Below are 60,948 nucleotides of genomic sequence, written 5' to 3' on the forward strand. Positions count from 1 at the left end.
TTAGTCTAGGACCAGAGGGCATAATGTCAGAATAAAGGAGTTGGACATTGAAGACAGATGTGAGGAGCAATTTCTTCTTTAGAGAGTAGTGAAACTGTGGAATTCTTTACAACAGATGGCTGTTGACACTGGGTCATTAAGTATATTCAAGGCTAAGATGGACAGATTTTTAATTAGTGCGGCAATCAGGAGTTATGGAGGAAAGGCAGGCAAGTGGATGATTATCAGATCAACCATGATCTCATTAATTGGCAGAGCAGACTCGATGGGCTGAATGGCCTATTAAGATTCCTACGTCGGAGGATCTCAGAGGATCTTTTACATCCAAATGAGATGATAGATGCAGCCTCAGTTTAACATCATACATGAATGATTTTGGGTCCTTTTTAGAGGAAATAAAGAATTGATAGTGTCAGCCATCCTAGGAGACTATGATGCAGGAAAGACAGCATTGATTATATTGTTTGAATAAATAAACATACTAGTGCTGGCCCTTTTGAAACTTTTAACCATAACCCTTTGGCAGAACCCTTAGGAACATTAACAGAGAGAAAGATCTGGGCATACAGTCCCACACTTCCCTAAAGGTGGCAACACCGGTTGCGAAGGTGATTAAGGTGGCATAGGGCACGCTTGCCTTCATCATCCAGGGCATGGACTTCAGTAATTGGCAAACCAGCTATGTAAAACCCTTGTTAGGCTGCATTTAGAGTTTTGCGTACAGTTTTGGTTGCCACACTACCAGGAGGAAGCTTTGGAGAGAGTGTAGAGAAGGTTCACCAGGAGGAAAGGTTAAAAAGACTACGATAGTTTTCACTGGAAAGATGGTGGCTGAAAGAAGGCCTGATAGAGGTCTATAGAATTGTGAGATAGGGTGGATAGGATGGATCGTCAGAGGCTTTTTCCCAGGGCTGAAGTTGCAAACAGAAGGGGTCATAAATTCAAGGTGAGAGGGGAAAGTTTAAGGGAGCTGTGTGAGGGGTGTTTTCCATGCAGAGAGTGATAGCAGTTTGGAACACACTGCCTGAAGAGGTGGTGGAAGCAGGCACATTGGCAACGGTTAAGAGGCATCTGGATGGTTACATGAATAGGGAGGGATTAGAGGGATACAGACTGAATGAGGGCAGTTTAGTTGTTGTTTAGTTTAGTTAGGGGATGATGATCGGCAGAGGCTTAGAGAGCCAAAGGGCCTGTTCCGGTGCTGTATTCCTCTTTGTTCTCTACAAACAACTCCAAGTTAAAATATCTGCATTAGAAATCAGTGTAATAGTTTCAGGGCTTGTTATAGAGTCATAAGATCACACAGATGTACAGCACAGAAACAGACCCTTCGGTCCAACTTGTCCATGCTGACCAGATATCTGAACCTAATCTAGTCCCATTTACCAGCACTTGGTCCATATTCCTCTAAACTCTTCCTATTCATATACTCATCCTACTCAAATACTGCAATTGTACCAGCCTCCACCACTTCCTCTGGCAGCTCATTCCACACACGCACCACCCTCTACATGAAAAAATTGCCTCTTAGGTCCCTTTTAAACCTTTCCCCTCTCCTTTGCCCTCTAGTTCTAGACTCCCTACCCCAGGCAAAAAACATTGACTTTTTATCCTATCCATGTCCCTCATGATTTGATAACCTTTACAAGGTCACCCCTCAGTGTCCAAGGCTTCAGGGAAAAAAGCCCCAGCCTATCATGTTAAAATTGTACAAGACATTGATTTGGCCGCATTTAGAATACGGTGTAGAATTCTGGTCACCATATTACCAAAAGGATGTGGACGCTTTGGACAGGGTGCAGTGAAGGTTTATGAGGATGCTGCCTGGTATGGAAGGTGCTAGAGGTTGAGTAGGTTAAGTTTATTTTCATTCGGAAAAAGGAGATTGAGTGGGGACCTGATTGAAGTTTACAAAATCATGAAGGGTATAGACAGGGTGGATAGAAACAAGCTTTTTCCCAGGGTGAAGGATTCAATAACGAGAGGTCACACTTTCATGGTGAGACGTGGAAAGTTTAAGGGGGATACACGCGGCAAGTTCTTCACACAGAGGGTGGTGGGCATTTGAAATGCGTTGCCAGCAGAGATGGTAGAGGTAGGCACGGTAGATTCATTTAAGATCCATCTGGACAGATGCATGAGTAGGTGGGGAGCAGAGGGATACAAATCCTTAGGAATTGACCAACAGGTTTAGACAGTAGATTTGGATCGGCTCAGGCTTGGAGGGCTGAAGGGTCTGTACCTGAGCTGTAAATTATTTTTGTTCTCTCTTTGTTCTGTCCAGTATCTCCCTATAGCTCAAATCCTCCAACCCTGGCAACATCATTGTAAATCTTTTCTGAACCCTTTCAAGTTTCATAACATCTCCAATAGGTGGGAAACCAGAATTGCTCTCCATATTCCAAAAGTGGCCTAACCAACGCCCTAGACAGCCACAACATGACCTCCCAATTCCAACACGTGAAGTTCGGACCTCAATAAAGGTTCCCACCAGTAAAGAGGAAAGTGCTAATGTTTCGGCTGGATTGCTGGGAATATCTGCAAGCTTTACAGATAGTGATCTCAGTTTAACAGCCTCAGCTTCAGGGACCCAGGCCCTTGTCTGTCCCTTGTTTGAGCAAACCGGATCCCATGGCTTTTCCCCATCGTTATTTGTTTATAGAATTCCTACCAAGTGGAAGCTGGCCATTCAGCCCATCATGACCACACCAATCTCCGAAAGGGCATCCCACCCAGACCTACCCTTCTACCATTCCCTGCAGTTACCATGGCTAACTCACCTTCAGTGCACCTCCATGGTTACTCAGGACAATTTAACACGCTGAGCCTGTCCGGCTTATTGGCATCAGCTTTGCCTCTGCCAGGCGGGCACTCTCAGGCTGGCTGCCCGGCAAATCAGAGGGCAAACCACAGAGCTAGCCCATCGCGAGAGGTGGGTGCTGTGGAAGCAAGTTGGGAATCAGCAAAGTAGCCGGTGAATTATCTAAACTGGTTACCCACTTCCATCTTGTAGGCTTCCAGTCCATTTCCAATGCCACTGCTGGGAATCCTGCCTGGATTCAGAGCACAAACCAACCCATGGAAAAGCTTAGCCAGAAAATAAAATGGTTTTAAGCAGTGTCCTGAGGCAAAGGGAGAGGAGGGAGTGAGACGCCGAAAGAGCTTCGGCCCCAGGCAGCTGAAGGCACAACCTCCAGTGCTGGAAACAAGCTCGGGAGATTCTCGAGGGATTGACGGGCCATAGAGTTAGCTTGCAATAAGCGTTGTTCATGTGTCTTAGCATTACACATCCCTCGAGTTAACTTTACAGTTCCCATGAATCACTGAAGTGAGTGTACGTCCTCTCAATGCATCGTGAAGAGAGAGTGAACTGCTTTTTGTACAACATGTAGCCCAGATTGGAAAGAGCTTGCTCAAAATGGATTGCAATCTAACATCCATGTGAATTTAAGTTAGCAATGGTTGCTGTCCCTCTGATGATAAAATTGCACTTGCTGAATCCTCCAAACGGCAATCTTCATTCAATCTATCAGTGTGTCACACAATGACATGCTGGCAATGTGCATATCATATCAAATCGTCATCAATAGAGACCCTCTTGGGAGTGTGTCTCCTCTGCTCAGTCCTTGTTCCACAGTGTGAAGTTCCTAATCAACAGGACAGATAGAGGACTGCAGATGCTGAAGAGTCAAAGTCATAAGTGTGGCTCTGGAAAAAGCATAGCAGGTCAGGCAGCATCCGAGGAGCAGGACAGTCGACATTTTGGGCATAAACCCTTCTTCAGTCCCTAATGTATAGCTCACCTGGACCCCATTGATGGAGCACAGTCGCTTGGAGCCACCATCCCAGGTGTCCTGATGAAGAAAAGATGAAAATGTTTGCATCCTCCACATCTGATATCCAGTTGCTGAACTGGTTCCAATCAAATATTACATCCACAAGGAAACAAATCTCAACCTTCAGAAATTAAACACTGTGCATTTATTCTCTTCAAAGCTCTTCTACAACAAAATCTGGTAAGTTAAAGGAGCGAGAAGTCCTGAGTAGCAGCTCTGAGAGTTTGCACAGTCAACCTGAGTCCTGTGTTGTAAACAGGTGCAGTCAGAATCACACAACTTGTCGCAAAGTTGCAGGGCAAAAACAACTAAAAAAAATTAGATTGCAACAGCAACGGCTTACAGGAAAACAGCTCGCTGAGAATCGTTCGATTCCTAATCCTCTTCAGGTGTGACGGGGACAACGGCCCATAGCTGGAGGGAAATTCCCAAAGAGATTGGGGTTGAGGTCACTGCTATTGGACGGACTTGTGCTGTCATTTGAGGGATCGTGACTGTACCCAATCTGTAGATTGCAAAACAAACAAAAAGAGATTCAAATTAACAACTGGATTAACACTTCAGCCCCGCCAGCACCTCAGTGTTGAGCCTGCAGCACAATGGTCAGGATCAAAACTATTGGAAAAGGAAGAGTTTGCTGGGTTACAGTGGGAGAGGGTGGCACTAGTGGGCGGCACGGTGGCACAGTGGTTAGCACTTCTGCCTCACAGCGCCAGAAACCCGGGTTCAATCCCTGCCTCAGGTGACTGTCTGTGTGGAGTTTGCACTTTCTCCCCGTGTCTGCGTGGGTTTCCTCCGGGTGCTCCGGTTTCCTCCCACAGTCCAAAGATGTGCAGGTTAGGTGAATTGGTCATGGTGAATTACCCGTAGTGTTAGATGCAGGGGTAAATGTAGGGGAATGGGTCTGGGTGGGTGCACTTCGGCGGGTCGGTGTGGACTTGTTGGGCCGGAGGGCCTGTTTCCACACTGTAAATAATCTAATCTAATCTAGATACATTGCCAACTTCAAAAGTGACAATACAGGATGAATTGAATAGTTGCTCCTCTCCACCCATTGCTGGAATTATTTGTTCCTTCTGCAAAATCACCACTGAATAGTCACAAATCACACTGGACAAAAGTTTTTGGGCACAGTGGTAGGCACTGCTGCCTCACAGCGTCAGGGACTTGGGTTTAATTCCACCCTTGGGCAACTGTTTGGTGGTGTTGGCACCCTCTGCCAGTGTTTGCGTGGATTTCCACCAGGTACTCTGGTTTCCTCCCATCATCCAAAGATGTGCAGGTTAGGTGTACTGACCATGCTAAATTGTCCACAGTGTTCAGGTGGACAGGTTATGTGTGTTAGATTAGATTCCCTACAGTATGGAAACAGGCCATTTGACCAACAAATCCTGACTAATGCACCTAACACTACGGGCAATTTAGCATGGCTAATTCACCTAACCTGCACATCTTTGGAGTGTGGGAGGAAGCCAGAGAGCCCAGAGGAAATCCACACAAACATGGGGAGAATGTGCAAACTCCACACAGACAGACAGTCGCCTGTGGTGGGAAGTGAACCCGGGTCCCTGGTGCTGTGAGTGCTCACCACTGTGCCATCCACAAAAGCCATGGAAAATGTAGGGTTACAGGGAAAGGTTAGGGATGATGGCTCTGGGTGGGATGCTCTTTGGAGAGTCAGGGGGACTTGGTGGGCTGACTGGCCTGTTTCCGCACTGCAGGGAAACTGTGTGAGGTAGGGAAGCACTACACGGGGTCAGGACAGAAGGTTGGGTTGGGGTGGGCGCGGCAGAAGGGGGAGGGAGCAAAATGAAGTCCAGCACTGAGAGGGTGGGGTGTCAGGATCCTGTACCATCAGACCTCAGGGTAGAGGTAGGTCAAGTTTGCTCTGCTTTCACTGAAGCAGCAGCACTTCAAAGGCTTGTGATTTCAAATAAACCTGTTTCGACTATAACGTGGTGTCGTGTGGCTTCTGACTCTGCCATCCAAGAACAGCCTTGTAAGGAAGGGTCACTGGACTCAAAATATTAATTCTGCTTTCTCTCCATAGATATTCCAGACGTGTTCCATTCCTGAGCAATTTCTATTTGCCTTCCCTTTTCCACCCTGAACTTGGATGCTAACTTCTTGTCATTCATGAAGGACTCCTTAGATAAGCACATGGATGATGATTGGATAGTGTAGGGGGACGAGCTGAGAATAGCTCACAGGTCAGCGCAACATTGAGGGCCGAAGGGCCTGTTCTGCGCTGTATCATTCTATGTTTGAAGTTCTATGACTTCCAAAGCCCCTGTTCTGTAGCTTTCTGCAGTCTTTCACCATTTAAATAATATTCAAGCTCCGCTTTTGCTCTTGCCAAAGAAGATAACGTCACATTTTCCACAATATTTTTCCACAAAGTTTTTGCACACTTGTCTATATCCCTTGTAGACTCTTTGTGACACCCTCACTGTTTGCTTTCCACCTATTCTTGTGGTTTCCAGAAACTTTGCAAGAGGACATTCACTTTCCTTATCAAAGCAACGATAGGCATTGTGAGTAATTGTGCCTACTGCCTCTCCACCAGCTGCTAAAATAACGTGCTCCTTCTGCAAAATTGCCACTGAATATTCACAAAGCGCACTGCAAGAAAGTACATGTGGGGTGAGGGAGCACAGAGGCAGGATTGAGCATTGGGATGAGGGCGCGGGGTCGGAGGAAGCTACACATGAAGGGAGCAAGCAAGATGGGGTCCAGCACTGAGGGGGACGAACCTGAGGACTAGGAGCAGTTGACATTTTGGTCGAGGAGGTTAAAGGCATTGATTAAGAGTGGAAAACTAGACTACAAAAGGAAGCTTGTGGGGAACACACAAGCTCTACGGCAACATGAAGACAAAAAGGTAGTGAATATGAGCCTCACTGTCAGAATAAGGCTAAGTTAGAATGGGGATCAAAAAGATTGCATACCAATTCATCCATAGCTTTGCTCTGCCTTCACAAATGAGGACCCACATAACATCCCAAAAACGTTATAGTGGAAAGAACCAAACTAAATCATTATGAACTCGGAAATGGTATTGAGGAAACTGATGGGATTAAAGGCTGACAAGTTCCAAGGACCTGATCACTTACATCCCAATGTGTTTCATAAAGTTGATTTAGAAATTGTGAATGCGTTGGTGGTTATCTTTCCAGGTTAATCTTTTAGGTAGGATCTTACTGAAAGTCTTCTGAAAGTCCGAGGGAACCACATCCAATGGGTTCCCTGGTCCACTCCAGTAGTTATATCCTCAAAACATTTCAGTAGATGTGTAAACCATAGATATCTTTTTGTAAATCTACACTGACTCTGTCTGACCCTGTCACTGTTTTCCAAGTGGTCTGCTATTAGTTCTTTTCGTAGAATCATATAGTGCGGAAAATGAAAGGAAGCCCATCAAGTCCATACCACTAAACCTACACTAGTCCCACTCTCCTGCACTAGGTACATACCATTGAATGCGATGACATTTCAAGAGCTTATCTAAGTATGTTTTAAAGATTGTGAGGTTTTGCACCTCAACTACCTTCCCAAGCAGCGCATCCCAAACCCCTCTGGGTGAAAATAAATTCTTAAAATCCCATCTAAACTTACTTCCTTTCACCTTAAAATTATACCTAAGGGGAACTTTTTATCCATTCTGTCCGTAACCCTCAGTCATATACACCTCAGTCAGGTTCCCCCCCTTAACTTTCTCTGCTCCAAAGAAAGCAATTTATCCAACATCTTGTAATAGCTGAAATGCACCATCCCAGGCAACATCCTGATGAATCTCCTATGCACCCCCTCCAGTGCAATCACATCCTTCCTAAAGTGTGGTGAACAGAACTGCACACAATACTCCAGCAGTGGCCCAACCAAAGTTCGGTACAGCTCCAACACAATCTCCTCTCTTTCATAACCTCTGCCTCAGATGAAGAAGGCAAACACTTCGTGTGCCTTCTGAACTACCTTCTTTGGTGACTTTCACCTTCACGGATTTGTGGATGAGCACCCCAAATATCCTTCTCAATATCCTATTGTCTTGCCATTCATTGTGTACTCCCTTGTCTTGTTACTTCTTCCAATTCATTTTCTCACATTTATCAGGGTTAAATTCAATCGCCACAGATCTGCCCATCTGACCAATCCATTAATATTCTCCTGTACCCTAACACCTTCCACTCAGCCAATCTTCTGTGTCATTGGCAAATTTACTTATCACTCCTCTCACATTCTCCTTGACATCATTTATCAATGTTGCAAATTATAAGGGACCCAGCAATGATCCATATGGCATGCTGCTGCACACTGGAACCCAGTCTCACAAACAGCCTTCTACCATCACTCTGTCTCCTGTCACTAAGCCAATCTTGGATCCAATTTGCCAAGGCATAAGACCATAAGGAGCAGACATTAGGCTATTTGACCCATCGAGTCTGTTCCACCAATCAATCATGTCTGATAGGTCTTTCAACCCCATTTTCCCATTTCCTCCCTGTAAGCTTTGATCCCCTTGACAATCAAGAACATATCTATTGCTGTTTTAAATATACTTAATGACCACAGTCTACTGTGGCAATGATTCACCACTCTGCGGCTTAAGAAATTTCTCCTTATCTCCATTCTAAAAGGTTTTCCCTTTCCTCGAAGGTGGTGCCCTCAGGTTCTCGTCTCTCCTGCCAGAGGAAACAAATTCCCCAGCATCCACTCTATTCTGACCATTTAGTATTCTGAAAGTTTCAACTGAATCCCCCCTCATCTTTCTACACTCCATCGAGTATACTCCCACAGTGCTCAAACGTTCCTCTCATATGTTTAGCTTTTCATTCCTGGGATCATTCTCGTGAACCTCCTCTGGACCCGCTCCAGGGCCAATACACCTTTCCTGAGGGATAGGGCCCAAAATTGCTCACAATACTCTAAATGTGGTCTGACCAAAGCATTATAAAGCTTCAGAAGTAGAGATGCACAGCATGGAAACAGGCCCTTCAGTCCAACCGATCAGATATCCCAACCCAATCTAGTCCCACCTGCCAGCACCCAACTCATATCCCTCCAACCAAATAAATTTTGTCTATTTACCCTATCCATGCCCCTCATAATTTTGTAAACCTGTATAAGGTCACCCCTCAGACTCCGACACTCCAGGGAAAACAGCCCCAGCCTGTTCAGCCTCTCCCTGTAGCTCAAATCCTCCAACCCTGGCAACATCCTTGTAAATCTTTTCTGAACCTTTTCAAGTTTCACAACATCTTTTCGATAGGAAGGAGACCAGAATTGTACGCAATATTCCAACAGTGGCCTAACCAATGTCCTGTACAACTGCAACATGACCTCCCAACTCCTGTACTCAATACTCTGACCAATAAAGGAAAGCTTACCCCCAAACGCCTTTGTCACTATACCTGCGACTCCACTTTCAAGGAGCTATGAACCTGCACTCCAAGGTCTCTTTGTTCAGCAACACTCCCTAGGACCTTACCATTAAGGTATACATCCTGCTAAGATTTGCTTTCCCAAAATGCAGCACCTCGGATTTATCTGAATTAAACTCCATCTGCCACTTCTCAGCCTATTGGCCCATCTGGTCCAGATCCTGTTGCAATCTGAGGTAACCCTCTTCGCTGTCCACTACACCTCCAATTTTCATGTCATCTGCAAACTTACTAACTGTACCTCTTATGCTCGCATCCAAATCATTTATGTAAATGACAAAAAGTTGAGCAACCAGCACCGATCCTTGTGGCACTCCACTGGTCACAGGCCTCCAGTCTGAAAAACAACCCTCCACCACCACCCTCTGTCTTCTACCTTTGAGCCAGTTCTGTATCCAAATGGCTAGTTCTCCCTGTATTCCATGAGATCTAACCTTGCTAATCAATCTCCCATGGGGAACCTTGTTGAACGCCTTACTGAAGTCCATATAGATCACATTTACCGCTCTGTCCTCATCAATCTTGTTACTTCCTCCAAAAACTCAATCAAGTTTGTGAGACATGATTTCCCACGCTCAAAGCATGTTGACTATCTCTAATCAGTCCTTGCCTTTCCAAATACATGTAACACCCTGTCCCTCAGGATTCCCTCCAACTTGCCCACCACTGACGTCAGGCTCACTTGTCTATAGTTCCCTGGCTTATCCTTACCACCCTTCTTAAACAGTGGGACCACATTAACCAACCTTCAGTCTTCGGGCACCTCGCTTGTGACTATCGATGATACAAATATCTCAGCAAGAGGCCCAGCAATCACTTCTCTAGCTTCCCACAGAGTTCTCAGGTACACCTAAACAGGTCCTGGGGATTTATCCACTTTTATGCGTTTCAAGACATCCAGCACTTCCTCCTCTGTAATCTGGACATTTTGCAAGGTGTCACCATCTATTTCCCTAAACATTATATCTTCCATATCATTTTCCACAGTAAATACTGATGCAAAATACTCATTTAGTATCTCCCCCATTTTCTGTGGCCTTGCTGATCTTTGAGGTGCCCTATTTTCTCCCTAGTTACCCTTTTGTCCTTAACATATTTGTAAAAACCCTTTGGATTCTCCTTAATTCTATTTGCCAAAGCTATCTTATGTTTCCTTTCTGCCCTCCTGATTTCCCTCTGAAGTATACTCCTACTACCTTTCTCCTCTTCTAAGGATTCACTCCTGTTACATATGCTTCTTTCTTTTTCTTAACCAAACTCTCAATTTCTTTAGTCATCCAGCATTCCTTATACCTACCAGCCTTTCTTCTCACCCTGACAGGAATATACTTTCTCTGGATTCTTGTTATCTCTTTTCTGAAGGCTTCCTATTTTCCAGCTGTACCTTTACCTGCAAACATCTGCCCCCAATCAGCTTTTGAAAGTTCTTGCCTATTACCGTCAAAATTGGCCTTTCTCCAATTTCGAACTTCAACTTTTAGATCTGGTCACATTCCTGCTCTTATATTCTAGTCCTCTCAAGATGAATGCTGAAAATGTGTTGCTGGAAAAGCGCAGCAGGCCAGGCAGCATCCAAGGAACAGGAGAATCGACATTTCGGATATCAGCCCTTCTTCAGGAATGAGGAAAGTGTGTCCAGCAGGCTAAGATAAAAGGTAGGGAGGAGGGACTTGGGGGAGGGGTGTGGGTGATAGGCCGGAGTGGGGTGGGGGCGGAGAGGCGCCGTACCAACCTGTACCCTTCCACCGACACCCTCCTTCGACTGACTGAACTGGTCCTCACCCTGAACAACTCTCTTTCCAATCCTTCCACTTCCTCCAAACCAAAGGAGTAGCCATGGGCACCCACATGGGCCCCAGCTATGCCTGCCACTTCGTAGGATATGTGGAACAGTCCATCTTCCGCAGCTACACTGGCCCCACCCCCCCCTTTTCCTCCGCGACATCGATGCCTGTATCGGCGCTGTCTCGTGCTCCCACGAGGAGGTTGAACAGTTCATCCACTTTACCAACACTTTCCACCCCGACCTCAAATTCACCAGGACCATCTCAGACTCCTCCCTCCCCTTCCTAGACCTTTCCATTTCCATCTCGGGTGACCAAATCGACACGGACATTTACTTTAAACCGACCGACTCTCACAGCTACCTAGGCTAAAGCTCCTCCCACCCTGTCCCCTGTAAAAACGCCATCCCATATTCCCAATTCCTTCATCTCCGCCGCAACTGCTCCCAGGAAGACCAGTTCCAAAACCGTACCACCCAGATGGCCTCCTTCTTCAAGGACCGCAATCTCCCCCCAGACATAGTCGACGATGCCCTCCACTTCCCGCTCCTCCGCCCTTGAGCCCCGCCCCTCCAACCACCACCAGGACAGAACCCCACTGGCCCTCACCTACCACCCCACCAACCTCCATATCCCGCGTATCATCCGCCGTCATTTCCGCCACCTCCAAACGGACCCCATCCCCTCCCCTATCAGCGTTCCGAAAAGACCACTCCCTCCGTCACTCCCTCGTCAGGTCCACACCCCCCACCAACCCAACCTCCACTCCCAGCACCTTCCCTTGCAACCGCAAGAAATGCAAAACCTGCGCCCACACCTCCCCCCTTACTTCCCTCCAGGGCCCCAAGAGACACTTCCATATCCGCCACAAATTCACCTACACCTCCACACACATCATCTATTGCATCCGCTGCACCCGATGTGGCCTCCTCTATATTGGGGAGACAGGCCGCCTACTTGCGGAACGTTTCAGAGAACACCTCTGGGACACCCGGACCAACCAACCCAACCACCCCGTAGCCCAACACTTCAACCCCCCCTCCCACTCCACCAAGGATATGCAGATCCTTGGACTCCTCCATCGCCAGACCATGGCAACACGACGGTTGGAGGAAGAGCGCCTCATCTTCCGCCTGGGAACCCTCCAACCACAAGGATGAACTCAGATTTCTCCAGTTTCCTCATTTCCCCTCCCCCCACCTTGTCTCAGTCGAATCCCTCAAACTCAGCACCGCCTTCCTAACCTGCAATCTTCTTCCTGACCTATCTGCCCCCACCCCACTCCGGCCTATCACCCTCACCTTGACCTCCCTCCACCGATCGCATTCCCAACGCCCCTCCCCCAAGTCCCTCCTCCCTACCTTTTATCTTCGCCTGCTGGACACACTTTCCTCATTCCTGAAGAAGGGCTGATGTCCGAAATGTCGATTCTCCTGTTCCTTGGATGCTGCCTGACCTGCTGCGCTTTTCCAGCAACACATTTTCAGCTCTGATCTCTAGCATCTGCAGTCCTCACTTTCTCCTCTCAAGATGAATGACAACATTGTGTTTGCCTTGCTAACTACTGCAAGTTTACCTTGAGAGAATCCTGGACTTGGACTCCCAAGTCCCTTTGCTCTTCAGATTTCTGAATTTTCTCCCCATTTAGAAAATAGTCTATGCCGCTATTCTTCCTACCAAAGTGCATGACCTCACACTTTCCCATGATCCTCCTCTGACAAAGTTACGATCACTATCCCTGATCAAAATATTGCTTCTCTAAATGGAGAGTAATTCTCTACTACAGAGTTTGCTTTGATAGTTTCTGGACGATTGACATGAGATTCAGTGGTCTGTAATTCCTGATCCATCCCCACCAACATTCTGTAAAGTAGAATCACATTAACAGTCCTCTAGTCATTCCATACACGTGAAAAGGTTTACTCTGCATGAAAAAATTGCCCTTAGGTCTTTTTTATATCTATCCCCCCTCACTCTAGACCTCTGCCCTCTAGTTCTGGACTACCCCACGCCAGGGAAAAGACTTTGTCTATTTATCCTACCCATCCCCTCATGATTTTATAAACCTCTATACGGTCATCCTCTCAGCCTCGAACACTCCAGGGAAAACAGCCCTAGCCTATTCAACTTCTCCCTATAGCACAAATCCTCCAACCCTGGCAACATCCTTGTAAATCTTTTCTGAACCCTTTCAAGTTTCACAACATCTTTCCAATAGGAAGACGACCAGAATTGCATGCAATATTCCAACAGTGGCCTAACCAATGTCCTGTACAGTCGCAATATGACCTCCCAACTCCTGTACTCATTACTCTGACCTATAAAAGAAAGCATACCAAATGCCTTCTTCACTATCCTATCTACCTGCGACTCTACTTTCAAGGAGCTATGAACCTGCACTCCAAGGTCTCTTTGTTCAGCAACACTCCCGAGGACCTTACCACTTTCAACCCCACTTTCAAGGAGCTTTGAACTTGCACACCAAGGAACACTCCCTAGGACCTTACCATTAAGAGTCCTGCTAAGATTTCCTTTCCCAAAACACAGCACCACAATTTATCTAAATTAAACTCCATCTTCCACCTCGACCATTTGAAAATTTCAGTCGGGGCCTATAATTTCTTACCTCCCCACCCACAGTAGCACACTAACACCTCCCAATTCCCTCCATCAATCTGTTCAAGTATTGAATTCTGTACCTACATTTGCCAGCTCCTAAGCAAAGATGAAGACACCCTCCCTGCATTCATTATCAAGCAATCTGCACCCTCACTCAAACTCTCCTCTGTACTACTCATCCTCCACTCAACAGTCTTCTCTGCCATACGTACCTTCAACTTGATACTCGACTCTGCAAAACTCACCCTCCACTCAATAGTCTCCTCTATTAAACACCCATGCACTCAACAGTCGTCTCCCCTGTTTTCAATCAGATTGGATGATGATTGCATTTTGACATTGTGATGGAGATGGTCACTCACCTGGTGAGCAGGCAGCACTCGCTGCGGCGGGCAGACCATACAGAACCTTGGGATGGTAACGTTGAAGGTGCTTCTGTGTTGGGAAAGATAGTGGAAGGTATAGTAACCTTCCATATAACCCGAGGCAGTGGTGAAGGTGGTGCAGCTGGTGTATTCGTGCACCGTACCAGGGCGCAGCACAGGGAATTCACCTGGAGGACAGAGAGAGAGAGAGAGAGAAAGTGAGAGAGACAACAGAAAAGAAAAAGAGAATGAGAGAGAACCTCAGACTGAATGGAACAATACGAGGAGTGGGGGGGGGTGGGGAAACGCAGGCTGGACAGACAGGGATTATGGGGGAGCCAAGAGCCATGGGTTGGCTGGAGAGATGGAAACCAGAGAGGGGGGCAGCGGTGGCAGGTGACTGGGGACACAGGGATGGGCATTCAGGCAGAGAGACAGGAATGTGGGGCAGGTTAAAGAGACAGAATGGCATGGCCTAGAATGATAGAACCTTGAAGGGGCGCGGGGGAAGGCTAGAGAGAGAGACAAAGATGAGGTGGTGGGCAGGAAGCCGAGAGAGACAGAGATGGGGTAGTGGACAGGAAGCCGAGAGAGACAGAGATGGGGGGGTTGGGCAGGAAGCCAAGAGACAGAGATGGGGGGAGTGGGCTAGGAGCTGAGAGACAGAGATGGGGTGGTGGGCAGGAAGCAGAGAGAGACAGAGATGGGGTGGTGGGTAGGAGCAGATAGACAGAGATGGGGTGGTGGGCAGAAAGCCGAGAGACAGAGATGGGGTGGTGGGCAGGAAGCAGAGAGAGACAGAGATGGGGTGGTGGGCAGGAGGCAGAGAGACAGAGATGGGGTGGTGGGCAGAAAGCCGAGAGACAGAGATGGGTGGTGAGCAGGAAGCCGAGAGACAGAGATGGGGGGGGTTGGGCAGGAAGCAGAGAGACAGAGATGGGGTGGTGGGCAGGAAGCCGAGAGACAGAGATGGGGGGAATGGGCAAGAAGCTGAGAGACAGAGATGGGGTCAGGCACCCGCCCGCCCCAGCCAGACACCGCCTGCACCCAGCCAGACACCCAGACACAGCCCGCACCAGCCAGACACCCAGACACAGCCCGCTCCAACGACACCGCCCGCACCCAGCCAGATGCCCAGACACCGCCTGTCCCAGCCAGACACAGCCCACCCCTGCCAGACACCGCCCGCACCCGGCCAGACACTGCCCGCACCCGGCCAGACCCCCAGACACCGCCCGCACCCAGCCAGACCCCCAGACACCGCCCGCCCCAGATACCGCCCATCCCAGCTAGATACCCAGACACCGCCCGCCCCAGCCAGACACCCAGACACAGCCCACACCAGCCAGACACCCAGACACAGCCCACACCAGCCAGACACCCAGACACAGCCCACACCAGCCAGACACCCAGACACAGCCCACACCAGCCAGACACCCAGACACCACCCGCACCCGGCTAGACACCCAGACACCGCCCGCCCCAGCCAGACACCCAGACACAGCCCACACCAGCCAGACACCCAGACACCGTCCACACCCGGCCAGACACCCAGACACCGCCCGCCCCAGCCAGACACCCAGACACAGCCCACACCAGCCAAACACATAGGCACTGCCCACTCCCCAATTTGCAGATACTGCTGACTCCCCAACTATTAGATGTGGAGAAGATTTCTTCAGCCAGCAGATGCTGAACTCACCACCACAGAAGGCTGTGAAGGTCAAGTCATTGACTGTATTCAAGACGGATGGAGTGGTTCTTAATTACTAAGTGGATCAAAAGTCATCGGATGAAGGCAAGAGAATAATGTTTCTCAACACATCAGCCATGAATTAATGTCAGAACAGACTCAATGGGCTGAATGCCTACTTCTGCTCCTATATCGTATGGCCTACGGTCACACACTCACCCGATACCTCGACAGAGCCCACACACAGGCACTGCTGACACCCCGAAAAACGCAGCACCACAACAAAAGTCCTTGCAGAAGTATCTTGCTCCCAAAGTCCTGGTCCCCTTTTTCCACACCTCCATCAGTTCCCAAGCTCCCACCATTAATCTTAATCACTTCATACCCACTACACCAGGACCCTGGACCTCCTCCACATCACCATTTGCATTGGTTATTTTCCAGTACCGACTGTCCAACTGACAGGCATTATCTGGTGAGGCATCCTCTACCATTTCAATCCTGTAGTGAGAGAGAGTGCACAGAAATTAACATGAGTCAATAAGAATGGCCTTGGAGTTAGTCAAAACTATGGACCAAAGTATTCTAACTCAAAATCAGAGCAAACATCAATAATTAAAAATCATAACTGATGGCACAGGACAATTTTGAGGAAGTCTTTAGTGAGCTTTAGCAACTTATTTCTGTTTAAACTGTGTGTTTTTTTTAAATTTCCCTGGGGTCGGGGAGTCAAGAACCAGAGGGCATAGGTTTAGGGTGAGAGGGAAAAGATATAAAAGAGACCTAAGGAGCAACGTTTTCATGCAGAGGGTGGTACGTGTATGGAATGAGCTGCCAGAGGAAGTGGTGGAGACTGGTACAGTTGCAACATTTAAAAGGCATCTGGATGGGTATATGAATAGGAAGGGTTTGGAGGGATATGGACCAGGTGCTGGCAGGTGGGACTAGATTGGGTTGGGATATCTGGTCAGCATGGACGGGTTGGAACGAAGGGTCTGTTTCCATGCTGTACATCTCTGTGACTCTATTGTAGGCGAAACTGATAGGAAAGCATTCATTTCCATTCTCTACTTGCCCAGAGGATAGATAAAGTTAACAGGTTTTGATTCACAGTTATGTGTAGGCCAGACTGGGTAAGGACGGCAGATTTCTTTCTAAGTATGTAAGAGAACCAGATGGATGGTATTTTTAAAATGACAATTGACAACACTTAACATGGCCTTGTCAGAGCATACATTCAGTAATTTAGCAAACTCTGAATAAATGAAAAATAAGTGTTCATAAAATAATTCTTTAATAAGTCTTCAGTGATTTCCCTTACATTCGTTTGTCTCATGAATAGAGAATTGGCAGGACATGTCAATCTCACAGAACGTACAATTAAGCACCACTGGTGTTCCTATGGTATAGTGCCAAGGCTGAGAATAGTATATTACTGATAATGGTCAGCCCGCAGTTTCAAGCTTGTATTGCCTGAAGCCAACCTGAGAGACTTGATAATTTTTCAGATGCATTTCTTTTAATCAAGGATGCAATGAGGTGGGGAGCCAAGTGACCATAACAGAGCCCAAATAATCTGCTGAGTAACTTTTTGCTGAGCATGTTATCTGATAACAACATTAAAGAACCCTTTCATCACTTTACTCATGATTTGCCCTGAGTTCAAGTGTTGGAGCTGTCCGGGAACAGTTTGGCTAGAGTGCTGTTTAGTTCCGGAGCACACACCTTCATTACTATTGTCAAAATATAGTTGGGATCACTGCGTCTGCGGTCTCCAGTATTCTCAGCCATTTCTTGATTAAACATGGAGTGAACTGAAATTGGCTGAAGACTGGTATCAGGGAAGAGGCGACGGCATAGGGGGATGGTCCCAGCTCTAGCAATCTTGAGATCCAAGAAATGTTCTGGGGACCCGAATTGAATCCTACCAGGACAAATGATGGAATTTGAATTCAACAATATCTGGAATTAAACATTTAAAAATAATGACCATTGCTGATTGTCATTAAAGCAAATCTGGTTCACTAATTTAGCGAAGGAAATTTTCCATCAATATCTGGTTGGCCTACATGAGACTTATGATAAACAGCAATGCTGTTGATTCTTAACAGCTCTCAAAAATAGCTAGGCAAGGACTCAACTGGATCAAGCTGCTAGGAAGTATCAAAAAGGAGAGATCTACTGGCATTGACTTCAGCACCAGAAATGATATCAAACACTGCTGACCTGCAAAGCCTTCCTTACTAAAATCTGCAGGCCAATGCCACAATCCCAAAATAAGGACAGCTTCTCACATACGAGTCAAGCAACAACCTTACATAGTCACACTCATGGAATCGTACCTTACAGACATTATCCCAGACACCACCATCACTATTCCTGGATATGTCCTGTCCCACTGTCACAGGGCACTCAGCAGAGATGGCAGCACCTTGTTATACAGTTGGATGGTAGTTGCCTTCAGAGTCCTCAGCACTGATTGCAGACTTCATGAAGTCTCATGCCATCAGGTTAAATCTAGGCACGGAAACCTCCTACTGATTACCATGCACTCTCCCTCAGCTGACAGATCAGTACTCCTCCATATTGAACATTAGGAGGAAGCATGGAGGGTGGTAAGAGTGCCAAATGCACTGTGGGTTGGGGATTTCAATTTCCACCACCATGAGGAGGGCTGTTGTCGGTTGCAGAGGGACTTAGATATGATGCAGAGCTGGGCTGAGGAGTGGCAGATGGAGTTCAACCCTGCCAAGTGTGAGGTTGTCCATTTTGGAAGAACAAATAAGAATGCGGAATACAGGGTTAATGGTAGGGTTCTTAGTCAGGTGGAGGAACAGAGGGATCTTGGGGTCTATGTACATAGATCTTTGAAGGTTGCCACTCAGGTGGATAGAGTTTGTAAGAAGGCCTATGGAGTATTATCGTTCATTAGCAGAGGGATTGAATTCAAGAGTCGTGAAGTGATGTTGCAGCTGTACAGGACTTTGGTTAGGCCACAGTTGGAGTACTGTGTGCAGTTCTGGTCGCCTCACTTTAGGAAAGATGTGGAAGCTTTGGAGAGGGTGCAGAGAAGATTTACCAGGATGTTGCCTGGAATGGAGAGTAGGTCGTACGAGGATAGGTTGAGAGTTCTCGGCCTTTTCTCGTTGGAACGGCGAAGGATGAGGGGTGGCTTAATAGAGGTTTATAAGATGATCAGAGGAATAGATAGAGTAGACAGTCAGAAACTTTTTCCCCGGGTACAACAGAGTGTTACAAGGGGACATAAATTTAAGGTGAAGGGTGGAAGGTATAGGGGAGATGTCAGGGGTGGGTTCTTTACCCAGAGAGTGGTGGGGGCATGGAATGCGCTGCCCGTGGGAGTGGTAGAGTCAGAATCATTGGCGACCTTTAAGCGGCATTTGGATAGGTACATGGATGGGTGCTTAATCTAGGTTAGAAGTTCGGCACATGCACAACATCGTGGGCCGAAGGGCCTGTTCTGTGCTGTATTGTTCTATGTTCTATGTTCTATGTTCTATGACAGTGGCTTGGCAACAACATGATTTAGGACCTAACTAGCTCAAGGACATAGCTGCTAGGCAGGGTCTGCTGCAAGTAGCACAGGAATCAATAAAAGGGAAAAACGTATTTTAGATTAGATTAGATTAGATTCCCTACAGTGTGGAAACAGGCCCTTCGGCCCAACAAGTCCATACCGACCCTCCGAAGAGTAACCCACCTAGACCCTCTGCCTAATGCACCTAACACTATGGACAATTTTAACATGGCTAATTCACCTGACCTGCACATCTTTGGACTGTGGGAGGAAACCAGAGCACCCGGAGGAAACTCACACAGACATGGGGAGAACGTGCAAACTCCACACAGTTGCCCAAAGCTAGAATCGAACCTAAGTCCCTGGTGCTGTGAGGCATCAGTGCTAACCACTGAGCCACCATGCCACTCTTTGACCTCATCCTCACAAATCTGCCAGTTGCAGATGGGTCCATGACAATACTGCTAAGAGTGACAACTATGCTGGCCTCATGGAAACAAACTCCCAGCATCACATTTTAGCTACCCTTCTACAAAACGGGAAAGACTTCAATCAGATCGAACAACTCAAGACTGAGCATCCTATGGCACTGTGGGCCATTGACAGCAGCAGAATCACACTGCAGCACAATCCACAACCTCAGCCTGGCATTTTCCACACGCCACCGACACTACCAGCTTAGGAGATAATTCTTTTTTAATTTTAAAATTTAAATTTAAATTTTTAAAAATCAGCAGCTAGACCAGCATTAATTGCCCATCCCTAATTGGCAAGATTCGATCACATTGCTGTAGGTCTGGAGTCATATGTAAGCCAGAGCAGGTGAGGGATGACGGTTTCCTTCCCTATAGGACAGCAACAAACCAGATGGGTTTTTCCAAAAATTGATAATGGTTTCATTGTCATCAATAAATACTTAATGTCAGATTTTTATGGGATTCAAATTCAACCATCTGCTGTGGCAGGATTTGAACCCGGGTTCCGAGAACATTACCTAGGTCTCTGGATTAACAGCCCAATGATAATGCCAGTAAGCCAGTGCCTCCCAAATTCAATGAACAGTGCAGGAGGTCATGCCAGTAGGAGCACTACACACAGTGAAGCAATCAAACAAGACTACCTGCATGCTAAACAGGACTGGCAGACCAGATGGACAGAACTAAGTGATCCTACAAAACATAGAGGTTTACAGCATGGTAAAAGTCTCTTCAGCCCAACATGCCCATGCTGCCCAGTTTTCACAATTAAACTAGCCCCATTTGCCTGCGGTTAATCCACATCCCTCCATACCCATTCCATCTATGTACCTGTCTGAATGTTTCTTAAATGAGCAAACTGTACTACCTTCCACCACTAGCTCTGCTCCAGACACTTGCCACCCTCTGTGTGAAAATAATTGCCCCGGTGGACCCTTTTGTATCTCTCCCGTTTCACCTAAAACCCTCCAGAGTCCCTTCCATGGAAAAAGCTGCAGACTATCTGCCTTAAATATGTCTCTCATGATTTTACAGATCTCTGTAAGGTCACCCCTCAGTTTCCTAAACTTCAGTGAAAAAAATCACAGCCTATCCAACCTCTCCTTATAGCTCAAATCTTCCAGTCCAGGCACCATCCAAGTAAATGTTTTCTGAATGCTTTTTAGTTTAATAATATCCTTTCTGTAGGGCAACCAGAATTGCAGGCAGTACTCCAAATGTAGTCTCACCAATGACTTGTATAGCTGTAACAAGATGTCCCAACTCCTATACTCAACGTTCTGACAGATGAAAGCAAGTACGTTGAAAGCCTTTTTCACCATCCTGTCTACCTGTGACTCCACTTTCAAGGAGCTCGGAACCTGTACCCCAAGATCTCTGTTCAATAACACTCCCCAGGGCCCAGTTGATTGACTGTATCAGTCCTGGCCTCACCTGACCCACCAAAATGCAATGCCTTGTATTTATCTAAATGGAGCTCCACTTGCCATTCCACGGCGCACTGATGCAGTTAAACAAGATCTCACTGCATTCCCAGATAACATTCTTCACTGTGAACTGTACCACCAATCTCAGTGTCATCCACCAATTTACTAACCATACCTCCTAAATTCTCATCCAAATCATTTATATACATTATGGATAACAGTAGACCCAGTATATTATAATAAAGACCCTCTATCACCACCCTCCGTCTTCTACCGTCAAGGCAATTTTTGTATCCGGAGTCAATAGATAGATGGTTAGAAAAACACAGCAGGTCAGACAGCATCTGAGAAGCAGGAAAGTCAACACATCTGACCGAAACCTTTTGTCAAGTCTGGGGAAGGGGAGCCAAAAGTTAAAATGGGGGGGGGGGGGGGGGGGGGCAGTTGGTGAGATGATGGTAGGTGGATGCATTTAGGAGTTATTGTGATTAATCAGTGGGAAGAGTGGAGCCAATAAGTGAGCAGGAAGCTCAGCTCAGGTCAGGTCAGGGAGTTGAGAGGAAGGCTGGGATTGGAGAGATTTTGAAGCTGGTGAAGTCCATGTTGAAGCCACTGGGCTGTTAGCTCCCCAGGTGAAGTATAAGTTTACGTTTGCTTTCACTCTGACAGTGGAGGAGACCAAGGATGGACATGTTACCAGGGAATGAGAGGGGCAATTAAAATGGATGGCAACAGGAAGGTCCCAGCTGGTTGATGTGTGCACAGCACAGGTGCTCCACGAACCAGTCCCTGAGTCGGTGTTTGGTCTCCCTGATATAGAGGAGACCACATCAGGAGCAACTGATACAGAAGATCAGGTTGGACGAAGTGCAGGTCAAACTCTGATGAATCTGGAAGGATTGTTTGGGGTCTTCGACACAAGTCACAGTGGAGGTGTAGGTGCAGGTGGTGTACCTCTTGCAATTGCAACGAAAGGTACAGGGTGTGGTGGAGAAGTTGTGGGGAGTGTAGAGTTGATAAGGGAGATGCAAAGTGAACAGTCCCTGCAGAAAACGGACAGGGGTGGAGAAGGAAATATCGTTCTGATGGTGAGGTCTGATTGTAGGTGACAGAAATTTCAGAGGATGATGCACTGGATTCGGAGGTTGGTGGGGTGGTACATGAGGACTAAGCAGTCTCTATCCTTATTGTTGGGAGAAGAGGGTCTGAGGACAGAAGTGTGGGAAATGGAGGAAATGCAGTTGAAGGCATCCTTAAATACCGAGAAAGGGAAACTACGGTCCCTAAAGAAAGAGGATATCTAGGAGGTCCTGAAATAGAATGCTTCATCCTGGGAGATGTGGCAGAGGTAGAGGAATTGAGAGTATGGGATAGCATTTTTGCAGGAGGTGAGAAGAGATGTAGTTGAAGGTGTTGTGGGAGTCAGTGGATTGGAAGTGGATGTGAGTCGATTTCTGGAGATGGAGATGGAGGCAGAGAGGCCCAGGAAGGGGAGGGAGGTGTTGGAAACAGTCCGGGGGTGAATTTGAGGTGGGGTGGAAGGTGTTAGCTAATTTGGTGAACTGCTCAAGGTCCTCATGGGAGGTTGAGGCAGAGCCGATGTAGCTATCAATGTATCAGAGAAAGAGAGGAGGGATGGGGCCAGTGTAGTTGTGGAAGAGGGGCAGTTCCACAAATCCTACAAAGAGACAGGCCCATGTTGGGCGCCCACAGCCACTACTTTGGTTTGCAGGAAGTGCGAGGAATCAAAGGAAAAATTGTTGAGGATGAGGACCAGTTCTGCCAAGCAAATGTGTGTGTCAGTGGAGGGTCTGCTTAGGCTCTCCGTGTCGGGGATATAGGTGTAAAGGGCCTGTACATCCGTGGTAAAGTTGACGTGTTGGGGGCTGGGGAATTGAAAGTTTTAGAGTGCATGGGTAGTGTCACCTGCATTCCTATCTGGATCCAACTATCACCATCCCACCTATCCTCTCCCTAGCCCCAACCCCTTCACTCCATTTACTTCTGGACTCCCTTCCCCCATTCTGACAAAGGGTTTCGTTCCAAAATGTTGACTTTGCTGCTCCTCAGATATTGTCTGATCTGTTGTGCTTTTCCAGCCTCACATCTATTGACTCTGACTTCCAGCATCTGCAATCCTCACTGTCTCCAATTTTGTATCCAATTGGTTAGCTCTTCCTGAATCCTATGAGATTTAACCTTACTCAACACCCTACCATGTGGTACCTCGTCAAAGGCCTTGTTAAAGTTCACATAGTCAACATCTATCACACTGGCCTCATCTACTTCCGTGGTCACCCCTTCAAAAAGCCTCAAATCCATGACACATGATTTTCCACATGCAAAGTCAAGCTGACTATCCCAAATGAGTCTTTGCCTCTCCAGATGCCTGTAGAGGCCCCTCTAACAATTAACCCACCCCACATGTTAGGCTCATCAGTGTGTAGTTCCCAGGCATTTCCCAACAACCTTTCTTAAATACTGACACAATATCAGCCAACTTCTAATCTTCCTGCACTTCACCAGTGGCTGCCATTGATACAAATATCTCCACTAGAGGCCTTGCAATTTCCTCCCTAGCCTCCCACAAAGTCCTAGATGCACTTCATCAGGTCCTGAGGATTTACCTACTTTAATATGTTCTAAGACTGACAGCACCTCCTCTTCTATGTGGACTCTCTTCAACACATCACTATATTTCCCCAAGTTCCCTAGCATCCATACCTTTCTCAACGCGAAGTACTGGCACAAATTATTCATTTAGGATCTTACCCATCTCTTGCGACTCCGCACTCAGACAGCCTTGTTGATCTTTAAGAGGCCCTATTGTCTCCCTAGTTACTCTTATGCATTCACGTACCTGGAGAATCTCTTTGGGCTGCTAAAGCTATAGCCCTCCTGACTGCTCTTAGTTGTACACTGACACCCTCTATACTGCTCAAGCAATTTGCTTGCTAACAACTCCCTATACATGTCATCTTCTTCCTTCTTTATCTTGACCAGAGCTTCAATACCTTTAGTTATTTAGGGTTCCTTACTCTCCATTCTAACAAGGATATGCTGGCCCTGAACTCTCATTAACTCACTTTTGCAAGTCTCCCACTTGCCAGACATCCCTTTGCCTGCCAACGGTCTCCCCCAAACAACATTCAAAAGTTCCTGCCTAAGACAATCAAAACTGGCCTTGTCCCAGTTTAGAATCTTAACCTGTGGACCAAACCTACTCTTTTCCATAGCTATTTTAAAAATAATGGAATTACGGCCACTCTTCCCAAACTGAAGGCCCACTATCACTTGCCCCTATCACTTCTATCACTTGCCCCTCCTTATTTCCCAAGAGGAGGTCAAGTTTTGCTCCTTCTCTGATAGGGCCATCCACAAACTGCATGAGGAATTCGTCCTGAACACACAAATTTATCTCCATCCAAGCACTTAACACTATGACAGTCCCAGTCATTGTTTGGAAAGTTAAAATCCTTTACTATTCTTGCAGTTATCTGCAATCTGCTTACATATTTGTTCCTCAATCTCCAGTGACTATTGGGGACCCTGTGGTACAATGCTATCAAGATGACCTTCCCCTTTTTATTTCTCAGATCCAAGCTGGAGTCCTGCCACATCCAGTTGTGAATCAGTAGTGCATTATTATACAACTCACTGGAGGAGGAGATTTCACAAATATCCCATCCTCAATGATGGAAGAGCTCAACACATCAGTGCAAAAGATAAGGCTGAAACATTCAAATCAATCTTTGCAGAAGTGCCAATCCATCTCAGACCCCTCCTACTGGAGGTCAGTCATCTCAGCTACAAGACATCTTTGCAGGAGTTCCTCAAGGTGGTGCCCTAGCCTAACCATCTTCAGTCGCTTCATAAATTACCTTCCCTCCATTATAAGTGGGGATGTTTACCAATGACTGTACAATATTCAGTACCATTCATGACTCCTCAGCCACTGAAGCAGTCCATGTTCAAATGCAGTAAGGTCTGGACAATATCCAGGCTTAGGCTGGCATGTGACAAATAACATTGAAACCACAACAGAACCAGGCAATAACCATCTCCAATAAGAGAGAATCTAACCATCTACTTCTGACATTTACTGGTGTTATCATTACTGAATGCCCCACAATTAAGATGCTGGTAGTTACCATTGACTAGAAACTAAACCAGAATTGCCATATAAATACTGCGGCTACAACAGCAGGTCAGATTCTAAGACTACTGCAGCATTAGCTCACCTCCTGACTCCCCAAAGCCTGGCACTAATCTACAAGGCAAGATTGTGACAGAATAATCCCCAGTTGCCTGAAAGTGCATTTCTAACAAGTGCACCATTCATGCCTGTTTGCCTGGCACCACATCCACCATCTTCAACATTCATGCCCTTCCCCACCAACACTCAATAGCAGACGTATATGCTATCCAAAAGATCCTACAGAAATTCACCAAAGATCCTTAGACGACACCTTCCAAACTCACAACCACGACTATCTATAAATGTGGGCAGCACATACATGGGAACAAGTTCTGGTCCTGACTTTGGAACTACAAGTAATTCCTCCATAAAGTTATGTTCTTGTACAGCTCCGCATTATAGAAAATCGTGCTTTAGAAACAGCACTTAAATGTGTTGCCAATGGAATCGCCAATATGTTTTAAAAGTTTGCTCTTTAGAAACAGTGCACCCAATTCCTCAGACACATTCCAGCGAATTCACATCAACAAAGCACACATTATGGAAGAATGACCTGTATATTGGCCATTCCTTCACTGTCACTAAATGAAAATCCTAGATAGTCAATGTCTGACAGCACAGAGTACTCCTACACCTCAAGGACTGCAGTCGATCAAGGAGGAAACACTACCCTCACATGCCAATTAGGGAAGGGCAATAAATGTTTACCCAGTCACATCTGGTCCGCATGAATTAAGAATGAATTAAAAAGGGGTGCATTTCCATTCGGAATTTAAACCAATATGATAACCATTTGTACAACAGATTCAGTCCAATTCCACAACTTTTAAGTTGTTCTAAAGTCTCTAATCTGGCTCAGACACAGCTGATAGGGTTGAAGAAGAAAGGCCAACATAAATACCTGATTCTGTATGAGAAGAAATAATGTGGTGGGTGCACCGAGCTCAATTCTGGGAGGAAGGAGGTGGCTACAGATATGATAATATCCCCAGTTCGAGCCACCCAACTTTCGTCATGAATGTACCTGTGAAAGAGAGAATCACGTCAATAGAGAATGAATTGGCCTACAGGAGAGTAGCCAGCAAGAAACCTGATCAAACTGGAACAGGACCATATACATCTGGTGGGAACACAAGGGCCACATACACATGGTAGGCATACATAAATTACTACACACTGTCTGCACACAATCATTTAAATAATTTAAAGCAAACTGAATTAGGATCTGAAATGGAATAATGTGCAGGGTTATGAGAAGGCTGGGGAGTAGCATTAATTGAATTATTTAGGTGCAGACACAGTGGGCTGAGTGGTCTCCTCTTCCACCAGAACAAATCTGATTCAGAGAGACATTGTCAGAATGAGACACATGCATACTGCCATATGTGCTTGCATATGCATAGAGACATGCTCCCTCAGATCCACACAGACTTCCAAATGCAATGTACAAGCACTCCCATGCAATGTAGTGCAAATAGTGCACATACACACTCCAAACACAGTGTAGAAGGCACCCGATGTGTGTACGCAAATAAAGTGCAGCTTATGAAACAGACACAAATAAATATGCATACCCATGTGCATATGTTTATGCCTTGTAGCCTTACACACAAAGACATATGTGTGCACAACACAAAGCACAGCGAACAAGGTGTAAACAGACAACCCCCTCCCCCCATGCACACCCAGAAAAGAAATGTATAAGCACACTGACCGGAATATCTGGTCTCGGATGATGGGATATCGCCCTGAAATTACATTGTGGACAAACTTGGTGAACCATTCTGTGAATGAGGTGCCTGGAAACAGGAAAAATAACATTAACTCTTCATCAACTTGGCCTTGTACTGCAGTGAGAACTATTAACCTTTTGTGACATGACCTTGTTCAACAGTGAGAACAAATCACATTTTGCAATGGAAAACATTCACGCTTCACTGCCCAATCTTACACTGTCCTACTTCTACAGAATCTGGAGAGACCTACAATACGTACAAATAAAACCCACTGTAAGCCTAATTTTTGAGAGAGGGAGAAGCCAACCCAACAGGCTAATGGAATCCGCTCAAAGCTGGTGAAATCAGAAACTCTGGATTTGGTGAAGACACTATTCCGTATTCATTAGACGGCACAATAGTGGTCCACAGAATACAGCAAAGGCCCAAGCTGACAAGAGACTACAGAACTGTGGAATTAAATCACATCATAAATTAACAGCTTGATCATAGAGTCCTACAGCATGGAGACAGCCCCTTCAGCCCAAAGGTGCACCTCGGCCAAAAAGTCCATCCACGCGAACTCAGTTTCTCTGAACTTAGCCCATATCCTTCTAAACCTTTCATATCCATGTATTTGTCCAAATGCCTTTGAAATGTTGTTAATGTACACGCCTCAACCACTTCTGCAGCGTGTAAAAACATTGCCCCTCAGGTTCCCTTCTATTCTTTCCCCTCTAACCTTAAACTGATGTCCTCTAGTCCTCAATTCCCCAACCCTGGGAAAAAGACTGAGTGCATTCACTCTATCCAGGTCTCTCATGATCTTATACATTTCCATAAGATTCCCCCTTCAGTCTCCTATGCTCTAAAGAAAAAGTTCCTACCTTGTCCAGCCTCTCCCTAAAACTGACCCTTGAGTCCTGGCAACATCCTTGTAAATTTTTTCTGCACTCTTTTCCAGTTGAATCCTTCCTATAGCAAGGTGACCAAAACTAAACACATGTACAGCCTCACCAACATCCTATACAACTGCAACTTTACTTTCTAACTTAACACTGAATGCCCTGACTGAAGGCCAGTGCGCCAAAAGCCTTCTTCATTGTCCTGTCTACCTATGATTCCACTTTCAAAAAACCATGCACCTGAACTCCAAGGTCCCTCTGGTCCATTACACTCCTTAAGGCCCTACCATTCACCATGAAACTCCTACCTTGCTTTGACTTTCCAAAATGCGACACCTCACACTTATCTATATTAAGCTCCATTTGGTCAGTCTGTGCACTTAAGGAAAGGTGGAAAAGTCAGATACAAAGGACTATCAAAATAAGCTGGTTTCATTCACTGGCAGCTGAAGAGTAGAGTCCAATTCCACAACAAGAGAAGGGTCAGGCAATTGGAACTCCATACCTGTGAGGAACATGTCAACAACAGACGGATCGCAAGCCATCTGATTCTGTGGAAGAGAGGAGAACCATATCATTCTGGGTACTACCAGATAGGAGTAACACAGCACATACACACATCATCCTATGAGCTGATCAGGCAGGAGGAAGAGAGCAGACACACACCACTCTGAACACTGATCAACCAGCATTTGCAGAGCTTACAGTCATAGAAACCAACAACACAGAAAAGGCCCTTCGACATTTGCATTTGTGCCGTTCAAGAACAACCGTCTAAAACTACACTAATCCCATTTATCTGTACATTGTCCATAAACTGGATCACCCCTCAGCATCCTCTGATCCACTGAAAACAAACCCCAACCTATCCTGCGTCTCTATAAAACAGACCTTCCATCTCAGGAAACACCCTGGTGAATCTCCTCTGCATTCTCTACAGCACAATCACGTCCTTCCAATATTGTAGTGACCAGAACTGCGCACAGTCTTCCATCTGTGGCCTAACCAATGGTTTATGAGATTGCAACAAGACTTTCCATGCTCCTACATTCTATACCCTGGCTAAAGAAGGCAAGTATCCCATACCCTTTCTTCACCATCCTGTCTACCTTTGCTGACACCTTCAGGGATCTATGGACTTGTATACATAGGTCCCTTTGTCCCTCAGTACTCCTTAGGGACTTGCCACGCATTATGTGTTGAAGCTCCAAAAATGCATCATAGAATTGAAGAATCCCTGTGGCAAAAGGCCATTCGACCCATCAAGTCTGCACCAAACCTTCAAAGAGCATCCCACCAGACCCAGCCCCCACTCTATCTCCATAACCCATTTCTACCTATCCTACATATCCCTAGATACCACAGCATGATCACATCAACTACTGGAAACAGAATATCCTTTTTTACCCTGTCAAAACTAACCTGCACATCTATGGACTGTGGGAGGAAACCAGGACACCCGGAGGAAACCTACACAGATATGAGAAGAACATGCAATCTCCACATAGACAGACACTTCACATCCAAGGCTGGAATAAAACCAAGGTCCCTGGTGTGGAGAGGTAGCAGCGTTAACCATGGAGCCATTGTACCACCATCACCTCACACTTCTCAGGATTAAATTCATCTGCCATTGCTCTGCCCAATTTACCAGCTGATCAATATCTGAGACCTCCCACACCAATCCCTTTGGTACACCACTGTCACAGGCTTCCAATCACAAGAAAAACCCACCATCACTCATTGTCTCCTAACATGCAAGCCGATTTTTGAGCTGGTTTGCCATCTTGCCTTTGATCTCGTGTGATCATGTGGACCTTGTTAAAGGCCTTACTGAAGTCCACGTAAAGCACACCAGCTGCACTACCCTCATCAACATATTTAGTCATCTTTTCAAAAACGTTCAGGTAGAACCATAGAATTTTACAGTACGAGAGGCGACCATTTGACACATGCCTGTACCCAGCTCACGAAATAGCTGCCCAGCTAGTTCCACTCTCCGGCCCTATCTCTATAGCACTTTAACTTCATCGCTTTCAAATATATGTATTTGAAACCTCCTATGGAATCTGTCTCCACGACCCTCTACAAAACTTAACAACTCTCTGAATAAGAAGTTTCTGCTCATGGCCATTCCAAACTCGCTTGCTGACAACCTTGAAGTTGTACCAGTGACTAGAGATCACATCAACTACTGGAAACAGAATATCCTTTACCCTGTCAAAACTGTAGTAATTTTGAACACCTCATCCTTTAATTTTCTCTGCTCTGAAGAGAATAAGCCCCCATTTCTCTAACCTTTCCTTGTATTAGCGAGTTTTGAGAAGATTTGTAGCTTGGGTTGAGGTTCTGGATCCTTGGAAACCCCCATCCTTCCCTTGTATTTAAAATCCCTCATTCTTGGTACCATTCTAGTAAATCTCCTTTGAACTCTCTCCACAGCTTTAACACCTTTCCTTAAAAAAAACGGTGCCCAGGACTGAAGACAACCCACTCCAAATGTGGCATGACCAATGATTTGCATAAAAGTGTAGTCTCACTACCTTGTTTTTTTTATGCTCTGTGGCTCCACTTATAAATCCAAGGATCCTGTAAAGCCTTCTTACCAATTGTTTCAACTTGGCTGGCCACCTTCAGAGAATCATGCACATTAAAACCAAGGACAGTCTGCTTCTGTACTCTACTCAAAATTGTACCATTAAGCTCTGTATTGTCTCTCCTTGTTCCTTCTGCCAAAATGCATTATCTCATATTGCATTGCATTGAAATTCATCTGCCAGGAGCATGCCCATTTGTTCAACTTGTCAATGTCTCTTTGAAGTCACTCAATGCCATCTTCTGGAGATGCCGGTGTTGGACTGGGATGTACAAAGTTAAAAATCACACAACACCAGGCTATAAATTCTGTGACTTACAATCGTGTACTCCACAACCACCTGATGAAGGAGCAGCGCTCCGAAAGCTAGTGCTTCCAATTAAACCTGTTGGACCATAACCTGGCGTTGTGAGATTTTTAACCTAATATCATCCTCAATTCACGATTCTCCCTAACTTAGTATTTGCAAAATTAGAGATTTTGTCCTCAACACCCATCTCCAAATCATTTATAGAAATCAGAAAACGAAGGGTCCCAACACCAAACCCTGGAGAATACCATTTTCAACTCATCTCCAATCTGCGAAATGCTCATCTATACCTACCTTCTCTTCCCTACCTTTTAGCCAACTTCTGATACATGCTGCCAAGGACCCATCAATCCCAAACATTTCTAAATTGTTAACCAACCTGCTATGTGACACTCTATCAAATGCCTTCTGAATGTCCAAACATAAAACGTTCAGAGCATTACCTTCATCCACTGCTTGTGTGACCTCATCAAAGAATTAATTACATTTGGAAGACAAGACCTACCCTTAGCTGAAAATGTGTTGCTGGAAAAGCGCAGCAGGTCAGGCAGCAACCAAGGAGCAGAAGAATCGACGTTTCGGGCATGAGCCCTTCTTCAGGAATCAGGCTCATGCCCGAAACGTCGATTCTCCTGCTCCTCGGGTGCTGCCTGACCTGCTGCGCTTTTCCAGCAACACATTTTCAGCTCTGATCTCCAGCATCTGCAGTCCTCACTTTCTCCTCGAAGACCTGCCCTTAACAAAGCCATGTTGACTATCTAGCATGAACTTATTTTCGCTTCAATCAACCCTACTTCCTGAAGAAGGGCTCATGCCCGAAACGTCAATTCTCCTGCTCCTTGGATGCTGCCTGACCTGCTGCGCTTTTCCAGCAACACATTTTCAGCTCTGATCTCCAGCATCTGCAGTCCTCACTTTTTCCTATACATTACATACCCCCTTTTTCTTCATTATCTCATCAATATTCTTAGTCACCCAGGGTATTCTAGCTTTGGATACTCTATAGTTATTTTCATGCTTTTCACCTCTACATTAAAATTCACCCATTTCTCATATATTGCTTTATCCACTAAAATGCATCTTCAATTAATGTACTCCAGTTAAACTTTTAGACCCTGAAAATCTGCCCTTTTCCAGTCTGGGATCCTAATCTATGACTGAATTTTATCCTTTTCCAATTTAATATTGAACTTTATTGTATTTTGTCAGACAGGATCTCCCTGTAACAAATCCATCCCGACTATCCAAGATCAATCCTTACTTTTCAAAGCATTCTTCAGATTTTTCTATTAACTTCCCTAACACTGATGTCAGACTGACTGGTCTGTAATTACCTGCCATACCCTGCTGTCTTTCTTGAACAAAGGAACTTTAGCTAATCTCCAATCATCTGACACTTCATCTGTGGCCAACAAAGTTTTAAGTACCTCCACCAGGATCCCAGCAATCGCCTTTCCTCCCATATCAGCCTGGGATTTCTCAGGCCTTGGGAATTTACACAACTTTATATCTGCAAAATCATCGAATAGCTCCTCCTTATTAATCTTAAATTACAGAATCTCACCACCCCAACTATAATCTCCAGCTACAATGTTTTTTGCCTTTGTCAGTACGCTGCTCGTTGGATGCTGCCTGAACTGCTGTGCTCTTCCAGCACCACTAATCCAGTATTTGATTTTCAGCATCTGCAATCATTGTTTTTACCACATTCATTTAAGACCCTACCCATGTCCTCAGGCTCTATGCACAGGTTGTCCCTTTGGTCTCTAATAGATCCCACTCTTTTCCTAGTAATCTTTTTATTCTTATTACAATTATTAAAGGTCTGGGGGTTTTCCTTGATCCTATCTGTCAAAGATATTCCATAGTCCCTCTTTGCCTTCCTAATTTAGGACAGAGAACAATGCAGCACAGGAACAGGCCCTTCGGCCCACGATGTTGTGCCGAACATGATGTGAGAGGTGCTGCAGTTTGGGAGATCAAATGTTAAGGGAAGGTATATGGCTAATAACTAATCCCTTCTGCCTGCCCTTGGTCCATTTCCCCCGACTTCTTACATATTCATGTGTTTATCTAAAAACCCCTTCAAAGCCCCTGTCGTATCTGCCTCTACCATCACCCCTGACAGCGTGTTCCAGGCACCTACCAATTCCTGCTCCTCACATCTCCTTTGAACTTTCTCCCTCTCACCTAAAATGCATGAATTCTAGTCTTAGACATTCCAACTCCGGGAAAAAATTCTGATTGTCAACAACCTCATAATTGTATAAACTTCTATCAGGTCTCCCTCAACCTGCGCCGCTCCAAAGATGACAACGCTAGTTTGTCCAGACTTTCCTAACAGCTTACAATGTGTAATCCAGGCAGCATCCTGGTAAACCTCTTCTGCACCCTCTCCAAAGCCTCCACATCCTCTTTGTACTGCGGTGACCAGAATTTGAATGCAGTGCCACCCTCACAAACTTTTATAATCCTGCAACATCGCTTCCTTACTTTTGTACTCATTGCCCCAACCAATAAAAGGCAAATATGCCAAATATCCTCTTTTACCACCCTATCGCCTTGCTTGGCCACTTTCATGGAAGCATGGACTAGTACCCCAAGACCCCCCTGTACAACAGTGCTGTTAAGGGTCCTCCTATTAGCCATATACCTTCCCTTAACATTTGATCTCCCAAACTGCAGCACCTCTCACATGCCCAGATTGAGGCTGTACAGTGCTACCTCACTGTTCAATTCCAGCCTCAGGTAACTGGCTGTGTGGAGTTTGCACATTCCCCCAGTGTCTGCATGGGTTTCCTCCCACAGTCAAAAGATGTGCAGTTTAGGTGGATTGGTCATGCTAAATTGTCCATACTGTCTGGGGATGTGGAGGTTAGGTTGATTATTAGGTGGGTGCTGCAGGGATAGGAGTAGGGGGGTGAGTCTGGGTGAAATGCGCTTTAGAGAGTTGGTGTGGACTTGCTGGGCTAAATGGCCTGTTTCCACACTATAGGGATTCTATTCTATAAAATTAATCTCCATCTGCCATTTGTCTGCCCACATCTGCAATTGATCTATGTCCCTCTGTATCCTTTGATAAGCTTTTACACTATCCACAACTCCCCTGAGCTTTGTGCCATTTGCAAACTTACTAACCCACCCACCTACATTTTCATCCAAGTCATTTTTATACATCACAAACAGCAGAGGTCCCAGTACAAATCCCTGCGAAACAGACCTCCAGCTAGAAAAACACCCGTCCACTACGACTCTGTCTTTTATGGATAAGCCAATTTGAAATCCAAATGACCAAATGAGTATGGATCCCAGACATCTTAATCTTCTTGATAAGCCTACCAGGAGGGATCTTGTCAAAACTCCCTGTAGACAACATTGACTGCTCTACTCTTATTGATCACCCATAACAGCAAATAAATCAATCAAGTAAGACATGACCTGCTTCACATGTCCCTCATTCCACCACGTTTTTCCAAATGCACGTGAATCCTATGCCTAAGAATTCTCTCCAATGGCTTCCCAATCACCAATGTGAGACTCACTGGTATACAGTTCCCTTCTTGAACAGAGAAACAATGTTAACAACTTGCCAGTCTTCAGGGATCTGGCCAGTGGCTAAACAGGAAACAAAGATCTTGGTCAAGGCCCCAGCAATCTCCTCCCTTGCCTCTCTCAATAAGTTGGGGCAGATATAATCAGGTCCTGGGAACTTACCCACCTTAATGTTCTTCAAGAGACATAACATCAATTCTTTCTTGATCTCAAAATGCCCTAGCATACTAGCAAGCCCTACACTAATTTCATTATTGTCCATGTCCTTCTCCTGGGTGAATACCCGATGCAAAGTACTCATTTAGGATCTTGCCCATATCCTTTGTCTTTATCTTTAGTAGTCCCGCCTTCACCCTCTTGTTTTAATTTTTAAAATGCCTTGAGATTCTCTTTAACCAGACTCACCATGGCCCTTCCTTACCTGCTTGCATTCTTTCCTACTTTCTTTATATTCATCAAGGCTCCTGTCCAATCTGAGATTTTTAAACCTTATATACGCTTCCTTTTTCTTTATTATTAAATTCAAAATATTCCTCGCTATCCAAGAATCCTATACCTTGTCATCTTTGTTTTTCCTCCTTAGTGGAACAGGCCACTGAACCCTGATCAGTAGGCATTTAAACAAACTCTCGCATGTCAAATGTGGACTGGCCCAATTACAGCTGCTCCTAATTAACTTTAGGACAGCAAAGTGGCTCAGAGGTTAGCACTTCTGCCTCACAGTGCCAGGGATCCAGGTTCAACTCCAGCCTTAGGCAACTGTAAGTATGGAGTTTGCACATTCACCCTGTGTCTGCATGGTTTCCACCGGGTGTGCCAGTTTCCTTCCACAGTCCAAAGATGCGCAAATTAGGTGGATTGGCTATGCTAAATTGCCATAGTATCCAGGGATATATGGATTAGGTGGATTCGCTTTGGGAAATGCAGGATTACAGGGATAGGGTATGGGTGAGAGTCTGTGTGGACTTGTTGGGCCAAATGGCGTGTTTCCACACTGTAGGGATTCTGTGACACTTAACTTCTGCATGATTCTTATTGCTTTCTATAAGGACTTTGCACCTGAGCGTTATGATCACTATTCCCAAAAACGCTTGCCTACTGACGCATGAACCATTTGACCAGATTCATTCTTTAGAATTAGGGATAGTACTGCCTCATGTCTGGCAGGACTATCTACATACTGGCATAAAAGCTGCCTTGGATGCACTTTAAAGATTCTATCCAATCTAACCCATTCAAACTATGGCAATCTCAATTAATGTTAACAAAATTGAAGTCCCCTACAATATCAACCTTTTTTCACACACATCTTTGTGATTTGTCTACATACTTGCTCCTCTATCTCCCTCTGACTGTTGGGAGACCGGTCATACATTCCCAGTGAAGTAATCACCTTCTTTTTAATTTCTAAGCTCTACCCAAATGGCTATATTGGAAGACTCTTCTCGCACAATCTCCCTCATTACTGCAATTTCCTTTGTCAATAATACAGCGTCCCAACTACCCCTAGAATTAGGGGGCATAGCCTCAAATTAAAGGGTAGCAGATTTAGAACTGAGTTGAGGAGGAACTTCTTCATCCAAAGAGCTGTGAATCTGTGGAATTCCCCGCTCAGTTGAGGCTAATTTGTTGACTGTTCCTAAGGCAAAGACAGATAATTTTTGAATAATAAAGGAATTAAGGATGAGTGGGTGGATAAGAGGAGATGAGTCCACAAAAAGATTGCCACAATCTTACCGAATGGTGGAGCAGGCTCAAGGGGTCAGATGGCCTACTCCTGCTCCTATTTCGTATGTTCTCGTGTTTCCTGCTATCTACTAGAAATGTCAACACCCTGAACTGCGTATCCTGTCCTTCCGTCAACTATATCTCAATGACTCAGCAATATCATATTCCCATGTGCTGATCAACACAGTCCATCTGCCTTACCTTACTCCTTGCATTAAAATAGATAACATTTTACTTTCACACATGCGCCTAGTCATACGCATGTTTTCTCCGCCTGTTCTAGCATTCCTTCTATATCTGATTGGGCTTTGCTCCTGACTTTATGTCTGCTCTTTCCCCCACACTCCTGCTCAATTAGTTTAAAACCTCCCCAGCAGCATGAGCAAACCTCTCAGCGAGGACACTGGACCCATTCCAGTTCAGCTACAAACTGTACAGCTTGTACAGGTGCCATTATTCCAGAACCTATCCCACAGACCCAAAGGTCTAAAGCCCTCCCTCCTATTCATCCTTTTAGCCACGTGATTCATCTTCCTATTCCCATACTTAGTGACACATGGCACTGGAAGTAATCCAGAGATGACAACCTTAATAATCTCTCTTTAAATCTCTAAACTCCTGTAGAGTCACAGAGATGTACAGCACGGAAACAAACCCTTCGGCCCAACCCATCCATGCCGACCAGATATCCCAACCCAATCAAGTCCCACCTGCCAGCACCCGGCCCATATCTCTCCCAAACCTTTCCTATTCATATACCCATCCAGATGCCTCTTAAATGTTGCAATTGTACTAGCCTCCACCACTTCCTCTGGCAGCTCACTCCATACACGATGATCATTCAGGGAGACCTTTAGCCGAAAGAAGACAGACACTGATAATGACAGTCATTGTGTGATTTTGAAATTATGTTGATATAATTTTAATACAGGTTTTTATTGGAGCAATATATTGTTATAGCGTTGGAGGCAGATAACAAGTAGTTATGTGAAATTAGGCCTTAGAGTTATGAATAGTTGTTGTTTAATCTTACTTTTAGAGTTAAGAAATAAATTGATAATATTTTCTTTAACAAATGGAATTTGGGAGTTCTCTGTCACTCATATTTCAACAGATTACAAGATGAGGTAAACTTTTCTGGGTGTTTGGTTTAGTTAGCATAAGGGTTCACCGCCATGTCATAACAGTTTGGGGGCTTGGGTCCGAGATTTGGACAGGTTTAGACAGATCCGGTCTGAGATTTGAACAGATTTGAATAGATTTAGGGTATGAAATATCCCAGCAGATTTAAACACTTGCCGATTAGTGTCCTAGATCTTTACAAACATAGGTAAGAAAATTTGTTTACTTCTGGTTGGTTAAATTAAATAAGCAAGAGAGCGAAAGAGAAAAGGAGAGAGAAAGAGAGAGACACTATTGAGTGTCCTTGATAAGTATATACCTGTCAGGCAGGGAGGAAAGAGTCGTGTGAGGGAGCCGTGGTTTAATAAGGAATTGGAATCCCTTGTTAAAGGGAAGAGGGCGGCCTTTGTAAAGATGAGGCGTGAAGGTTCAATTGGGGCGATTGAGAGTTATAAGGTAGCCAGGAAGGATCTGAAGAGAGAGCTAAGAGCAGCAAGGAGGGGACATGAAAAGTCCTTAATTGGTAGGATTAGGGAAACCCAAAGGCTTTCTATAGGTATGTCAGGAATAAAAGAATGACTAGGGTAGGAATAGGTCCAGTCAAGGATAGTAGTGAGAAGTTGCGTGTGGAGACTGAAGAGATTGGGGAGACACTGAATGAATACTTTTCGTCAGTATTCACTCAGGAACAGGACATTGTTGCTGACGTGAATACTGAGTCACAATTCATTAGAATGGACGGCTTTGAGGTATGTAGGGAAGAGGTGTTGGAAATTCTGGAAAGGGTGAAAATAGATAAGTCCCCTGGGCCTGATGGCATTTATCCTAGGATTCTCTGGGAAGCAAGGGAGGAGATTGCAGAGCCATTAGCCTTGATTTTTATGTTCTCGTTGTCTACAGGAATAGTGCCAGAAGACTGGAGGATAGCAAATATGGTTCCCTTGCTCAAGAAGGGGAGTAGGGATAACCCTAGTAACTATAAGCCGGTGAGCCTCACTTCTGTTGTGGGCAAAGTCTTAGAGAGAATTGTAAGGGATAGGATTTATGAACATCTGGATAGGAATAATGTGATCAAGGATAGTCAGCATGGTTTTGTGAAGGGCAGATCGTGCCTCACAAACCTTATCAAATTCTTTGAGAAGGTGACTAAGGAGGTGGACGAGGGTAAAGCGGTAGATGTGGTGTATATGGATTTTAGTAAGGCGTTTGATAAGGTTCCCCATGGTAGGCTACTGCAAAAAATACGGAGGTATGGCATTGAGGGTGAGTTGGAGGTTTGGATTAGGAATTGGCTGGCTGGAAGAAGACAGAGGGTACTAATTGATGGTAAAGGTTCATCTTGGAGTGCAGTTACTAGCGGTGCTCTGCAAGGATCTGTTTTGGGACCATTGCTGTTTGTCATTTTTATAAATGACCTGGAGGAGGGGCTAGAAGGTTGGGTGAGCAAGTTTGCGGATGACACGAAAGTCGGTGGAGTTGTTGACAGTGAGGAAGGAGGTGTCAGGTTACAGCGGGATAAAGATAAGCTGCAGAGCTGGGCAGAAAGGTGGCAAATGGAGTTCGATGTGGGTAAGTGTGAGGTGATTCACTTTTGTATGAGTAACAAAAAGATGGGGTACTGGGCTAATGGTCGGATACTTGGTACTGTGGATGAGCAGAGGGATCTTGGTGTCCATGTACTCAAATCTCTGAAAGTTGCCACCCAGGTAAATAGTGCGGTGAAGAAGGCATATGGCGTACTGGCTTTTATTGGTAGAGGAATTGAGTTCCGGAGTCCTGAGGTCATGTTGCAGTTGTATAAGACTCTGGTGCGGCCGCATCTGGAGTATTGTGTGCAGTTTTGGTCACCATACTATAGGAAGGATGTGGAGGCACTGGAACGGGTGCAGAAGAGGTTTACCAGGATGTTGCCTGGTATGGTAGGAAGATCGTATGAGGAAAGGCTGAGGCACTTGGGACTGTTTTCATTGGAGAAAAGAAGGTTTAGGGGTGACTTGATAGAGGTATACAAGATGATTAGGGGGTTAGATAGGGTTGACCATGAGAACCTTTTTCCACATATGGAATCAGCTATTATAAGGGGGCATAGCTTTAAATTAAGGAGTGGTAGGTATAGGACAGATGTTAGGGATAGATTCTTTACTCAGCGAGTCGTGAGTTCATGGAATGCCCTGCCAGTAGCAGCGGTGGACTCTCCCTCTTTATGGGTATTTAAACGGGCATTGGATAGGCACGTGGAGGATAGTGGGCTAGTGTAGGTTAGGTGGGCTTGGATCGGCGCAACATCGAGGACCAAAGGGCCTGTACTGTGCTGTATTTTTCTATGTTCTAAGAAAAGGGGAGGGGGGGAGGGGGGGAGGGAGAGAGAGAGAGAAAGAGAGGGGAAAAAAAGAGAGAAGGTTCTCAGCTGAGCAAAGAGAGTGAGAAGAAAGGGAAAAGGAAAGGTATCTCATTTGTATTGTTTGCATTTGGAGATGCCCCAAATGAATCTACTCAGTTAATATTTGGAAATGAAGTGAGAAAACTTTTGAAATTAATTAAAGAGAAATTGACAGGACCAAAATCCTGTCCAAAATCTCACACATGAATTATGGATCTCAACAGCACCTGAGGGGGGCAAAGCAGCATAGAATGAAGAAGGTGGCAGAAAAAAACTTCTAAAATTCGGACATTTTCCTATGGGAATGATGTAATAGTATTGTTAGTAGTAGTCGGAGATCACTTCAAAGCCAGATTTAATGGTCCCTATCAAATTGAGAAAAAGTTGAATCAGGTAAACTATCTGATAAAGATGCTGGATAGGAAAAATACTCAGGTATGTGATGTGAATATGTTGAAACCTTACTATAATAGACACAGGGCACTGGAGAAACAGGTGTTAGTTACTGCACCGCAGAGTGAGGAATCAAATTCAGATGTTGTGGAATTTGGTGTGCTTCAAAATACATCAAACAAGAGGAAGTCCTTGAGGAGTGGGATATGTTAGTGAGCCATCTGTCTCAGGAGCAAAGAGCCCAGTTGAAAGGTTTGATGCAGCACTATGGGGACATATGCAGGAATAAGATGGGGAGGACTAATGCTACTGTGCATGAGGTAGAAGTAGGGAATGCTGTTCTGATAAACAACACCCCTACAGACATAATCCTTCCAAGGCCACATAGGTCCAGAAGGAAGTGGATGCGATACTCAATGAAGATATTATCGAACCAAGTCAGAGTGAGTGGAGTTAGACAATCATGTTAGTTCCCAAACCTGACGGGACTCAACGATTTTGGACTACCAGGTCAATGCCGTAACAATATCAGACTCATACCCAATACCAAGATTGGAGGACTGTATAGAGAAATTTGGGCAAGCCAGTTACACCAAAAAGGTGGACTTACTGCATGGTTATTAGCAGGTACCTTTATCAGAGAATGCGAAAGAAGTTTCTGTGTTTGAAACCCCAAATGGGCTATATCAATTCAAAGTGATGCGTCTGGAATGAAGAACGCATCTGCCAGATTTAGGGGGATACACACAGAAAAGGGGATAAACGTGAAAAGTACCTTATACAGAGGGTGGTAGGTACCTGGAACACGTTGCTAGCAGAGGTAGTTGTTGCTGGCACTGTAGATTAATTTAAGTTGTGTCTGGACAGATGCGTGAATAGGTGAGGAGCAGAGGAATACAGATCCTTAGGAATTGGGTGATAGGTCGAGAGGAGAAAGTGAGGACTGCAAATGCTGGAGATCAGAGCTGAAAATGTGTTGCTGGAAAAGCGCAGCAGGTCAGGCAGCATCCAAGGAACAGGAGAATCGACGTTTCGGGCATAAGCCCTTCTTCAGGAATCAGCGATAGGTCTAGACACTGGATTTAGGCTGGCACAGGCTTGGAGGGCTGAAGGGCCTGTTCTTATGCTGTAAGTTTTCTTTGTTCTTTGTTCTATCTCAAAGACTCATGAATAGTTATGGCTGGGTTAATAAACTATGCAGTTTATTTGGATGATGTAGTGATTCTTAGTAAGTCATGGAAAGATCACATGGTACAACTGGCAGAGCTCTTTGAACAATTAATAAGCGCAAAACTGGTAATAAACTTAAAGAAAACAGAATTTGCGAAGGCAGAGGTGACGTTCTTGGGACATGGAAGATCGACCCCAAGGAATACCAAGGCGAAGGCCATCAAGGAATTTCCATGACAAACCTTGAAGAAAGAGGCGCTTCGATTTTTGGGACTAAGTAGATTCTATTGCAAATTTGTTCCCAGCTTCAGCAGCATAGTGGCACCGCTAACAGCTTTACTGAAGAACAACACAAAGTTTTGGTGGACAGAACAATGCCTGAAGGCATTTGACATTTTAAAAGCCGTATTATCCTCTGCACCAGTTTTAGCGACACAAAGATTTTTTTTGAAATTTTTCAAAGTTGCAATCAATGCTACCACATAGCAGTTGAAACTGGACTGCTACAGGAAGATGATGATGGAATTGAATGGCCAATTGGTTACTTTTGAAAGAAATTCAACACCCACCAGATAAAATTCTCAACCACTGAAAAGAAATTATTGAGTTTGGTACTGGCCTCAGAACATTTTAATGTTTATATGACAAACAATGTGTCAAAGCCAGTTGTGTACACGGACCACAATCCTCTTATATTCTTGGAACGATTTAAGGACAAGAATAGAAGACTATTGAGTTGGAGTCTTATGTTACAATTTACAAATTGTACATGTCGGTCATAAAAATGTAATAGCAGATGCATTATCGTGGATTTCAAGGATAAAGTATAGATAAGATTGAACAGATACAAATGCTTTGTGTGTGTGTGCAGAAATTAATATGAACTTAGATTAATGTTTTATGTATTTCATTGTAATGGGGTTAAGAATTAGAAAACAAAAATGAACCAATCGTTTCATTATGATGGTTCTTTTTTTCTTAAGTGGAGAGTTGATATGAAGTTGAAAGTGTGTCCTGTACATTTAAGAGAGTGAATGCTGTTCTGCATTACAAGCATCTGTCAATATGACTAGCTAGCAGTTTCAGAGTACACTGGAAGTTTGAAAATATGTAACATTTGGCTGTGAAATACATACCTGAGTTGATTGCTGTTTTGACAACAATTTGAATTTAACCAGTTTAAATTATGCCTCAGGATAATTAAACTCAGACTTGATTGGGTTTTTTGTTATAGAGTTGGAGGCAGATAACAAGCTGTTAAGAGAAAGGGGGTCTTAGAGTTGTGAATAGCTGTTGTTTAATGTTCACTTTTAGAGTTAAGAAATAAATTGATATTATTTTCTTAAACAAATGAAATTTGGGAGTTCTCTGTCACTCATTTTAACAGATTATGAGGCGAGGTGAGCTTTTCTAGGTGTTTGGTTTAATTAGCAGGAGGGTTCACCACTGTGTCAGAATAAGATCCTGATAAAACAAAAACTACTGGAAAAACCCAGCAAGTCTGGCAGAGAAAGCAGAGTTCACATTTCAGGTTCAGTGATCCTTCTTCAGAACCAATAGTAGCAGGAAAAGGTGGTATATATGCTGAAGACAAGGTGTTTGTGGGGTTGGGGAGGGGTGGGGGGTGTCGGTTCATGGGAAGCAGTGAGGAGTTGGGCAGAGATGGAACCCAGAGAGAGAGAGAGAGAGACAGAGACAGACGGAGAATGCCAGTTAAGCAGACAAAGGGATGAATGGTATCAAGAAAATAGGTAGGTCAAAACATGTTGGCTATGCTGAAAGCAGCCCATATCATGGGTGGGTAAAGGTGGTTCTAAAACTATTGAACTTGATATTGAGATCTGATGGCTGCAGGTCCCTAAACTGAAAATGAAATGCTGCTATTCCAGTTTGCTCTGAGCCTTACTATAACACTACAGCAAGCCCGAAACAGATTTTTGGCCAGGGAACACAGTGGTGTATTAAAGAGGAGGCAATTTTGTTGACAAAACGTGGATGGTCTGCAAAATAGTTGCCCAGTGTACATAACATCCTGGTAAATCTCTTCGCCAGTGGTATCACATTCCTACTCAATTCCAGAACTGAATACAGCATCCTAGCTACGATCCAGTTAACATTTTGTACAGTTCCAGCATAATATCTCTGCTCTTCAAACTGATGCCTCAACTAATAAAGAGAAGCATTCCATATGCCTACTTAATCATTTCATCTACCTTAACAGACTGAAGCATGTGTACATGCCTTGATCTTCAGTGCTTCCCAGTATCCTACTGTTTCTCTTCCCTTGTTTGTCCTGTCCAAGTGTTGTCACCTCGCATTTATTGGATTGGATTCTATTTGCTATTAATTAGCCCATCTGACCAGCCCATCTAAATCGAGCACAGTGGCTCAGTGATTAGCACTGCTACCTCACAGCGCCAGGGACACAGGTTCGATTCCAACTGTGGGTGACTGTCTGTGTGGAGTTTGCACATTCTCCCTATGTCTGCGTGGATTTCCTCCCACAATCCAAAGATGTGCAGGTTAGGTACATTGGCTGTGCTAAATTGTCTATAATTTTCAGGGATGTGTAGGTTAGGTGTATTAGTCAGGGGTAAATATAGGGTAAGGGGAACAGGTCTGGGTGGGTTACTCTTCGGAGGGTTAGTGTGGACCCGTTGGGCCGAGGGCTTGCTTCTACACCGTAGGGATTCTATGATTCCTGTAATCTAAGGTTATCTTGCTCACCATTTACCACCAAATCAATTTTGCATCATCAATGAACTGATGATCAATCCTCCTACATGGAGACATTAAAAGGAAATGGCAGAGCATTTCAGAAGACACAATCTGTGTGAGCTTTGCGAGACTAAGTTTTAATTTATTGCTTTCTTATTACTTGGATTTAGATAAGTTGGACTTGTGTTTATTGAACCAGCATACGAATAGAATTTAGTTCAATAAGGGAATAGTTAGTAGTTGGGCGGGGGTGGGAATTGTTTGGTTTGATAGTAACTCTGTTAGTTTGTTCACTGTTAGGGTTAAATAAATAAGTTGTTACTTCTAAAGCGGATATCAGGGATTCCTTTCATTTAACTACTCTTAATAGATAATGAGGCATAAGGCAGGCTTCTCTGGGTGTTTCGGGTTTGATTGTTAGAAGGGAACTTCTACGCCTGCGTAACAGGTTGGGGCTGGTGTCTCGGTTTCATTATCAGAGGGGTTTAACCCTTTTCCTCTTTGTTACAACCATCATGCTCTGTTTTCTGTCAGTCAGCAGGTTATGCAATCAATTTGCCAAATTTCCTTAGATCCTACAGACTCTTACTTTTGCTACCAGTCTCCCATGCGGGACTTAAAACCTTGCTGAAGTCCAAGTTCATGTCAGTAAAAGTATTTTGCTTATCTACATAATTGGTTATCTCTTCAAAACATGCAGTCAAGTTGGTCAGACGTCACTCCCCTCACAAAAACCACGCTAAATGTTCCAGATTAATCCCTTCCTCTCCAAATGCAGATTCATTCTGCTGCTCAGAATTGCTTTCAATAGTTACTCCATCACCAAGACTAGATTGACTGGCCTGTAATTTCCTGATTTATCCCTTGCTTCCTTCTTGAATATCAGTATCTCACTGGCTGTCCTCTAGCATCACTCCTGTGGCCAGAGAGGAATTGAAAATTTATGCAAGCATCTCTGCTACCTCCTCTCTTGTCTTCTCCCTAATTTCTTTCCCCATATTGTCCCCTCGTTAGTGAACAGTAACCTAAAGCTTCATTTAGAATATTCTTACATCCCCTGGCTCCACACACAAGTATGTGTAAAGGTCAGGTCTTTGCTTATTGTTAACCATGATGTGGAGGTGCTGGACAGGGACGGACACAGTTTTTAAAAAAAATCACACAACACCAGATTATATTCAACAGGTTTATTTGAAAGTACAAGCTTCCGGAGCACTGCTCCTTCGTCGGGTAGCTGGTGACAAAGGAGTTTGAACTTCCAAATAAATCTGTTGGACCATAACCTGGTGTTGTGTGATTTTTAACTTTATTTTTAAAAGAAGTGACCAGATTCTTATTTGCAAAGGAAATTAAAGATTATTGGGAGTGGACTGGAATGCGGAGTATAGAACACAAACAGATCAACCATGATCACATTGCATGATGAAGTAGTCCTGATGGCCTGTTCCTAGTTCATCAATATGTCACTGATCGTATAGCCCTTTGTAGCAGCTGCAAGGTGGTGGAGAAATATTCACTTGGCATCACAGTCGTGCTTACCACACAGTGGTAGAAGATGTCACTTCGTTTGCGGCCTTCCACCTCGTCCAGCGCCATATACTGGCTGAGCCCAGTGTGAATGCAGAACGTCAGCGGGAGGCAGTGCTTCAAACCTTTGCGCAGCTGGAAACCCCCAGCGGCCGTCTCAATGTCCAAGAGATCCTCAGAGCGGTAGTGACTAGAAAGCGCCATGCTGCCCATCAACCTGTCATGTATAGAGGGTTGGGTGAGGGGGGAAAGAGGGAGTGGAGGAGAGAGCATCAGTTTGCCTTCAGTCCTAAACACAGAACTAAAATACATCAGACACCTGGCTGTGACATATCACCTATAAATGCTGGAGACAGTAACACAACAAACTTTGTTTTAACTGGCACCGTTATGAACTAGCATCCTCGATAAACTGGCAAAAAAATTATCAACCTCAAATATAGTATTTGAAGTATTTTACAGTACTATTCTGTCCAATTATTATAATTTATTAAAATCTGTTTACCTCAATGTAAATATATTTGCTGTTCAATTGAATGGTCACATGAAATATCAACTATTGATTCAATTTCAAGTCAATTTCTCCTCGATGTCCAATTAGTCAGTCAAGGGTGTGGGTGAGAAGGCTCTCTGCTGTTAACTTTTACTTAAGGCAAAACTGCATTATTATTTAAGTGATTAATGCTGTAAATTAAGTAAAACAGTGATGTATATCCTCCCTGCATTATGCTTCTATTAGTTAGTCTGTGTTTTTACATTGATACATGTAGGTCTCTTGATTATCCAGAATACTGATCAACTGGCACACATCCTGTCTCAAAGATGACTAATATAACGTTTTCTGTGGTTCATGAATTAGGACGATGAGCTGTCATAATTTGGTCAGGAGAGTGGACACTATTGGCTTGGCACAGCTTGCTCATTTCTAATCTCTCACAGGTCAGGAGTGAGTGAGTGAGTGAGTCAGTGGTGAGTGATGAGTGAGGCGAGTGAGGTGAGTGAGGGTGAGTGAGGGTGAGTGAGGGTGAGTGAGGGTGAGTGAGGGTGAGTGAGGGTGAGTGAGGGTGAGTGAGGGTGAGTGAGGTGAGTGAGGGTGAGTGAGGGTGAGTGAGGGTGAGTGAGGGTGAGTGAGGGTGAGTGAGGGTGAGTGATGTGAGTGAGGTGAGTGAGGTGAGTGAGGTGAGTGAGGTGAGTGAAGTGAGTGAAGTGAGTGAAGTGAGTGAAGTGAGTGAAGTGAGTGAGGTGAGTGAGGTGAGTGAGTGAGTGAGTGTGAGTGAGAGTGAATGAGTGAGGGAGTGTGGGTGAGTGGGTGAGTGAGTGAGGTGAGTGAGTCAGTCAGTGAGTGAGTGGGTGAGTGGGTGGGGTGAGTGAGGTGAGTGAGTCAGTCAGTCAGTCAGTCAGTCAGTCAGTGAGTGAGTGAGGTGAGTGAGGTGAGTGAGGTGAGTGTGAGTGAGGTGAGTGAGGTGAGTGAGGTGAGTGAGGTGAGTGAGAGTGAGGTGAGTGAGGTGAGTGAGGTGAGTGAGGTGAGTGAGGTGAGTGAGGTGAGTGAGAGTGAGGTGAGTGAGGTGAGTGAGGTGAGTGAGGTGAGTGAGGTGAGTGAGGTGAGTGAGGTGAGTGAGGTGAGTGAGGTGAGTGAGTCAGTCAGTCAGTGAGTGAGTGAGTGAGTGAGTGAGTGAGTGAGTGAGTGAGTGAGGTGAGTGAGTGAGGTGAGTGAGGTGAGTGAGGTGAGTGAGGTGAGTGAGGTGAGTGAGGTGAGTCAGGTGAGTCAGTCAGTCAGTCAGTCAGTCAGTGAGTGAGTGAGTGAGTGAGTGAGTGAGGTGAGTGAGGTGAGTGAGGTGAGTGAGGTGAGTGAGTGAGTCAGTCAGTGAGTGAGTGAGTGAGTGAGTGAGGTGAGGTGAGTGAGGTGAGTGAGGTGAGTGAGTGAGGTGAGTGAGGTGAGTGAGGTGAGTGAGGTGAGTGAGTCAGTCAGTCAGTGAGTGAGTGAGTGAGGTGAGTGAGGTGAGTGAGGTGAGTGAGGTGAGTGAGGTGAGTGAGGTGAGTCAGTCAGTCAGTCAGTCAGTCAGTGAGTGAGTGAGTGAGTGAGTGAGTGAGTGAGTGAGGTGAGTGAGGTGAGTGAGGTGAGTGAGTCAGTCAGTCAGTCAGTCAGTGAGTGAGTGAGGTGAGGTGAGTGAGGTGAGTGAGTGAGGTGAGTGAGTGAGTGAGTGAGTGAGGTGAGTGAGGTGAGTGAGGTGAGTGAGTGAGGTGAGTGAGTGAGGTGAGTGAGTGAGGTGAGTGAGTGAGGTGAGTGAGGTGAGTGAGGTGAGGGAGTCAGTGAGTGAGGTGTGAGTGAGGTGTGAGTGAGGTGTGAGTGAGTCAGTCAGTCAGTCAGTGAGTGAGTGAGTGAGTGAGTGAGTGAGTGAGGTGAGTGAGGTGAGTGAGGTGAGTGAGTGAGGTGAGTGAGGTGAGTGAGGTGAGTGAGGTGAGTGAGGTGAGTGAGTGAGGTGAGTGAGGTGAGTGAGGTGAGTGAGGTGAGTGAGGTGAGTGAGTGAGGTGAGTGAGGTGAGTGAGTGAGGTGAGTGAGGTGAGTGAGGTGAGTGAGGTGAGTGAGGTGAGTGAGTCAGTCAGTCAGTCAGTGAGGTGAGTGAGGTGAGTGAGGTGAGTGAGGTGAGTGAGGTGAGTGAGTGAGTGTGAGTGAGTGGGTGAGGTGAGTGAGTGAGTCAGTCAGTGAGTGGGTGAGTGGGTGAGTGGGTGAGGTGAGTGAGGTGAGTGAGTGAGTGAGTGAGTGAGTGAGTGAGTGAGTGAGTGAGTCAGTCAGTGAGTGAGGTGAGTGAGGTGAGTGAGGTGAGTGAGGTGAGGTGAGTGAGGTGAGTGAGGTGAGTGAGGTGAGTGAGGTGAGTGAGGTGAGTGAGTCAGTCAGTCAGTGAGTGAGTGAGTGAGTGAGGTGAGTGAGTGAGGTGAGTGAGTGAGGTGAGTGAGGTGAGTGAGGTGAGTGAGGTGAGTGAGGTGTGAGTGAGGTGTGAGTGAGGTGTGAGTGAGGTGTGAGTGAGGTGTGAGTGAGGTGTGAGTGAGTCAGTCAGTCAGTGAGTGAGTGAGGTGAGTGAGGTGAGTGAGGTGAGTGAGGTGAGTGAGGTGAGTGAGTGAGTGAGTGAGTCAGTCAGTGAGTGAGGTGAGTGAGTCAGTGAGTGAGTGAGTGAGGTGAGTGAGGTGAGTGAGTCAGTCAGTGAGTGAGGTGAGTGAGTCAGTGAGGTGAGTGAGTCAGTCAGTCAGTCAGTCAGTGAGTGAGGTGAGTGAGTGAGTGAGTGAGTGAGGTGAGTGAGGTGAGTGAGGTGAGTGAGTGAGTGAGTGAGTGAGTGAGTGAGTGAGTGAGTGAGTGAGTCAGTCAGTCAGTGAGTGAGTGAGTGAGTGAGTGAGTGTGAGTGAGGTGAGGGAGGTGAGGGAGGTGAGGGAGGTGAGGGAGTGAGTGAGTGAGTGAGTGAGTGAGTGAGTGAGTGAGTGAGTCAGTCAGAGTGGGTGAGATGAGTGAGTGAGTGAGTGAGGTGAGTGAGGTGAGTGAGGTCAGTGAGTGAGTGAGTGAGAGTGAGGTCAGTGAGTGAGTGAGTGAGAGTGAGGTGAGTGAGTGAGTGAGTGAGTGAGAGTGATTGAGTGAGGTGAGTGAGGTGAGAGTGATTGAGTGAGGTGAGTGAGGTGAGTGAGTGAGTGAGGTGAGTGAGGTGAGTGAGGTGAGTGAGTCAGTGATTGAGTGAGGTGAGTGAGGTGAGTGAGTCAGTCAGTGAGGTGAGTGATTGAGTGAGGTGAGTGAGGTGAGTGAGTCAGTCAGTCAGATGGCTATGGGTCTGAAGTCACACGAAGGCATGACTAGTAAGGACAGCAGATTTCCCTCCCAAAAGGACAATAGTGACATTTTATGAGAATGGTTTTATAGTCACTATTAGACTAGTGTTCAGATTTATCAAAGGAATTCAAATTTCATTTAGCATGGAGGGATTTGAACTTACAGCATTAAATTGGCAGGTACTCATTTAGATGCCAAGGCAGGTGAGGCAGAAGATGAGGACCAAGGAGAAACCATCAAAAGTTTGTGGGTGGGAAGAGGAAGGATTTCAAGCAAAAATGGGACAAATCGAAACTGAGAGAATGGCACAGAGTCTTTCCAAGGAGCAGGATGGAAGGAAACGTCGCCGAGGGTTTGCAATGAATGTTAGTTGACAAGCCATTACTGGAAAACGAAGGTGCAGCAGTTGAGGAAGAGAAGGGCTGAGTTAAAGACAGACCAACTCCATTACAATTTCAGCTTTCCTTTTGTCCCTGGTTAAACCCAATAAGAAATTGAGAACAAAATGAGTGAGGTTTCCCAGTTCCAGAGAGGGCAGGAAGAATCCCCAATCCAGTGGCTGGGAGCCACCCACCACCTAAATTGGACCAGCTCTAAGTGCCACAAATGTGAATACTTTCCTTCCACAGATACTGTCTGACCTGCTGAGAATATCCAGTAATTATTTTTGCTACTTCAGATTTCCAGGTGATTTTTTTTTCCCAAACCAAACTCCAAGTGCCTTGCTGACAACGAGCTCAGTCAGAAGCAAGAGGCTGGAGGTGGATGAGGACCACGCAGCAGCTCAGGTAAGGAAACAGCAGGGAATCTTCAGGATGGCCAGATGGAGTTTGGAGAGTCAAGGGATTGTGGTGAACAGGGAAGAGGCGATCTCAAGAATCTGGACGTATTGAATTGGCAGACAATGCAGGAGGGAAGCACAGATGAAGGTGACAAGACGCTGGACAAGGTGACAAAAGTTAGGGTCAAGATAGGAAGGAATCCATTCAGTACAGCCTTGCTTGCGACTTGTGAAAAGGGGTTGAAGCCCAGTTATTTGGTCTTGCAGAATAGGGGCTCGTATAATAATCCCCAGGGCAGATCAGGTCAGGGACAAATTTGAAGAATATGGATTGATATTCATTCGAGTAATCAAACTGCTCGGTATGGATTTCTTTATGACACAGAAACCATGCCACCATTGTAAGCAAGGAGGTTTCATTTTTGTGAGTGCCACATACACAAGCTTCAAAGATGCATGTACAAACAGAGAAAACCTCCAGAAGGCAAGAAACTAAGAACAAAATTAGACAAATTTTCCAGTTCCAGAGAGGGCAGAAAGAATCCCCAAGCCAATGGCTGGCAGCCAACCCCACTTCAGTTGCACACACAGCGAGGAACCGAGAACGCGACCTTCCATATGGACGAGGAACCGAGAACGCGACTTTCCGTACGGACAGCGAGAAACCGAGAACGCGACCTTCCGTATGGACAGCGAGGAACCAAAAGCATGAACCTCTGTACATCCATTGTGGAACCAAGAACATGAAGCCCTATGCACACATAGCCCATGAGGAACTGAGAAACCTTCTGTATACACAGATACATGACTATCTGTATATACACCAGAGGACAATACCCTTTGTATATATAGCAAAAAGCTAAGAATGCAACCTTCCACGAAGCATGCTGCAAAACTGATTACAACTCAATGTACTCACAGCTCAGTTGTATCTTACCCAGGGACGACCAGTCGCTGCCCATTATGAATGCGAAGGGAACAACGATAATCATTGGGGAGCTTGAACTGAATTCGCCGTTCGACGGCATCTAGCTCTTCTTCAGTCAAACCCACTGCAAAGGAGGAGGCCAGGCGTCAGAAACTAGTCCAGCTTTTTATACAATGAGAATATATCAACAATATTCAATAGTACACAATCTACAAAAAAAACACATACAAGTGCATACAATATACAAACAACAGTAATAGAAAGTAAATCAACTATAGCAATAACATATACAATTATATGCAGTAAAACACAAATGATAAATCAACTGTACTCAACAATATACAGACACAGTCATTCATACACAAACCCAAAAATACACAGATAATACACAAACAGTGTCGTAACATACAATGCACAAATAGTGCAGTAGTATACAGACAGTAAAATAATAATACGCAAACAGTAATAATACAGACTCTACATAAATAGCACAGTAACAAATATGCAGACAATACAGAAATAGACAGTAAACGTGGTTAAATGGCATCATGGTTAGCACTGCTGCCTCAGAGTGCGAGGGACCTAGGTTTGATTCTGGCCTTGGGTGATTGTTCAAAATCTGGACATTCTCCCCATGCTCCAGTTTCCACACTCAGTCCAAAGATGTGTAGGTTAGGCAGGTTGGCCATATAAACTGCCCATAATGTTCAAGGACGAGCAGGCCAGGTGGGAGAGCCATTCTAACTCCAGGATTACAGGGATAGGGTAGGGTCGGAGTGGGATGGTCTTCACAGGGTTAGTGCAGACACCATGGGCTGAACAAACTCTTTCTGCACTGCTGGGTTCTATGATTCTATAATACAAACAATACACAAATGGCACAGCAATACACACACAAACAAACAGTGCAGTATGATACAGACAAATAACAGCTGTTAGTACGCAGACAAAACACAAACAAGACACTAATACATAGACATTACATGGGAAGCACACGAATAAATAGGTAACAGTCCAAGAGACCAGACCAGTTCTCTTTCCATCTTCTTCAATTCACCATCCCATCTCACTTCAGCTCCTCACTCATTTGACTCTCTGAAATCCTTCCTCCACTCTGCCCATTTCCCACTGCTCTCACTAATACATCGAACATCTCCTCATTCTCTGTAACCCAGTGAGGTATACAAAGGAGTGATGTTGACTTCACACATGGACAGATATCAATGAGGTCTAGCTGAGACTGCAGCTCATTCCTTGAGATCACTACACCAGCATCCTCCCGCTGACCAGCCCATTCTCGTTACCATTTCACCTTATCCCTATCTCACCACTCTATAGTATAAATGGCTAGTCTGTTACAATTACCATTCAAAGAGGTAATCATGCGAGGACATCTCCTCTCCAGGTATTCTTTCAAATCCTGCCAGGCCTTTTTCAACTGGCTGTAGTGATCAATGTAGCGACCCAAATCACAGTAGAACTGGCGGAAAAGCTCCATCCAACATACATTCCGCTGCATTTTATCCTCCCTGGCAAAAAACCGTCAAGAAGATGTGAGTGATACATATTCAGTGAACCAAACTTTTAGCCATGCGGATACGCAATAGACAACAAAAGCTCACACATACACAAAACACTCTCATCCCCTGTTACAAACATTTAGTACACACTTGCACAAGCATACACTGACTCCCAAGCACACATGCCTGCACATGCGCACGCACATTTGCACAAACACTAGCTGCAGAGATAGATAATTATAGGATGTCTGCTGACAGGACAGCAAATTGACATTTATTCTGTCACATCTAAGCTAACTCTCTGCAGAACAACTCTGCAAGTCAGAGTTAGTTCAGCTACGTTAACTGTCAAGAAAGTAAAACAAGGCTGGATATTCTTTCCTTCAATGCTAGGGATTTAGTGGGTAAGCTTGATGAGTTAATGGTGTGGACTGACACATGGAAATATGATATTGTTGCCATCACAGAGACATGATTGAGGGAAGGGCTGGACTGGCAACTTAACACTCAGATCAAAGGAGATTTGGGCAATGCAGAAGAGGGTGTAGAAAAGGTAATGGTGTAGGAGTGAATTATTGCAATAAAGGAGCGATATCTTGGAAGGGTCCTCAAATAAGACTTTACAGTTATAACTTAGGAATGTTAAGGAGGCAGTTACTTTCCTGAGAGTATGTTATAGGCCCCCATAGAGTCAGCGGGAAATAGAGGAGCAAATATATAGACAGTTAAGGCATCTAAGAGTCACAACTGGGTATTTATTCTAAGGGATTTCAACTTTTCCAATATAAATTGGGATTATTACAGTGTTAAGGGTTTAAAGGGGTGGATTTCTTGAAATGTATTTCGGAGAGTTTTTTTTTGTATCAATATATAGAAGGCCCAACAAGGGATGGATGGATGGATGGATGGATCTGGCTCTGGAGAAAGAAATCAGGTAAGTGTTCGATGTGGCAGTGGGGAAGCATTTTAGCAATAACAACCATAACAGGCTCATGGCTTTGAGCATGTCGAAAGAGAGCAATTCAGCTGTGGCCCTCAACAAATACAGAAAGTGCCGGAGGGAACTTAATAGAGCAGTTAGAAGAGCAAAAAGGGGGCATGGAAAAAGTACTTGCGAATAGGATTAAAGGGAATCCTAAGATATTTTAGCGATACATATAGGGAATAGGTTAACCTGGAAAGATTAGGGCCTATTAAATATTCAGGGGACAATATACATGTGAAGCCACTGGATATTTTAAAGGTGTCGAATGAATACTTCTCTTCAGTCTTCACTCTGGAAAAGGAAAATGTAAGTACGAATTCAGGAAAAGGAACTGAGGGGAACTTGAAAAGTTTGACACAGGAAGAGAGACATTGTAGGCTGTTTCGGGTTTAAAAACTGATAAATAACCTGGCCCAGAGGAATTGCATCCCAGGCTGCTATAGGAGGCAAGGCACAAAAGTGCAGGGGCTCTGACACAGATGTTTAATATGCCTCTGGCCATGGAGGAAGCGCCAGACAACTGGAGGATAGCTAATGTCGTTGCAGTTTTTAAGAAGGGCAATAGAGATCAACCACGAAATTACAGACCAGTGAGTCTCATGTCAGTGATAAAGAAAATAAAGGAGAAAATTCGGGAGGAGGGAATTAATATCCACTTGGAAAGGCATAGGTTATTCAGGGATAGTCAGCATGGCTTTGTCAAAGGAAGGTCATGCCAGCAAATTTGAGAGAATTTTTTGAAAATGTAACGAGAGATGTTTAGTTGATGTAGTTAATATGGATTTTAGCAAAGCTTTTGACAAGGTCCCATATGGGAGACTGACTGAGAAGGTTCAGGAAAACTTGTCAAGATAGACAGAAACTGAATTGGTCATATGATACAAAGTGCTGAAGACTGTTGGAGTGACTGGAGGCCAGGGTCCAGTGGGATACCAGAAGGATCAGTACTGGGACTGTTAGTGTTTATTGTGTACACAACTAATATATCTGTATATCACACACTATACAGAAAATGTGGCGGGAATGTTCAGAAAATTTGCACATGACACCAAGATTTACAGAGTGATTAAAAGTGAAGATGGCAGTAGGTTAGAGGAAGATACAGATGTGTCGGTCAGATGGCCAGACCAGTGGCAGAGTCTATTTAACCCTGGTAAGTGCGAAGAAATGCACTTTGGAAGAAGAAATAAGGTGAAAGATTATTTAATGAATGGCAGGACACTGGCTAGTTTAGAGGAACACCGGGATCTTGGGGCAATTATTCATAGATCTCTGAAGTCAGCAGAAGCACGTCAACAGGATAATTAACAAGGCATATGGGGCACTTGCTTTCATCAGTCATGACAGATTATAACAGCAAGCAGGTAATGTTGGAGTTGTACAGAGCATTGGTCAGGCCGCAACTAGAGTACCATGTGCAATTGTGGTCACCTCACTTCCTAGATGTGATAGCATTGAAGGGAGTACAGAGGAGTTTCATCGGGTTGTGGCCTGGGATGGAGAAATTGAACAATAAGGAGAGACGAGAAAGGTTTAGATTGTTTTATCCAGAGCAGCAAAGACAGAGGGGGAGCATAATTGAGATGTATAAGAACATGGGGGGTATGGACAGGGTGAATAGAGGGCAGAGTTGAAAAGGACAGCAGATCACACTGCATCCAAGGAGCAGGAGCATTGATATTCGGGCAAAAGCCAGTCATCCGGAATGTGATGAATGAGATCACGGAGCAGTCCACACCTTCTCCTGAAGAGAGAGCAACTGTTTACCTTGATTGAGGGGTTAAATTACAAAAGGGTATAGATTTAGGGTAAAGGGCAGGAGATTGAGAGGTTTTAGGGAAAAAACATTTTCACTCTGAGTGGTGGGAATCTGGAATGCAATGCCCAGGAAAATAATGGTGACAGGAAACCTTACAACTTTTAAAAAATACAACAAGGTGACTCAGTGGTTAGTACTGCAGCCTCACAGTGCCAGGGACCCAGGTTCGATTCCAGCCTCAGGCGACTGTCTGTGTGGAGTTTGCACATTCTCCCTGCCTCTGTGTGGGTTTTCTCTGGGTGCTCCGATTTCCTCACACAAGCCATGTGCAGGTTAGGTGGATTGGCCATGCTAAATTGCCCACAGTGTTCAGGGATGTGTAGGTTAGGTGCATTAGTCAGGCGAAAATGTAGAGTAATAGGGTTAGGGAATGGCTCTGGATGGGTTATTCTTCGGAGGGTCGGTGTGGACTTGTTGGGCCAACTGGCCTATTTCCATACTGGAGGGATTCTATGATAAGATTCTGTATTCTATTTAGATGAGAACTTCAAATATCATAACATTCAAGGATATGGGACAAGTGCAGGAAATTGAAATTAGTGCACCTTTAATAGTAGTTATGTCGGGGCAGACTTGATGGGCCAAAGGGCCTTTTCTACACTCGAGGAATCACTTGAACCAGTTTTGCCCAATAGCCCTGAAATTTTGTTCTCTTTGATAATGATTCACTTTGCTTATGAGAGCCAAAGTTGAACCTACTTCTGCCATTTTGTGAACTTCCAGGTTTTAAGCGCTCACTTTAAAGAACTTTTCCATCAGTCATTGGTGGCTTTTCCTCAAACTGGTGACATCTGGTTCTCAACCAATTTGTTAATGGGAGCAGATTTGAGAGAATGACACGTGATTTTGAATCCCTTGATCATAAGACCACAAGAAATCAGAAAAGAAATGGTCTAATGGACGCCTCCTGCCTGCTCCACCAGTCAATTAGATCACGATTCAACATTCTCCGTATATGCTTTTACTGACTTTTTCCATATTCCTTGATTTCCCGGGGAGAAAGTGAGGACTGCAGATGCTGAAGATTAGAGGTACAGGGCAGAGTTGGAAGAACAGAGAGATGCAGGGCAGAGTTGGAAGAGCAGATTTGGGTTTGGTTAATGTCTTTTTCCAAGTGTAGGGGAGTCCAAAATTAGACTGGATATGTTTAACATGAGAGGGGTAAAGATTTAAAAGGGACCTTGGGGTCAACCTTCTTACACAGAAGTCTGTGTATTAGATACCAGAGGAAGTGGTAGAGGCAGGTACAACTACAACATTTAAAAACTTACAACATTTGGACAGGTACATGAATAGGAAAGGTAACGGACCAAACACAGGCAAATGGGACAAGCTCGGATTAGGATACCTGGTCAGCATGGACAGATTGGACATGGTTCCGCACTGTCTGACTAGTGAAGCGCACAACTCAAAGAGCAGTTACTAGTAAACAGGGAAACCACCCCCAACATCATCCCCCCATCTCTTTCAGCCCTTGGCCTCAGCACTTACATGGTCAGCAACCAGTATTTCTCACAGAGCCTCTTCCACAAGGGGTCATGACTGCAGAGTTGATTAAATCTGCGACAAACAGACCGGCAACTGGAAGGGTGAAGCAAAAACGCAAGATCAGCCTGAACCAAGATACTGGTCAAGAAATTCAATCTAATGCCAATATCAGGCCTTCCTGTTGGCATCATCCTCTCCCACTTCAACCTCACTCCATGGTTTGCATGGCCTAATATGTGCTTCAACCTTCATTGCCCAATCATAGAACAGTGCAGCCCGTCAAATGTGTGCCAGCTCCTTTGCAGAGAAACTTTGTTCGTGCCTATTCCATCACTCTCCCTTCAGATACTGACAAATATTTCTTCTTCAAATATTTCTCCACTAGCCTTCTGAAGATGGTGAGCGGGGCTCCAAAAGATCCATCCCAGCTTTGTGCACCAACCTGCCCCGTCCTGGCTGTGCACATCGATTTAATCCATCAATTCCATCTTGGCTCTGTGGATCTAGCTGACCCATCCCAGGTGTTTATCCAACTGGCCCAGCCCAGCCCATCCTGATCCTGGCAGCATGTCTCCACCTGATCTATCCCAGCAGCATGGGTAGCCACCATTCTTGGCTGTAGATCCATTAGTCCAATTCGGACTCTATGTATCCACATGCCCCACCCTAGCTGTGTGTGCGTCCACCAGTTCCACCCTGAATCTGTGTTTCCACCAGTTTGTAGCCCATGCCGCACCCGGCTGCATGTATCTACCAGCCCTATCCTTGCTACGATTATCCACCTGCCTTATCCCAGCAGTCCCATCCCAGGTCTGTATATCCACTCAGCGTGTACCCACCAGTCCCATCCCAGCTCTGTATATCCACTCAGCATTTACCCACCAGTCCCATCCCAGCTCAGTATATCCACCTGCCCTATCCTGGTGATATGTAATCAGCCGCCCTGTTCTGATGACATGCATCCACCAAACCCTGTCCAGGCAACAGAAATCCACCTCCCTTATCTGTGCTGTGTACATCCGCCCACCAGCTGCATGTCTCCACCCGCCCTATCTGCACTCTACACATCGTCAGTTCACCCTTACACAAGTTTCTGTGAATTGTGTCTGGATTTCTGAAAGCCAACATGGAACATTCCAGCCTGCAAACTCAAGCTCCATCTCATTCCAAGCTTCTGAACCAGGCATTTTCCCCCTGTATGTGAGAAAATCTGTGGTCACTCTGTCATGCAGCAGGTCTCTCTCTCATCCACATCCAAAGTTGTTATTCTAATGTCCGGATAAATGTCTCTAGCTATCTCTATCTCCTTCCCCTTTCATTTCGTACTGATGCCTCTTCCTTACTGACTTTTCTGCCCACTTACCCTGTGCCAACCTGTCATTCCCCATCCTGCTGCCTCTGCACTCTTTAACCTCTCACCCCTCTCGCTCCTCTATCCTCTACCTCACTTTTTTATCCTCACCCTCTCACTCACATTCTTCATCTCTCAACCTCCTTCTCCTTCCCTTTCACACCACTCTCTTTATCTCCATTACATTCTCTCCTCCTCCCTTTCACTACCCCTCACCTCCACCTGTGACTGAGTTAATCCAGAGCTCACTCTCTTGTCTTTTTACAGAACGCCAGAGTGCTCAGCATTTATTACCCATCCATAGTTGCCCTTGAAAAGGTGATGGTGAGCTGTTTTCTTGAACAACTGTCACCCTTGGGATATAGGAATGCCCAAAAAGCTGTTAGTGGCACAGCTCCAGGATTCTGACCCAGCAACACTTAAGGGACAACAATATATTCCCCAAGTCAGGGTAATGAGTGGTTTGGAGGATAACGTATAGCTGGTAAGTGTTGCCATGCATGTACTGCCCTTGTCACTCTGTGTAGTAGTATTTGTGGGCTTGGAAGGTGCCAAGAAGCTCTGGCGAATTTCTGCACAGCATTCTTCAGCTCATACTTTCTGTTGACACTGAGTACTGATAGTGGAGGGAGTCGACGTGGTGCCACTCAAGTGGGCTGTGTTTGTCCTGGATGGTGTAAACCTTCTTGAGTGCTGGGGCTGTACCTATCCAGACAAGTAGAGAATATCCCATCACACTCTTGACTTTTGCAGAGAGGCTTTACTCACTGTAGCATTGGTATGCTCTTGTAGCCACTGCATTTGTGTGGCAAATCCCAGTTGGGTTTCTGGTCAATGGTAAGCCCAGGAATCTGAAAGTTTGGATTCAGGGATAACAACACCATTGAATGTCAAGGGGCTGCTGGTTACACTGCCTCTTATTTGAGTTGGTGTTTGCGTGTTACTTCTCACTTTCAGCCCAAGCCTAGATATTGTCCAGATCTTACCACATTTGAACATGAACTGTATCAGTACCTGCGGAATGACGATAAGTGCACTCAGTGCTCAGTGCCCTGTTTCCCTGCCCACGCCATCTCTGTCTCTGTGTCGGCCTCCACCCCCGGCCTCACATCGCTCCATTCACTGTCCACCCCTGACTCCGTCACCACACCTGACCCTGACCCTGACATTCCCACTCCCCCTCCGTCCCGCACTCTTTACCTGACCAGGTCTGTATGATCTAGGAAGCTGAAGATTAGCAGGAGCGGCTCGGCGGGCAACAGCGCAGCGCTCAGCGGCTCCGAGGACAAGGCCTTGCTCTCTTCCGCCATCTTGCCGAGCGGCGACACCACCGCCAGGCCCCGCCCATTTCGGAGTGGGTTACCTGAAATGCCCCGCCCACTGAGTGAATCCCCGCCCACTTAGGGACAGAGTCTGTGCATGTCCCCGCCCTCCGAGTGAATCCCCGCCCAATGAGGGACGGACACTGTTCAAGTCCCCTCCCTCCGAGTGAATCCCCGCCCAATGAGGGACAGACACTGTTCATGTCCCCGCCCTCCCAGTGAAGCCCCGCCCACTGAGGGGCGGAGTTAGTGCATGGCCCTGAGAGTCACGTTTGCAATATTAATATTGAGTTGTACTTTCAGCATTTAATGCCATTACATTTCACATTCATGGGATTACAGGTTACGGCCTTTCGGCCCAAACCCGGACTCTCATCTGAGACAGTCATTCTCTCCTTTCTCTCCCCTACTCCTTGCGACTGGCACAGTCTGTAGGTCGGCTTGAAGTCTCTGCTGATGCTCCTCCTGCCTTTCACTACCCCTCACCTCCACCTTGTGTCTGAGTTAATCCAGAGCTCACTCTCTCGTCTTCTCCAACCTCTAACCCTGGCACTCTGCCTCAGACTCAAGTAACCTGACTTTACATGGTTGCCTGACTGATCAGTTTTCACGTGGAGAGCATCTTCAAGATAACCCCCATTTGGGGCAAACTGCAGCAGATGCTGGCAGTAACCAGAAACGTTACCATGCTCTTTCTCCAAGGATGCTGTCTGACCAGCACAACTTGTTTTCAGTTCCAGACAACCTCATTTAAAAGGTTCAACACCTTTTCACAATCTTTCTCAGATGCAAGAAAGCTACTATTGTGAAGAAACAAATACTGAAGCAGCATGTTGGTGAAAGACTTTTCGAAGGAAAGAATTTTCAAAGTTGTGTGACTGCAGAAATTAACTTCAGGGTGTGATCATGGACTGTGATGCTCCAAATGTGCCAAATGTAAAGGGGAAGACATTTTTGTTGTATTTGCTAGTTAATGAAAGATTTAATTTAGATCATATCTGATCTTATCAAAATTGGCCTTCCTCTGTTGAAAACTTTGATTTCAGTTCCACCCCTCTCCCTTGCATAACAATCTTGAATCTAATGGAGTTAGGATCGCCAACTGTAAAGTGTTCTTCTGCTGATACGTCAACCCCTAGTCCAACTTACCTAAGATTAAGTCCATGATCATCCTCTCTCCTTCAAGGCCTTCTACATACTGGCTAAAAAGCTGTCTTAGATGTATTGTAAGAATTCTGCTCTCTCAAACCCTTCACACTGACTATTCCATGATGTGGAATTGCTGGTGTTGGACTAGAGTGGATAAGGTCAGTGTTATGGCACGGCGGTGAACCCATCTGCTAATTAAATCAAACAGCCAGAACAGCTTATCTCGTCTCGTAATCTGTTAAAGTGTGAGTAACAGAGAATTCCCAAATTCCACTATCTAAAGAAAAAATATCAATTTATTCTT

The 60,948-nt window shown here is 45.3% G+C and overlaps 1 protein-coding gene across 1 annotated transcript; it reads right to left on the reverse strand.

Moving 5' to 3' along the window:
• Positions 1 to 3,952: 3,952 nt before the first annotated feature.
• Positions 3,953 to 59,522, reverse strand: fbxo3 (F-box protein 3). Its single transcript, XM_072591930.1, has 11 exons — positions 59,374 to 59,522; positions 56,826 to 56,915; positions 52,376 to 52,539; positions 51,020 to 51,134; positions 45,503 to 45,707; positions 28,500 to 28,545; positions 27,089 to 27,173; positions 26,276 to 26,398; positions 16,121 to 16,236; positions 14,040 to 14,230; positions 3,953 to 4,341 (listed from the first exon to the last, which is right to left on the reverse strand). The coding sequence occupies exons 1-11, from the start codon at positions 59,481 to 59,483 to the stop codon at positions 4,222 to 4,224; spliced, it is 1,365 nt and encodes a 454-aa protein (XP_072448031.1). The 5' UTR covers positions 59,484 to 59,522; the 3' UTR covers positions 3,953 to 4,221.
• Between the last annotated feature and the right edge of the window lie 1,426 nt (positions 59,523 to 60,948).

Source organism: Chiloscyllium punctatum, chromosome 22 (assembly GCF_047496795.1).
Source record: "Chiloscyllium punctatum isolate Juve2018m chromosome 22, sChiPun1.3, whole genome shotgun sequence".
Taxonomy (NCBI): Eukaryota; Metazoa; Chordata; class Chondrichthyes; order Orectolobiformes; family Hemiscylliidae; genus Chiloscyllium; species Chiloscyllium punctatum.

Coding starts and splice junctions, on each gene's coding strand:
- fbxo3 (XM_072591930.1), bottom strand. CDS start 59,483: ATGGCGGAAGAGAGCAAGGCCTTGTCCTCGGAGCCGCTGAGCGCTGCG. Junction 28,546..45,502: donor ACATCTTCTACCACTGTGTG/GTAAGCACGACT, acceptor TCTCTTCCACAG/AATCAGATGGCTTGCGATCC. Junction 26,399..27,088: donor ATCCGAGACCAGATATTCCG/GTCAGTGTGCTT, acceptor TCTCTTTCACAG/GTACATTCATGACGAAAGTT.